Raw genomic sequence first — 72,089 nt, forward strand, 5'->3', positions numbered from 1 at the left:
AGCAATTATTTTTAAACAATTATTCTATAGGTCTGTAATATTGAGCTATATAGCTCACATACAATTTACTTTACTGAGCTCTGTAGCTCTTCTATTTTATGCATGTTATTAACTTACTGAGCTCTGCAGCTCTTCTATTTTATGTATGCCTTCTAAGTGTTTTATGTTATATTACATATATTACTATGCATACCCTACCCCTGTTGCCCCTAAAGTTCATCTGAAACAACAATAGGTGACCCTAGTAGGCTAAACAGATTAAGATGAGGCATAACTAGAATCTGATCAGGATATCATGGGAGCCATTTCAACTTAACTGTAACTGAGAGTTCGATCTCATAGAGGCATATGCCTTTGCGGAAGCACCTTGGTGCCATGAGCACAACATTGTGTTTAATAATGATAGGTCCAATTTATTTTTAAAAAATAAAAAAGGTATCGCCTGAACAGCAATGGAGGAGTTTTCCTCAGCACCATCATGCCGATATAGTTCCAGGCCAATGATGGTATGCTAAGATCTGGATCCCACCCAGATTTTCCTAGCAACCCCTGCGTTTGATGTTTTGAGAGCACCTAGAACTGGCATACAGTTCAGGCTCGCAAGAACATTATCTCTTGCTCCAAGTCAAACCGGCATACGGTTTACTAAACAATTAGTGTGGTTATATTCCCTAAAAGCTTAACCCAACAAAGATATTTGCAGTTTAAAAGAACTAGCATACAGTTCTAGCTGCATGGGGCTGAGAAAGGAACTAAAAATTCAACTTTCCCTTACTCAGTATCACTGGTTCCAAAGCAAATTGGCATACAATATTCTTGAACAGATAGTGAGCAAATAATTCCCTAAAGGCTTAATCCATTGAGGATAATAAAGAACGTGCAAGGAATATATTCGATTGCAAGGTGAAGAACTTTATTGATGATAAAATATGCATAACAAAGCATGAAATAACAATTTAGTGATAGTACTTGCGACGGTGCTGTCCGTTCCATGGTTTGACAAGAACATAACCTTCAACAGTGCGTAGGTAGTAAAAACCAGTTCAATAAACCTTGTCGATAATGTATGGTCCTTCCCCGTTAGGTCCAAGTTTGTCGTTGGGCTCTGGGATCTCACGGAGAACCAGATCACCAGTTGTTAAAGATCGATTCCGGACTCTCTTGTCGTATGATCTCTTCAAAGTCTGTTGGTTAGCAGTTAATCGAAGTGCGGCACCTTCTCGCTTTTCATTTAGGAGATCCATTTCTCTACATAATAGCTCCTCATTGTCCAGAGTGTTCACAACAGCTGACTTCTGAGTGGGAGCTACCAGTTCTAGAGGTATGACAACTTCAATTCCATAGGTCAGTGAAAATGGAGACTCACTAGTTAATCGCCTGGGCATAGTTCGGTATGCCCATAAGACCTTAGGCAGTTCTTCAACCTATAAACCTTTTGTGTCATCTAATTTATGCTCCATGTTATCCAAGATGACCTTGTTAGAGGCTTTAGCCTGGCCATTGCCTTATGGATACCTTAGAGTTGAGAACAGATGGATGATGTGAAACTCCTCACACAGTTGAGCAACCAGTCCTCCAGTGAACTATTGCCCATTATCTAAAATGATAACTTTGGGTACGCCATACCTGTAGACAATGTTGTTCCAAATGAACTTTCTGACATCCTGTTCTCGAATGAAGACAAAGGGAACTGCTTCTATCCACTTGGTGAAGTAATTCGTTGCGACCAGTAAGAATCTGATATTTCCAGGAGCAGGTGGTAGGGGTCCTACAATGTCAGTTCCCCACTGTGCGAATGGCCATGGGTTGGCCAATAGGTACAGTTCTATTGCTGGAGCATGGAAAAATGGAGTGAATCGTTGACACTTTTCACACTTGTAGGCAAAAACTTATGCATCCTTTTACATATAAGGCCAAAAGTATTCTTGCCTTAGGATTTTGAGAGCTAGAGTTCTGCCCCCAGCATGGTTGCCACAAGTTCCTTCATGAACTTCTCGCATAACCTGTTCAGCGAGATCTGGGGAGAGACATCTGAGATGAGGTCCTAGAAAGGACTTCTTGTATAGATCATCTCCAACGAGGGTGAATCTTTATATCTTTGCAAGCAGACGCCTTGCTATATTCTTATCTTCAGTGTCCCTTCTTTAAGGTAGGACTTATATGGATCTATCCAAGTTGGAGTAATAGCTGGAGCAACACAAACTGTTGTACCTGGGACATGAATGCTAGATTTCTCCCTGGAACTCGATAGAGATTGAACGAGACTCATTGTTGCCTAATATTGAGGCAACATATGCCAAAGCATCTGTGCGTCTATTGGCTGACCGAGGTAGATTATAGAACTGAATGTTCTCAAACTTGCTCTGAAAGGCCCTTACCAGTTCCAAGTATTTTGCCATTCGTTCATCCTTGACCTCGTATCCACCATCAACTTGAAAAACAACCAGCTGTGAGTCACTAAAAACTGTGAGGTGTGTCAGGCCCATATCGAGAGACATTATGAGGCCAGCAAGAGTGGCTTCATATTCTGCCTTATTGTTGGAAGCATTCCAACCTAACCGGATGGATTTCTCTAATTGCATATTGTCAGGAGTGACTAACATAGCTCCAATTCCTACGCCTTTGTCATTCGAAGATCTATCCACAAACAACCGCCGCTCGGAGCTTGGCTCCCAGGGATCTAGACAACTTTCTAGAGATTCAGGCTGGATGCGATCATCTGAACTGGGGGTAGTTGAGTTGTACCCTATGTAGGTCATTGGGAAATCTCCCAAGAATTTTGCTAGTGCCTGACCCTTCTCTGAGATTTTGGAGACGTAAATAATATCATATTTTGACAGTTGCACATACCATTTTGCTAGCCTCCCTGACCTATTCGGTCTTTCTAGAACTGACCGCAATTTGTACTCTGTGATTACTCTGATAGTGTAGGACTGGAAGTATGGTCGCAACTTCTCTACTGCAAAAATAAGTTCTAGAGCAACTCTTTTGAGTTTTGGGTACCTTGTTTCTGCTGGAAGAAGCATGCAGCTCAAGAAATAGACAGGCTTTTCAACCTTCTTTTCATCCATGCATATTAGTACAAAACTAATACCGTAGTCAGACGAACAGAGATAAAGACCCAAGACTTCTCCCTCAACTGGCTTGGAAAGGATTGGTGGTGCCCCAAGGTATCTTTTGAGTTGATTAAATGCTTTATGACATTCTTCCGTCCACGCAAATGAGGTGTTCTTTCGCAGTAATTGAAAGAGAGGTTTGCACTTATCTGAACTCTTGGAGATGAACCTAGTCAGAGCTGCTAACTTGCCCACTACTTTTTTAACCTCTTTCATATTTTTAGGTGAGGGCATATTTAGGACTGCCCGGATTTGATCTTGGGTTTGCCTCGATTCCTCTTTTGGTAACTAGATACCCCAGAAACTTCCCTGATGAGATAGCAAAAGCACATTTTGCAGGGTTGAGCTTCATGTGATACTCCCTCAGAATGTCGAATGCACACTTCAGGTGGGAGAGATGATCTCCTCATCTTAGGTTTTTGATCAAAAGATCATCTACATACAACTCCACAATGTCACCTATCAATCCTTTGAACATCTAGTTTACCAATCGCTGGTATGTAGCCCCTGCATTTTTCAGTCCGAACGGCATAACCTGATAGTAGTACAGGCCATCCTCGATTGTGAAACTGGCATGCTTGTGGTCCTCTTCATGCAATGGGATCTGGTTGTAACCAGACGACCCATCTATGAAATACAACAGTTCATGTCCAGCCATTGCATCTATTAATTTATTAATTCGTGGCAGAGGGTAGCTGTCCTCAAGCTGTACTACATTTGCCTGTTCGTGCGCCACAAATTGCTTCAAATACCCCCTTTCAATCAGATCCTGTAGTTTATTTTTCAGGTTCCTACAGGCTCTGGTGTTGTGACCCTTACTCTTATGGAACTTGTAATAGGTTCTTTGGTCTTTGGTACCCAGGGAACCTGGCTTAAGCGGAGCTGGCCATTTGAGGTAACTCTAATTTTTTATAGAGTCCAGAACCTCATCTGGCATTTTGTTCAGAGGGGCAAAGTTTCTATCCATTAAGGGAAGAGCTTCTTTAGCTCCTTCCACATGTGGCTTCTTCTGTTGCTTTCCATCTGCATTACTGCCTACGTATCTCCTTGTTTATTATGGAGAATCAAACCCTATCTTCCGTAGTTCCTAAGAGTGAAATCCCTATGGTTTATATAGGAATAGCTTTGAGAGTCCTAGGGTTAGGGCTGTCTTCACCGCTTGTGAGTTCCCTTCCATCTTTGGACTCTATCTTCCTATTAGGAATTCCTTATTTATGGACGTCTGAATCTAAACCATATCTTATGAGAGGTAAGTTTCCTTGCTGATCATAATGTCCCATTATTTATGGGAAGATTATATCTAAAAGGTAACTATCCAAGATATGCCATTGTGGTTCCTTCCTTATCATCAAAGATCGCCCTCATCAGTTTCTCTTTGTTCAGGAACTGTCCATGTTAATTCCTAACGACTTGGAGAACTGTTATGCTTGGAGGCGGTCCGTCACATGGTTGGCACATGTCCACTAAACACTCGTGTTGCGCACGAGATTACTTAGTCACAGAATTGATCTGATAGTCCTCGTCTCATTCTAGACATCAATAGTCTTAGGTTATTTCCCATACACGTGTCATCTGTTCAGTGGTGACGGAAATCCCCCTTACATATACTTTTACATATTTTTCTATAAAGATCCCCAACTATTTAGATTATTAGTATATAACTAATAACATATCATCCATCATATGCATACAGTTTTGGGGAATCTGACTTAAAACGACCCCACATATAGTCTTTACTATAAAAGGCACATCATGTTTTCTCGATGCATTCCATGGGAGTGCATCCTTAAGGTAACTGGACCACTCCACTTAGAATGTGTGGTTGTAAGTGTCGAAACCTTAGTCCACGTATATCTCGCGTATTATTTATAAAACACTGTTTACTCGTTGTTTGAGTAAGTGTGATCTTATAGAGCGAGTATACAATTTTCATTTCTTTATTTTACATTTCTTTTTCAAAATAGTTGCTTTTCTCTGTTCTCATAATAGAAGGTTCTCGATACATCAATAGTCATGTGATTTTTCCAAAAACCAAAACGGGCAATGGATTCCACATAGACCAACCTTTAGAAGTACGCAATCTCCGTTCTTCTAAGGGCAGTTTGAGGATCAGTTACGTGTTACTAAGGGTCACCCATATCACCAGGCACTTCCTGTCTCAGCTTAACCCACATAGATACCAATTGTCCCTTGCGCATGACAAGCCTTGTTTTTGTGTATGTAGATGGTGTATGGTCGTTGAACAAAACAAAAGCGTATCAAAACCTAATTATCCCTCAATAAGTAAAGGATGAGTAGGATATCATTCCACTTTTAAGTGTATGTTACGTGAAAAACATAACTGGAAAGCGAGTTTAAGGGATTAAAAACTATGATTGTAGAGACTTTAGATTCTAATGCTAAACTAAACTAAATTAACTAAACTATTGAGAATTTATAAGAGAGAGAATTCAAGATATTATAATCCACCAATACTATTGATCTATGACCTTCTGCTTCATGGTTGTTCTTACATGTAGACTACAATTAGGCAATCGAGCGAGTGTCGATGCCCTCTTGGATGAAACATCGTTAACAATTAACTCTACTTAAGGTTGTTCCTATGTTTATGCTATTAATATCTTCTTTCCTTTTATGTAAGCTCGGGCAGCCATTCAATGTATTACCAAGAGCAACATCAAGGATTACTTCCTAATAGGGCGGCCATTCAATGAATCACCACTTAAGGCAAACACAAAGAATACTTCCCATAGGCAGCCACTCCCTGAGCTACCCCTTTTAAGGCAACACAAAGAATACTTCCCTAACTCTAAAGAATTATACTACTAGAAGAAAAGTAAAGAACACTAGCATGATATTAATATTGCAAAACATAAACCCTATTCTATACTTCCATCCCCTGGTGTGGGCAATGGAATTAATAACTAAAAACATAAAGAACTATCCTGATTGAAGAACACCATGAACCAGAAGAATCATTAATCCTTAAGCACTGGCTTCATCTCTTCCCTTGAAGGAGAAGATTAGCCTTCCATAAAGAAGGAAGAACACGAAGAACGAGAAGAAGAAGAGCCAAAGAACATAAGACTAGAAAGACTAATTTATTAAGACTCAGCCAGTTAAAACCGATCTTTTATTATTAATCTCTCTCTGCTTCAAGTTCTGTAGACAAGAGTATAAGTGAATTGGCCAATTAAATGAGGCACTTAGGTCCACTATTTATAGAGGTTACAATGAGCTCTAGAAGCATTCCAAACCGTCATTTGTTTCCTAATACAAATAGACTTCTTTCAGAGTCCAACTTCATCTCCAAAACTGAGAAGGAATTGTATATAGTGTCGATTAATGCATCTGGATGCACTATTCATGCGTCTCAGACGCAATCAATGCGTATGGACGCTCGATCCATGCGTCCCAGACGCGTTAGCCGATTTTGTCTCTTCTGCTCTATCTTTCTATCCAATTTGCGGGTTTTGGTCCAAGCAACGAATCCTTTAGTCTTGGGCTTCCAAATAGGCTTTAAAATAGGTCCAAGTCGCATCTTTAATAGCACTAATTCCTTGGCCTTCTCCATGATTGTCCACGGGCTTCCCATGTGATCCTTAATGCTCCGAATTGCTCCGTTTTACCCCTTTTTCTCTAAGATTCCATAAAACTCTCTCTTTGACCTGTAGAATCATAAAACATAACTTACAAACACTATTAGTCCACTAAGATGGCTAAACAAGAGGCATAATCGAGGGTTAAATAACACTTTTTGAGCACTTATCACAACTCCCAACTAGCCTTTTGCTAGTCTCTTAGCAAATAAGATAAAAAATATATATAAGTGATGAAAATCACATCCTAATAACAAAAATAAAATCCTAACTCATTTTCGCAGGCATCGCGATTGCATTTACCATATGCAACAAGGCTTTAAACCTTTAAGTTCCCCAAAAAGGACGAGTTATAGTCTCATGAGGGTTTTCAGGTGATATACCCACAAAATCAATCAATAGCATGTTCATGAATGATAGTATTTTTCAGAGAGAGAAATTCCTTACCCACTTAGTGCTTACTCCAATGAGGGGCGGTCTCCATTGCTAACTACATTGCTGCAAAGACTCATAAATTATGATGGGAGATAGTAAAAATTGACAAAATTCTTAATCAAGGCTTATATGTGTACTTAGTCAATCTCTTATACTCTACTATCCAAGAAACGGAATCCCTAGTTTACCATAGGTAGATAATCTCGATTTTCAATCCTCACCGGACATACTCTCAGAAAAGAATCTCTCAGAAGATGGTCTACTATTTTACCTTATGCATGTGGGGAAAAGAATAATGCATACGAACTTCCCACATACTACCATGAAAAATAGACTTCTGAATAAAAGTAGTCTCATGGAAAGAATGTCAATAACATATGAAGTGTCGGGTCCTTCACTTTAGCATCCTCTCACCTATTCTAGACTTTGTACCATACTGTAGTGATAAGTCATGGGTTGTAACTTGGCTTGGGTATTGGTTTATGAAGGAAAGGTAAAAAGGATTCTAAGGTTGTTTCTGAAAAATACTAAGGGTTTTGCTTCATTCTTTGGAAGATTTCTTCAAATTCTGTATTGGAGAGAAAATTCTTCCTTTGTCTTAGCTTTTCCATCCATTTTTTTTTTAAACTCAGTGGTATATCCTTGATTAGTACTGGATATGCTTGTTTTCCACTAGCTTCTCTCACTTAGAACAGAATGATGGTCTTCATTGTATCTCTCTAGTATTTCCTTGTAATATTCCTTTTGTGCTATTTCTTCCTCTTTGTGCCCCTCGTTATCTCAAAAACATATGGGTATGGCTGATAAAGATTTTGGCTATACTCCTTGTCTGGAGTTGGGTGACGGGTAAAGGGTTTTATGAAAGAAAATGGCTTATTGTTAGGCTTAAAAGGGTTTAACATGATGGTCCTACTAGGTGGGATAAAAGCTAAATAGGTTCACTACTTGACTTATCAGTATGATACTCTGTTTCGAATAGACTACAAGACCTAATGGCTATCTCCCCAGTTGATGTCACTTTGTGATTAACCAAATCAACAAATAATGAGCATATATTACAACGACATAAAGAACTGAAAGATGTTGAGTCACTAAGACTCGGATTTTTCGTAAGAACTCTCCAAAGAATGGGTATAAAGCTCAAGTCTCACGGGCTAAGTCAAAAAAATTCTACTTCCAGTTTACTAGGGGTTTAAATCTCTCTTCTAGCAAAAGTACACAAAACTGACCAAGTATTATGGTGGTGCCTTGATAAAGAATTCTATCAACAAGAACTATGTCCGAGTATAATAAATAGTCTAAGCTGTAATGAAATCAATAATATCAACTATCTATCAAACTCAACACTAAGCAATATAGAATATATATCCCAGACTCATCATCAAAATTCATTTTTCTCATGCTACTGATATAGAAAAAAAAATTTTGATTTTGAAAACTAATTTTCGAAATTCATTTCTCAAGTACACCTTCCCCCTACTTATGCATGTATTGACCTCAATGTATAAAAAAGTAAATGAAATGGATGAGAAATAGGTAGGATATTACTATTGATGCCGAATATCAGAATTACTTCAAGAAACAAATTTTTAGGTCTTTTTACGTTAGATCCCAAAGACGTAATGTAAGTCTTTTAAAGTCAGATTCTCAAGACTTTTGAGTCCTTTATAGTCAGATCCTCAGGACTAGTATTCCCACCCACTAGGTTCCACTTTCTAGGAATTCTTCTGATCTCTCTCAGCATGTGATTGACAAAAGTATATCTTGTACCAACAATTTTCTCTTAATGGCTATAACCCAGGACAAGTTTCAGAATGACAATTCTTACAGCAACCTAGCTTACTTCCTATAGACATTTTTGCTTGATCTACTAGAATTCCTTCCTTTGAAACTTGGTGACCCAACACTATCCCTTCCTTTACCATGAAGTGGCACTTTTCCTAGTTCAGAACTAAGTTGGTATCGCAACAACGTTTAATGACTAAGGAGAGATGGTGCAGACAATCCTCAAAAGGACATGTGAATGTGGTCTTCTCTTGGTCCTTAGGGTGAATATGGATCTGAAAATATCATGAGTAACCATCAAGAAAGTAGTAGTAAGCTTGTTCAGCTAATCTTTCTAACATCTAATCGATGAAAGGTAATGGAAAATGATCTTTCCTCGATGCGCTATTCAACTTCCTGTAATCGATGCAAACTCTCCATCCAGTCTGCATCCTAGTTGGAATCAACTCATTGTTCTCATTCTCAATTACTGTGGTTCCGGACTTCTTTGGCACAACTTGAACTGGACTAACCCATTGACTATCAGAAATAGGGTAGATATTGCTGGCATCAAGGAGTTTGACGTCCTCTTCTCGAATTACTTCCTTCATCTTCGGATTAAGCTTCCTCTGTGGTTGCTTAGAAGTCTTGGAATCCTCTTCCAAATGAATCCTATGTTGAACTATCATAGGGCTGATCCCCTTGATATCATCAGTTGTCCAACCTATGGCTGACTTGTATTCCTTTAAAAGTGCTACTAACCTGGATTCTTGCTCCTCAGTCAAATCTGATGTAATGACTACTGGGTAGGTTCCCAAATCTCTCAAGAAAACATACTTGAGTGTAGACGACAAAGGCTTTAATTCTAGCTTAGGCGGCTCCTTCTTAAGCTCTTTAGATGGTCTATCAGGTAGAAGCGATTCAAACTTTTCTTTGAACTTGCTGTCATCCATGATAGGTGATGGATCCAAAAATGCATTGATTTCCTCGACACTAAGTTCCTCATGGTTTGAGTCTGTCTGAGCTTTCAACAACTCGTCAGCAGGATATGAATGAGTCAGATAATCCTGTGCTAACGCTTCAATCATGCATACCTCGTTCACAACACACACCTCCTGTGGTTGCTATAACGTATGGAAAATATTGGTTTCGACTCTCATATTACCAAAAGATAATGTCATATTACCATTTCGACAATTGATTAGTGCATTTGCAATGGCCAAGAATGGCCTACCTAGAATGATTTGTATCTGCCTACCATATGTAGGTGTTGTGTCGAGTACTATGAAATCAACCAGATAATAGAAATCTTCGATCTTGACTATGACGTCTTCAATGATTCCTTTAGGTATCTTAACTGATCTATCTGCCAACAGTAAAGTAACATCAGTCGGTTTAAGATCCTTCAAGCCTAACTTCTCATAGACAAAATATGGTAGAAGATTCACACTGGCACCCAAATCTAATAAAGCTTGCTCCTCCAAAGAATTTCCGATTCTACATGTAATAGTTGGACTTCCAAGATCTTTCAGTTTAACAACCGATAGATTCTGTAGGTACGATGAACATCTTTGAGCAAGAAAAGCTTCTTTCGGAATGTTGGTCTTCTTCTTTACTAGATCTTTCAAGTACTTGGCATACGAGGGAACTTGTTTGATGGCTGTCAAAAATGGGATATTAATATGCAAATTTTGAAATACATCGCAAATCTCCTTGTACTAGTCATCCTTCCTGGTATTCACTAGTTTCGAAGGAAACGGTGCTGGCGGATTCTTCAATATCGGTTCTCTTCTTTCGGCTTCGGTTGGCTTGGTAACAAATAGTGAAGTGAAAGGTGGAGTCACTCATGATGGCTTCTTCTTACTTACTTCCACAATAGTTCCTTCAGCTTTTCTCTCAACAGTTACTTCAGTGGGTGGCACAACACTAGATATATCTAGAATGTTAGAACTGGGTGGGATGGTGGGAACATAAGTTACCTTAGGCTCCGCAGAATCTTTTCCTGGTTCATAGACAATCTTGTTATGAACTTTCTTGCCTGACCTCAGAGTGGTGACATCATTAACTTGTTCATGAGTAATCTCCTGGTTGTCCACCTGCAGGACACCTCTTCCTTTCGGATTTGGCTCCGGCTGGCTTGGTAATGATCCTTTCGATCTTTATGTCAAGGCGGCAGCGATTTGCCCTATCTGGCCTTGAATGACACTAAAGTTATTCTCCAACTTTTGGGTTCTTTGATTTGTCTGCTTTAGCTCATTGACAATGGTGGTGATAGCTTCTTCCAGATGTGGGATAACTGCTTTGCTCGACTTAGGCGTAGGAGCAATGTATCGACCCATAAGATCTGGTACTAACTCTCTATTTGTGTTTGCTTGGTATTACTGGTTCTGGTATGACTGTTGATTTCTGTATGGTTGCTGGCAGTTTTGGAACTGATACTGGTTATTTTGGAATTGATTTGACTGATTTTGGAATCCTGGAGGAAAATTCCTTTGATTTGTATTTTGTGGCTTCCAATAATTCTATCCCTGATTAAACTGGTTATTTTTCCTAAAGAGTTGATACTAGATGCCTCTCGATTAGTATCCAGATAGTACGAACACTCTTCAGTGGTGTGGCCTTCATCAGAACATAGCTCACAAATGGCATAACAAGGCTTGGTTGGCTGAGGTTTAGCTTGGAAATTGTTTGCTTTTGGAGGATTAATAAAGAACTGATCAAACTTCTTGTTCAGAGTTTCAAGTCCTGTTGATAGGCTTGCCATAATTGATATCATTGCTTGATTTGGGTCTTCTTGAATTTGGTTGCGAAATTGCTTCGGCACCCCCTCCACTCTAGCTACGTCCTCGTTGCTTGTACTCCATTGTTGAGTGTCTTCAGCTAAATTCTCGAGAAAGTTGTAGGCTTCCTCTCCATCCAATGATGTAAACTTACCTTGAAGCATTGACTGTATCATCTGCTTGTTCATAGTAGAAAGTCCTCGAAAGAAAAAATGAGCCAATGTGCTCTTATCATAACCAAGATGTGGACATGAGACTAGCATATTATTGAATTTCTCCCAGCTTTGATGATATTCTTCAGTCACCTTCCCCTTGAAATTGTTGATGGCTTGATGTATGGCATCTGTCTTCTGGGGTGGGTAGAACTTGTTCATAAACTTTGTTCTCAACTTCTCCCAGTTGTTGATTGAATTGATCGGCTGTGCTGTTAACCATTCGGATGCTTTACCTCGAGTGAGTGTGGAAAAAGAATTAACTTGATACTCTCATCCCTGATATTCTGGTTCTTGAAAGTTATGAGGACTGATAGAAATTTGTTCATGTGAACATAAGGTTGAACATTGTCTGAACCATTGAACTTTGGAAGCATAGAGATTACTGATGCTCTAAGTTCAAACTAGTTAGCTTCTGTCTCTGGAAAAACAATACTGCTGGGTGGGTCTCCAATGATTGGCGAATAGAAATCACTCATCTTCTTCCTCTGTTGTGCTTGCATGGGTGGGATAGCTTCAGGATTATTGGTGTCCAAAACACCTCCATCATTGTGTGCGGCCATTGTATCAATCTCATCTAGTATTCTTGTGAGTCGGTTGTTAAACCTTGTCCACTATTGTGTTCTTACTGGACGATGATATGGACGACGGGACATACACTAGAAAATGCTATGCAAAAATAACAAAAAACTATCCTAATATGCTTAAATAGTATACAATTATTCTAAGTTATACTAAATTGTAAAACTACTTTCCTTCAACTGGGTTGGGCTTTGCAGCTAGTATCTCACCCGTTGTCTAAAGCTGTCTCTTCTAGGGTTATGGTGAATCACTTGGATTACTTAAGTACCACTGCCCATAGACGATAGTCTGTTTGTCAAGATTCAGACAAGAAACACTAGAGTTTGATGTTTCACTGTGTTGGCTTACAACTTCAATTGTTGAAAAGGTCCTAAATGCAATTATACTAGAAAGCAATAAAACTAAACTATGATGCAACTATACTAAGAAAGCAATAAAACTAAACTACGATGCAGCTATACTAAGAATGAAATAAAAAGAATGAAGATTCGACTAACCTGGATGGTAGATCTTGTCTTCGAGATGTCCTTCAAGATTCTTTCTTTCCCAGAAGGATGGATGATGCGGCTAAAATTACCTCAATATCCAAAGTTCAAATCTTGAAAGAAAAGGTTAAACATAAACAACTTAAAACGGCAGCGGCGCCATTTGACAAGCCTTGTTTTTGTGTATGTAGATGGTGTATGGTCGTTGAACAAAACAGAAGCGTATCAAAACCTAATTATCCCTCAATAAGTAAAGGATGAGTAGGATATCATTCCACCTTTAAGTGTATGTTATGTGAAGGACAGGACTGGAAAGGGGGTTTAAGGGATTAAAAACTATGAACTCTACTTAAGGTTGTTCCTATGTTTATGCTATTAATATCTTCTTTCCTTCTATGTAAGCTCGGGCAGCCATTTAATGTATTACCAAGAGCAACATCAAGGAGTACTTCCTAATAGGGCGGCCATTCAATGAATCACCACTTAAGGCAAACACAAAGAATACTTCCCCTAGGCAGCCACTCCCTGAGCCACCCCTTCTAAGGCAACACAAAGAATACTTCCCTAACTCTAAAGACTTATACTACTAGAAGAAAAGTAAAGAACACTAGCATGATATTAATACTGCAAAACATAAACCCTATTCTATACTTCCATCCTCTAGTGTGGGCAATGGAACTAATAACTAAAAACATAAAGAACTAACCTGATTGAAGAACACCATGAACCAGAAGAATCATTAATCCTTAAGCACTGGCTTCATCTCCTCCCTTGAAGGAGAAGATAAAGAAGGAAGAACACGAAGAACGAGAAGAAAAAGAGTCAAAGAACATAAGACTAGAAAGACTAATTTATTAAGACTCAGCTAGTTAAAACCGATCTTTTATTATTAATCTCTCTCTGCCTCAAGTTCTGGAGACAAGAGTATAAGTGAATTGGCCAATTACATGAGGCACTTAGGTCCTCTATTTATAGAGGTTACAATGAGATCTAGAAGCATTCCAAACCGTCATTTGTTTCCTAATACAAATAGACTTCTTTTAGAGTCCAACTTCGTCTCCAAAACTGAGAAGGAATTGGATATAGTGTCGATTCATGCATCTGGACACACTATTCATGCATCTCAGGCGTAATCAATGCGTCTGGACGCTTGATCCATGCATCCCAGACACGTTAGCCGATTTTGTCTCTTTTACTCTATCCTTCCATCCTCTTTTGCGGGCTTTGGTCCAAGCAACGAATCCTTTGGTCTTGGGCTTCCAAATAGGCTTTAAAATAGGTCCAAGTCGCATCTTTAATAGCTCCAATTCCTTGGCCTTCTCCATGATTGTCCACGGGCTTCCCTTGTGATCCTTAATACTCCGAATTGCTCCGTTTTGCACATTTTTCTCTAATATTCCACAAAACTCTCTCTTTGACCTGTAGAATCATAAAACATAACTTACAAACACTATTAGTCCACTAAAATGGCTAGACAAAAGGCATAATCGAGGGTTAAATAGCACTTATCAGCGCACCAACATACCATCAAGAAGTTTCTGCTTTCAATATTCCAAATGTACCATAGAGGCAACACCCAAAGCCACAACCCCGACCACCTCCAGTGTTCGTCAACCATCAAATACATTCATACAAGGATAAGGTATCTACAACTATCATAACATAGCATAGGTTCCATCCCATTTTAACCAGAACTACCAAAATCCACCAAAGAGACCTAGTTCCACCACCCGCTAGTGTCTAACCAGCTAAACCCTTCCATTATGACTTGCATAGTAAACCCCCAACACACATAACTGAAGCCACAGTCTGACTGGATTGGGTTCAATAAAGTACCAACACGAAAGTTGCCTAAGATCACTTGTTATGGTTTGCTTTAAAAAATTAGCGTTATGAATCACGACTTATGAGTACGAATTTCTTAAAACATCTCTCCATAGTTTTAAATACTAGAGAATATAAAAATGAAAATTATATGCCCCGAAGTAACCAAAATGATACCAAATCCATGTATAATTTTATCTTCTTGTCAAAACTTCTATATGGTTAGAGATACCTTTAGATTGAGAAAAACAATTATTCTAAAAACACACACACACACACACATTTCATATGTGTATGTATAGATAGCTGTTTAGATACTTTACATTTTGCACTTTTTATTTCTTCACTTGTTAGTATAATAATAATCATGCATGCATGTTAGATTTTCTACATCATATATGTTTTCAAAAATACAAAAACCCAAAAAGATTGTATAGCATAATAAATGTCCCTAGTATAATAAACCATGTATTTCTCGTTCTATATCAAACAACCCACGCCCCAAACTTATTTGGGGGTGGCGTATTTTCATCATGAAGAACATAATACAGGTCTATCGTCGTTTTTGCTCATGTTTCTATGGTACTCTATTTCCTTATCTCTTTATACCTTGAGGACAAGCATAGTTCTATTATAGAGTTGGTATAGTAACATTTTGTAAAAATTAGGCATTTTCTATATAGTATATATAATAGTATATTTCTTCATTTCTAAATTTTTTTTCGAAAAAGACCAAAAATATTTTTTTGTTTAATATTAAAAAGCCTTGTTTTCTTTTTCTATGATGAATAAAAAGTTTAGAAGTCTCATTATAGCAATAGAGTAGGGACTTGTTCTTCGTACTTAGACTAAGATACATAAAATAGTTTCTACATCTTTTCATGAATGGCATTCATCAGCATTTATGTGTATATAGCAGTGAGTTTCCAAAGCCAAGGTTAGAATAATTAAGTTCCATATCCTATGAGAATCTAGCGTCATCTAAATGAATATTGAGTGATGACACAAAGGATGTCCAGATAGAAAGACCACATGTCCACTTGCTTGATCAGCACACCATATCCTATGAGGGAATTTAGGCCATTTTTGGATCGATATAGCCAAATAAACGTTAAAAACCCAAAAAGATAGTGTTCCTCTAGTTACCCCTCACTACACCATTTGGGCTATTTTGCAACCATTGGGATTTTTCATTACCAACACATATACATCCGTTAGATAATTGCCAACATTTAATAACCGTTAGCAATACAAATATCCGTTGGTAAATATTATCCAACGTTTGTTGTATATTTTCTAACGCTTGTGTATACGTCACAAAGTTGATAAACAAAATGGAAGATAATTAAATTGTCAAAAACAAAAATCACTTTGCTAAAAATATAACGAAAACTTGAGCGGGATTTGTTTTTGCTTTTTCCGCTCATCTAAATCACGATGCCCTAAAAAGAAATCAATGACAAGTGAAAAAAATGGAAAATAATAGGAAGAAAGAGAAAACAGTAGAGTGGTGGAGTGGTGTTGCCGGCAGGTTTCGATTTCTCACTGGGTAAGTCGTCCTCTCTTCCTCTCTCTTGTTTTTCTTATGTTATTCCCCTTCTTGTTCCTCTTCTCTCCTGATTGATTTCGGGTTCTAATTAAATTTTTTATTTCAGAGATTAAATGAGCTGTCACTGCTTTTGTCACACGATCTGCTCAAGGTAACTAATTTACTCATCAATTTTTTTTTAAAAAGTGAGGTTCTTGCTTATGGGTTTTGTCCAACTTTCGATTTTGAGATAAAAGAATCATCTTTTATATAAAAGTTGCTTGTTTTTATTAGATTTGTTTACTCTCATGTGTTGTGACTTGATTTACTCAGTATTAGTGTTAGATCGATGTTTTATCTAACACTATTAATGGTTCATAGTGTTATTTTTGAAACTTAAATGCAATATCTGACTTGTTTTAATATTTTGTCTTGTTTTACAATTAGCAGTAGTAACCCTTTGGTTTGTTCAAGTCAAATTTATTAATACAATGAAAGTGAACCATCTTTGTGGTCGAGTCCAGAACTCGTCTCTCTCTCTGTGCGTGTATGTCTGTGTGTTTGTTTGTTTCATTCCCCTTTTGTTTTTGAAATGCTGGTTATTATGATATATTATATTTGATTGAAAAGTCCAACTTTGTTCACCAGCACAGTAACCATGCACTCTGTGCATTTTCATTTGTCAAGTTAAATATGATTGAAATGAAAAGCTTGTGTGAATAAAAATGGACTCTCTATGTCACACTCTGCTGAACTTCTGAAACCTCCCAACCTTCAATAAAAATGGACTTTGTATATTACACTTTGTGTTCACAGACCTCATCGATGAGTTAGGCAATTCAAAATTACACTCATTTTTTGTTAGATGGGAAGTTTTTGTCTACCTTTGCACTTGCTCGATCAATTTCCTTAAAGGAGATTTTCACTTAAAATCCCATCATTCTTGAGAGGAATATTTATATGCTTCTTGTCTCTTGAAAATCCTGCACTTGAAGGTGATTTAACCAAGTCAATGATTTCCTTGTACAAGCGAAGACAACATAAATTAACACTACCAAATAACGTAGCCGTGTACCCTGTCGTCTAATCCGGAGTCAACCAAACTCCGAAGTTTTCTCAATTGCAGTAGTACCCCTTTGGTCTCACTTAATGTTTAAAGTTTTAACTGTTAAGTATTACAGGGAAAAAAAACTCCCCATTTTTTTTGTGGTTACATAGTATAGTATGGTAGTTAACAGTACAGATGAGTGTTTAAGTGTTACATGTACGTTTGCATATAATCAGATGATTGGAACTTATTTACTTATTTTGTCTTAAATGCCTTAACTATATATAAACATGTTTTATTGTAGAATGAGTGAGCAAATTCAGAAAGTTTGGATGAGCAAATTCGTCTTGAAGGCCATTCTTTTCCCCAAGATGATGTTCTACTACAAGATATGTACTTATTACAGGTTGGCGCATATCAATCTAGGAGTGTACCATTATATATTTGTTATGGGTTTGAAGTAAATACGTAATCTGGTTCATTACCTTGTTTACTCAGTAGTTTTTACTAATAAGGTGCCAGCAACACTCTGGTAGTTGTTAGAAGATTTCCCCTAGGAAACCCATGAAGGAATGTTCCAAACCTTTCCAGGCAACAACACTCTGGTAGTCGTTACATAGCTATCCGGGCTGATGTTTGGAAACATAGCTATCCCTTGTCTTATTAGTTCCTATTTTTTTTCAGCTTTGTAGTGGATTGGACGAGAATGCAGCGGGTGCCTTTGCTCAACTTGTCTTTTCACCTTTTGATGAATCTTTTGCTGAAAACGTAACATTGTTACCATCAGGTTTCCGTGTCATACCATTGGACCCTAAAACAGTTGAGTACCAGCCTTAAACTTCAATTTATGGTTATTCAGATTGTGATACATTTTGTGCTACTTAACATATTTTTGTGGTACTGCAGGGATGATAGTGCACCGCCTGCATTAATCTGGATTTGGCTTCCTCCTTGGAATCGGGTCCTAGTGGAGGACGCAATTTCTTTGAAACCACATTGAACAACTATATATAGCCTAAGGTTAGTGCTGACCATTGCATTCCAGTTCACTTTTGAGAACCACTATCAAGACAGTGTCGTAGCTATGGCTCGGCAATATGTAAGGAGCATTGTGGGTTCTGTTCAGAGAGTTGTGAATGCTATTTCCCCATCCAGGCTGAGCTCCCAGCCAAAATCATTGCCTGGGTCTCCTAAGGTTGTCACGCTAGCATGGTGGATTTGTAGGAGCTACAGGTTTGTAATAACTTCTCACCACCACTGGATGTTTCATTGACATGCATTTGTAGGTTGGGTAATGTAGGTTCATGCGTCTAGAGTAAGCAGCACTGTGTAGAGTAAGTAGCAAAGTTACTATGTAGGTTTATGTTTGACATTGTGTCAATGTAGTACTTAACTAGTTTATGCTACTCTTACCAGCCTCATGATACTTGGAAATGATACTCATAATATGCACCAATGCACCATATATATGTGTGTACACATTCATAGTAACTACAAATGACACAGCTATAGAAAAACTGTTAATATTTTTGAACCTTCAAATTGTGGATGAGTATGTGTTTCGAAGCAGATAAAGTTACTGAGAAATATACTTCCTTAGAAGAGATAGAGAACAGAACAGACATAGGGAGAAACATAAGAGGCACGAGTCACGGTTGCCTACGCTTCCAACTGTTTCTGACATAAACTGATAAACCTTAGCTAACTGACAAAGTCCCGGGTCTGGCCGAAATATTTAACGGATGTAAAAGCTGATGTGGATGTAATTTATTGTACCAGGCTTCTCCTGTTTTCACCTTCGCAAAAGTCAGGCCGGGCTCGACATGCTAGAGACCACTCTTGTTGCTCACCTTCACCTGTGTTCTATGTGCTATTTTTTCTGTGTATCTGCAGAAGCAAATCAAGAGAAGATTGTTGAAGTTGGTGGTCTGACATCCTTGTTGTTGCTTCTTAAAAGCTCGAGGAGGATGAGATGATACGTGAGAGAGTAGCGGTGGTGCTATTGCCAACCTAGCAATGAATGGTGAATATCTTATGTCTCTTATTCATTCTAATTTGATTACAGGTGTTTCTCTTGGGGTTGAATATGGAATCAATCATAGTTTTTTTCATTCTCCCCTCTGATTTTTTCGGGTAATTTGGCAGAAACCAATCAAGAGCTTATAATTTCGAGCTTATAATAGCCAGTAAATATATTGTATGGCAAAGAAACACTACATGGTTGTGATTAGGACATGGGGACTTAGGAGTTTATTCCATGCCCTTATACCCATTCTTGTTGTTGGCCTAGTGGGTATTCACCGCCATATTTTGTCCAGCTAGGGTACTAGCTGGTTGGTTCTCGCAGCTGTGTAAGTCAGTGGATATTTTGTATCTAAAGTAGTGATACATGTATTTTGTTTCTTTCTATGATCCATGCAAATTTTTGTTTCCTTTTGAACCTGAATTTGTGACTTAGCACCTGTCACTGACGCTGTAATTTGTGTTTTATATAATCCTATCCATTTTCATACTTCAAACCAACTCTTGCTTTCTTTTTGTTTCTTGTTTCGTTAGTGGTTACTGTGTTTGATTACTACTAATAGACTGTATGATTGATTAGAATTGGTTCACAAGTAACAAGTTATCATTATAACAAAATAGAATGCCTTATATCATCAAGTTATCATTACAAGTTAAATGATAACAAACATAAGATAATCAGACATATTAAGATGCAAGGGCACTTATAGTCTGGATACAGATAAGAAAGTATGTTATTTTACTCAAATGTTGATTTAGGGATATACCTGGGGTGTACCCAAGAGAGGGCTACCCAGCACTGAAGCCCATGATGGATTTGGGGGAAGAGAAGTAAGAACGCCCAAAACTTAAAATCTAGGCTCTAGCTGTGGCAGGTTTAATAAATTTCCAAAAACATTAGTTAATCAACATGTAGTGTACATAACGTTTTGGTCACACCTATATACCACAGGGTGTGAGGTAGTTGGGGTTATGTGTGTGTGCCTGGTATTTCAACTTATTCTAGCCTATGTGGATCTTCATGTAATTGTTTTAATTTATTTGAGCAACCTATTGCATTTTGATAAAACCTGCTGGCGGCAGCTTACTAAAGAAACTTTAAGATATAATTTCTTTGCAGCGATAATGTTTAGTTCACCTGGTTTATTTCTATTGTTATTGCTGATACCATATTCTGTTTTCAATATCATTACTAGGATGGTGCAACGATACATTGGCCGAGGATGCGGTTCAGTGATGAGTCGCTCTTGAGATGGCGGGGATATGATTACTATTGATAGCACAAAGTTTTAGCCAAAGATGCGTGAGTTAGTGTTTAACCTCGGGGTTAGTAGACTATGACCGCCAATATTAATCTCGGTATTTAAGTTTTCAAAACATAGAAATAATGCCACTTTTACTTTGTTTCACATATATACCATCGTTTTCTTGTGTTCAATCTCTCAGAGCTTTGTTCCAAAGCTTTCTCAATTGAAAAGTTCCCCATCTCTAATTCTTATTAGAAAAAAAAAAAAAAAAAACTCTTTTCTCATTTTTGGGGACTTTATATTCTTTGGTGTCTCGGTTGGTTCTCTGGGATTAAAAGTAGATAATAGAAGGATGTTTTTGTTTTGGGCATGCGAGTTTATTCTTCAGTTTGATTACTATTTATTGCATGTGATTTAATAGTTGTAGATTTAACTTAACCCCCAGCCCAAAAATCCCGTTTTTTTTTTGTTTGGTTGGACAAGAATGGAAAGTGGCATTTTATGATATTTCTTTCGACTATGGAAAATGATGATGATTTATTGGCATACCTTTTTAAACAACCAATAAAAATGGACTCTCTGTGTGTGTGCCATATTCTTTAGCATGAGTTTTCTTTAGGAACACCGAAGGCTTCACTTCATATATATTTAAACCTTTTTTACTGGTGTATATGTTCCTTCTTTTTCCTTTATTTGGATATTCATACATTACAGTGAGCATTATATGTGGCATACTAATTTATCTTGCAACTTGTGGACGTGATACAAATCATTGTTTCCTTTAATACTTTCATAGTTTCTTATGCTTCCTCCCATGAATATAATTAATTACTTGGTTTTGACTTAGTTGCTAATATGTTAATCATCATTTGCTGATGTTATTTGTAGGATGGGACTTCACACTATCTGAAAGGCTTGGTTTTTCTTTGCTGCTATGTTATTATTGGAGCATGTTTCTTCGTCCTCAAAGCTCCACTTGGTAATTCTTATTCAAAAAAATCGTAATTGCCAAATAATTTTTATTATGTATATCTCAGTAACATCAACAACTTATGGTATTTTCCAAACTTCAGTGCCAGACACGAACATCCTCAACTCTGGAGCAGTTGCATTGTCTGGAGGAGCCTTGGCAGCTTAAGAGGATCCCCAAACCAAAAACAGTTGACCGATCTATGCACTATACCGCAGATGCAAGTGTGCATTGGTCATTCTTTCATTTACAGTTGTTTTATTGATGGACGATTCTGTAGTGATTCAATAGGCCGAAGTGGGTACTGCTAAGCCATCATTAATAAGATATTAAAATACCCTTGAAGCCTGGAGAGGAACAGAGCGTATCGTGTATGTTTTGGCTTTGGTTTTTAGTCCTAATGTATTTGGGTGAACCTTTGGTTTTATCTGTGTGTTTCTGAAATCTGAATAATAATAAAAGATTTGATTGTTTGGTTTCATCTTTGCTCTATGAACAAGATGCAGTAGGAGACTAGTACAGGTGGCCCACATATAAAAAAGGGCTAGAGAAACCAATTTTTTTTTTTTATATATAATGAAAATTTGTTAGTAACGGATACATAACCGTTAGCAACAAATATTTTTTATACAATGAAAAATCATTAGTAACGGATACAGAACCGTTAGCAACATAAAATCAAAGTGATGCTTATATCTGTTACTAATTGAGGCTAAACATATTTGGTAACCGTTACTAATAAATTCTAATGGTTACGTATCCGTTACTGAAATTAATTTCAGTGACACTTTAAAACCGTTAGTAAATTTTGTAACGGATAATAAGTGTTACAAATATCTGTTACTAATATTTGTCACGCTTTTGTGTCAACGCAAGATAACCGTTACTAATATTTTTTGTAACGGATGTGTATCCGTTACAAATAGGCTGTTATGGTGTAGTGCCTCTTGAGCCTTCACCCTTTCTAAAAGCCTTTTTATTCTTCACTAATAATTCCTAACCCATTACAACACACAATAAAAAGCTTACCCAGCTGATGAGTTGAGAACTGGATAGATATCAGAAAAAGAGAAGAGAAGACCTTGTACAGAAACAGAACAATATTTGCTTTAGAAAGAAAAGAAAAGAAAAGAAAAGAAAGACCCATCAAAAACCAAAATTCCAAAAATCCAATGGAGTAAAAAAAATCGAATCTCCCAAAAGTTCAAAATCAAAAGGAGACGATATCAAAAGCAAAAAGAATCAAAACCAAAGTTAGAACTCCCAAAAATTTAAAATCATATGGAATCACAAAGCCAGAGGGCTAAAAGAATGTATCACAATTCAAAAGCAAAAGAACAAAATGAGGTTCTTCTCTGGTTACATGTATCTTGAAGACCTAGTTTCTTATTTTATTAGATATTTTTTTTCCCTTCCTTTTTTCTTCTAAACCATCACTCTAGCCCTGTAACTCCTAATAAAAGACCTCTAGCTCGACTAGGAATAGGATGGTGTGATAGTAAGAAGCAAGCATGATCAATCGAACCCAGTTTCTTTGGGCGTCATTTGAGTATGTGAGAAATATAAGTGCCCGCTGCACTTTAGAGAATGAACCTTGAGTGAATCTATCAGAGATTTGTGATTGCAACACACCCTTATGAGAACCCAACTTAAGGAAACTTTCCAAAAGCATCGGAAACAACTCTGATTTTGCATTTCATTGCTCATGCTTTGTACAATTATCTTTAGATGCTTAAATTACTATACATATGTTATTCTAAGTTGAAAAGAGCTTGTCCTTATTCACCGCTAATGAGATGTACTAAATAGAAGAAGTTTGTGAGTACCTTCACTGGAAAACTCTCACGAGGTTTAAAGCTCATCCACTAAGGAATTCCTAGTGGTTTAAGGCCTTGTTGCATATGGTCAATGCAATCATGGTCTGCAAAATGAGATTAATATAACTGATAATAAATCACACATTTGTGATCTTAGTTTTTTCTCTCATCCTTGCTTGAGGACAAGCAAGATTTTATTTGGGGGTGGTGATCAACTACCAAATGTGAATTTTATTACCCGTATATTGTTGCATTACAGTTCCTCTTACACTTAACGAACATCCAACTCATAGCTTTTACTGCCTTTTTCAGGTTAAGAAGTATTTCAGACCAATTATCATAAAAGCTGTGTCTTAGCACCTGATAAGGGCCCAAAACTGTAGTTTTATGAATTCTTATTCTAGATTCAACCTTAGTATTCCGTAGCATTTCGTAGTATAATTCGTAATTCTCTCATTGACTTTGGTAGGATTGATAGTCGTAGGAAACTTGAATGCTAAAGAACTAGGAGTGGAACGAATCTTCTATTCCAACTCTACTTCAATAGTATCGAGAGTAGAAATCTTTGATAAGTCTAGTACAAGTTCAGTTTTTAGTTTTACTTGCGTTCAGAGTTTCATCTCTTTATTCAGTAGTAAAACTATCATTATACGCCAACTCTTATCAAACCCCCGCATAAATGGTTATGAATTCATCCGCCATTTTACTATTATCAAATGGTGCCGCTGCCATCTTAGTTGCCTTTAGCATTGTTTTCTTTAGAATTGTTAATTTTCCAAAGACCCATAACCCACCCACCCTTGTTAGATTCTCACTGTGGTTGTCCATTTCAGCACTGAAAATATTCCTCGAAAAATTACATGGAGCGCGACCCGCACCCTAGGTAGGCATAATTGGAGCGCGCCCCGCGCCCAAGTGCCTGGAACTCCACTCTTTGGCTGAGCGCGACCCGTGCCTTACCAAGGCAAAACATGAGCGCCCCCGGCACTGAAGCGCCTGGACCTCAAGGTTTTCCCAGAGCGCTGCCTACGCTCGACCAAGGCTAAATTGGAGCGCGACTTGCGCTTAAGAGCCTGGAACTCCAACTCGAACCCGAGCACTACTTGTGCCCTCCGCTGAAACTGCCCGATTTCCATAGGTTTATTTCAAATTTCTATTTCTTCATAGTTTTCAGTGTTTTAACTTGTTATACACACTGAGCACGCGTAAACAAGACGTTATTTATAAGCGAAGCAAGGAGGCATTCAGGTACTCTTTTCTTCCACACCTCCCATCTCCTATTAGAGGTTCATACTAGCTTATCAGGATTGTTTGGAGTGTTGTTATGTTTGTTAAGATTGGCTTAGCCTTGCATGAGATTAAGGTCAGGCTGAAGAAAAACGCCTAACGTAATCAACTGGCAATGTCAACAAACACGCCTTTCTAGTATACCACTCACTACACCTCTAACTAATATACCACACACACCACCTGAAGTAATGGCTGAAGAAAGAGAGTCTCCTCTCTCTAACTTTTACAAAGCCTTGAATGATAGCCCTTGGTTATAATTGTTTGTTGGCCTTGGTTATAATTGTTTGCTGGCCCTTGGTTATCTCCTCTCTATTCGATACCTTTATAATTGTTTGATAGCCCTTGAATAATAAACATGACATAGTTCCTGTCACACAACCTATAGCTAACACTCCTCCACAACCGGATCATTTCGATACCTTTATGCAATCTCAACAACAGATTTTACAAGCCATCTAACTTTCCTTACAGCAGTTAGCTCAAGGGAAAGTACAATCCAAAGGTGTGTTTCCAGGTCAAGCGATAACTAATCCTAAAACAACAAACACAACCTTTGAGGTAAATGGTAATACTAGTACGGAAAATGAAAATGTAGGTGAGCTAAATGCATCTCGACTCTCCACTTTGGGAGAGTGGTTGATAACAAAGTAACTATGCCTATAGTTACCCTACCAGTTGTCCCTACACCAGAGATTGTACTAGATACCGTAATAGAAACTAAAGAGCCTACCCTTGTAGAGGTACCAGTTAAACAACAACCTAAGAAACATTAATCAAAGGGTAGACATCCAGTTGATCAATACCCTAAATATAGAGAGAAACCACTATTTCCCTAGAAATTAGCTATGTTAAACAGGGATACAAACTTCGACAAGATTAGAGAAGTTTTTAAAAATCTAACGATAAACTTACCTTTTATGGACGCAATTAAAAAATTTCCTCACCATGCTAAGTTTTCCAAAAAGTTGTGCACTAAAAGGCATAAGACAAATATTCCTAAAGACACCTTTTTAACTAAATAGTTTCCAACTTTAACGGAACACAATGGAATCGTTAAGTACAAGGACCCTGGTAGTCCTACTATATAATGCACCTTAGGAGATTCGCACACGACGACCGCTTTACTAGACCTGGGGGCAAGTGTTAACTTACTCCCGTATTATCTATACAAACAAATAGGTCAACAAGAGATGCAACCTACTAAAGTGACGTTGCAATTAGCGGATCGATCTATTAAGTACCCTAAGGGTGTGGTTGAAAACGTGCTTATTAGGGTCCAAGATTTCTACTATCCTGCTGATTTTGTTATCCTCGATACAGAAGTCGCTAACGACTATGTTCCGATCATCTTAGGGCGTCCTTTCTTGGCAACTGCCAACACGCTTATAAACTGCCGCGATGGTTCGATGTCCTTGTCTTCTGGCCATCTTTACATTGTGGTTAACGTTTTTAAGACGATCAAACAGTTGCCTTATACGAATATCGATGGAGAGGTTAGCATGATCAAGAACTTAGCTCATGATTATTTCAAAACCACGTTTCCGAATGACCAAATGCACAAATTACTTTCCTTTGGAAGTTCCAACTTCGACAAAAACTCCTTGGACGTAGAGGAAATTGAGGAAGATTTCCTTCAACTCTTTTGCAACTCTTCCCTGCCACCTCGCGAGTCCACCCTACCAACATCCATTTATCCCTTGACGCTTTGACGGAAGGTGAATTTTTCACCCTCTATCCCAGTGATTCTTTTGACCCACCTATTGAGGAATGTCTGGCATATCTCAAGGCTTCTAATGATCTAGACTTGAGAGCTCTAGCTGACACTCATTCATCTTCCTTCACCAATATTCCCCACCTTCCACCCTTTCAAAGGAACTTGGAGTTTGCGCTTGACACTTTTGTTTCTTTTGTACTTAATGATTTTCTAAATCCTCTTCATACATAAATAATTCCAAAGGGAAAGTCACTTGACACCTTCATTTTCAGAATTGAGACAGTTCCCACCTACACCATAAATGAATTTTGTGCCAAACCAACATTCTCATTTCTTCCATTCCTTACATCTAAAATTCATCCATATCCATCATATCTTCCACAAACATCCATTTTCTCATGATCATTCACTTGGACACCTTCTCATTCAAAGGAGAAAAAGAAGGTGCATGTGTGGTTACATTCTAGATCCATCAGACTTCGTTTTCATTTCAATAAGTTGCGTTGTAGAGAATCTTGGGGCTTAATTCTGTTTGGGGGTGCATTCCATGTTATTTATTTATGGAAAGACCCCCAACTCTTTAGACTGTTGATATATGAAAAACTGAAGGGTATATATATATATATATCCAGTTATTTGTTAAAGTCTCGAGTATCTGATTATAAACGGGTCATTTTGTTGTTTGGTGTACTTCCTTTCATTTCCATATATTGGTAAGTGCACCATTCAGGTAACCGGGCCCTCCTTATAGAGTGTGTGGTTGTAAGTACCGGATCCTAAGTCCATGTTAAACATAATTCACATTTTCCACTCTTGCATGTTTTCTCGGATTTTGAGTCATGTTCTTCTATGGTGTGAATTATTCATTTATTGCTTTATTGTTTTACTTATATTAAACCTTATTCATAAAAAAATAAAAATTGTTAAAATCATAAAAATAGTAATTTAGGAAGTCTCGGGAATCTGATTTTAAAAGACCCACTTTTAAAACAAATTTTCGAAACTTCGTTGCCAAGGCCTGGAACTCCACTCTTTGGCTGAGCGCGACCCGCGCCTTGCCAAGGCAAAACACAAGCGCCCCCCGCGCTGAAGCGCATAGACCTCGAGGTTTTTCCGGACCGCTACATGCGCCCCACTTAGGCTAAATTGGAGCGGGACCTGCACCCAAGAGCACGGAACTCCGGCTTCGAACTGGCACTACCGCTTTACTTAGGCCTATTTCGAACTTAAGCCCTCTGCTGAAACTGCCCGATTTCCACATGTTTGTTTCAAATTTTCATTTCTTCATAGTTTTTAGTGTTTTAACTTGTTATACACACTGAGCACGCGTAAACAAGATGCTATTTATAAGCAAAGCAAGGAGGCATTCAGGTACTCTTTTCTTCCACACCTCGTATCTCCTGTTAGAGGTTCATACTAGCATATCAAGATTGTTTGGAGTATTGTTGTGTTCATTAAGATTGGCTTAGCCTTGCATGAGATTAAGGTCAGGCTGAAGAAAAATGCCTAACGTAATCAACCGGCAACGTCAACAAACACGCCTTTCTAGTATACCACTTACTACACCTCTAACTAATATACCACACACACCACCTGAAGTAATGGCTGAAGAAAGAGAGTCTCCTCTCTCTGACTTTTACAAAGTCTTGAACGATAGCCCTAAATCTTGCATCGTTCTATCAGACCCAGTGGGGGATTTCTGAATCCCCCTAAATATATTTAATTTGTTACCCGTTTTTCATGGGTTAGACCATGAAAAGCCTTATCAGCACATTCGTAAGATTGACCAAGTCCTTACTACATTCCACCATCCTACGGTTGGTGCTGAACAAATTAAACTAAGCGCCCCTGATAAACGTAAAAAGATAAAGTTTACCTATGAAATGAACGATGAAACTCAAAACGTAAGTAAACTAAAACTTATTTTTACTATTTGCTATCAAGTTTTCTACTCTCAATTCTATCGAAATATAGTGGAGTAACAAATTCGTTCCACTCCTAGTTCTTTAGCATGGAATGATTTCTTACTTAACTAATCAGTCTTATGTCTAGTGAGAGATTTACGAGGGGAATTCTATACTACGGGGTGGATTCAATTGACAAGTTACGAATAACGGAATGCTACGGAATACTGAAATGTGAATCTAGATAAAGAATTAGAGGGGAAGTGAATCCACCTCGAATCCAACTTAATCACCTAGCATAGACTGTTGTAATCCAATTCTTACGTTCTTACGGTAAGAATTGCTCGTTCTAATCCCTAATTAGCATGGCATTTTTGCCAATTATAACTAGCATGTGAGGTCATCCACCCATTCTCATGGAAAAACACGACCTTCTAGAATGGAATAGACTCTACAACGACTCTACACTATACAACTAAGTTTTTATCAAGGCTTCATCAACCCCTCTAATGGAGGTTTTAGCCTTGATTCATCAAACTATTATTTCTCATTGAATTATAACTAAACATCATACCAAAATTCTAACTTGGCTAATTTAACTAACAATACTTCAATCTAATTTAACAACTCAGAAATGATACTCAACAAGAATTAAAATTAGATCTATAAATTGAAATGACAAAAATCGAAATTAACAAACTAGCTATTTTATTTATCAAACTAATGAAGAACAATGATTCTAAAGATTAATCTAAAATAAGAATTGAAATGAACTAAACTTAATTTTATTTCATGAAAACTAGATCTAGAATTATCTATATTTTTAGGTCTAACTAGCTACCATTAACAAAGAGCTAAGCTTTTGTTTTTATATGTTTTAGATCCAAAAATTGTGCATGGGCTTGGAGCCATGTTTTGGGCCAGAGAATCAGGCCCAAAACCCAATTCTTTCAGTCCAACAAGGCCTCTTCAGCTGCAGTTAGTTTTAACAGACTTTTCGTCCACTTTTGCTCCTCTGATTGGGCCATGGCTTGGACCATTGGAAAGCTCTTTCCGAGTCGGTCGTTTTGACATAAGGTAGACCCAATTCCGAGGTCTAAGTCTAAAGATACGGCCTTTGGAAGTTCTGCTGACTTTGTGTGCTATTTCTGCCCGCGCTGACATTGACTTTTCAGCTTTGACCGGGCATTAGAAAGGCTTTGTCTTCTTGACTCTTGGCCTTTAATCATAGAACTCCTTAGCAACCAACCATTGCTCCTTTATCTCATCAAAGTGGCACATTTCTGCACATAATTGACTTTGAAGCCTGAAACGCATAAAAATACGTAATCAGTATTAACTCTTAATTATTACTCACATAATTGGTATAAAAGTATGACTGTTACAGGGTTAAAACTACAGTTTTAGGCTCTTATCAAACCACCCCCAAACAGCCTTTTGCTTGTCCTCAGGCAAATATGAGAAATTAGAATAAGTGACCAAAAATGTAGTTCTAACTACTCTCGTTTCGCTGAGTGCGATTGCATTGACCATATGCAACAAGGCCTTAAACCACTAGGAATTCCCTAGTGGACGAGTTATAGCCTCGTGAGAGTTTTCCAGTGAAGGTACTCACAAACTTCATCTATACTACAACGACTAAGAAATAAAATATTGTTTCCTCATTCATGTCTTAACTATCTATACATCTCACTAGCAAATGAATAAGAATAACCAAGTCAAAAACCTAAACTAATATATGCATAATAATCAATCATCTATGATACAAATATATATATATACTATGAGTAATACAATGAAATGCCTAGCAGGTTCGTTTCTGAAAACTCGGAATAGCGTCCTTCAGTAGGTCCTCACATAAATGCCAAGACAAAAACCACTCTGATTTTTCCGCTCAAGTTTCGCTGCTCAAGTGTGCAGTGGGCACACTTTACCTTACAATCTCAATGACAAACAAGGAAGCCAGAGTCGATCAAACACATCAGCCACTTACTATCACACTAACCTATTCCTAATTGAGCTAGAGGTCTTTATTAGGTATTGTGGGGATTAGGAGATGGTTTAAGAAGGAAGGAAATGGATATTCAAAAGGACAAGTCTGAGATAATAGAGTCTTCATATTATGTAACTTAGAGAAAACCTTGTTATTTTTTTTTGCTTCTATACTTTGTTTCCATCCTTAGCCATATTTTTCTTTTTCTTTTCTTTGGCTTTTGACTCCTTTTTATTCTATTTTTGGAGTTTTTATTTATTTCTATTTTTTTTCTTTTCCTTGGATGGAAACTTCTTTTCTTTTTAAAAGCAACTAACTAATTTTTGTTTACACAGGTTTTTCTCTTCTTCTTTCTTCACTCATTCTATTCTCGGACTTATTTTAGATTGGGTAAGTTGAATTTTTATTTTGTTTTGTTTTTGTAAATGGGGTAAAGGAATTGTGGTTTATGGAAGGCTAAAGAAAGGGCTCAGAGGGGCGACAAGTGGAAAATAATTCATAGGTTTGAATTTCTGGCTATATCGATCCAAAGAGGGCCTAACTTCTCGCTTAGGATATGGCATAGTGATCAAGCAAGTGGACGTGTGATTTCTCTATCCGGATTTTACTTCTCCCTTGTGTCATTTCTCAAATGTTTCGCTCATATAAGGCTTTAAGCTATATTCTCACAGGATTTGTAGAATAACTACTCTAGCCTAGATTTCAGAAACTTACCGCTAACAATCATAGATACTCATGTAATATGTTTATGGATAGATGCAAAGATTATTACCTACATATTAACCTAAGTTTCTAACAATTATTCTGATGCAAAAGCTATATGAGACTTCTAGATTGTTAAGAGCATAGAGAAAGAAAACAATACCAATATTCCTAAGTGTATAGCATAAACTTATTTATTTATATTTTTGAAATTTTTAACTTGAAAATAAATGCATATTATACATATCTATATCTTAACAGATGCCTTAATTACACGTGTTTCTATGCCCCCCCCCCAAACAAGAAGCATGCTTTGTCCTCAAAGCATTTAAATAAAGAGGGTAGAAAAATACCATGGAAACGCGTGAAATTTTGGAACATCTGCAAAACAAGGTTAGAACATACTAATATAGGGAATAAAAAAAAACAAACTGACACAACTCTGTAAAAGTTCCACCCATTATGGGGTTAACAGAATTAAATTGCTTGGGACATAAGCAGACAATAACAAAACTAAAAACTTACCTTATTTCCCGCTTAAGCATCCTCCTCCTCATCAAAGAGATGAGGTTCCTTTGCATCCTGCCAATCCATTATAACTTGCCAAGCTTGCCGCCATTTATCATCTACTAATGCTAACCTATTAAGTGTTATTATTCTGATGGGATGTACGGGGCGACCAAATGAGGCTGCACCTGCCATCCCGACCAAGTCATAATTCGCAATGAGTGAACCACCTAATTGGTGGGTCTCATGACTTCAAACCTTTTCCAATCTGTGAATTGGGCACAAAATACAGGTAAACAACTACGCATGATGCGGCTTACCAAAACAGGCATAAGAAGATACTTATGCCTCATGCTTTGGGCTCTCTTAAGACTAGTGACTAAAACTCGGGGAATGTCATATCGGGGACGTCCCTCAACTAAAGCGAGGAAAATGTCACCAGCAGTACTGTTTGCAGAAGTGAACTGCCATTCCCCCAAAATATTCATCAGGATGAATAACATGGTGGTGCCTACGTTTAGGGACAGGCTACCAAAGGCAATGTTATATCGCCCCTGGTCCATTACTCGAAATACCCCTCCCCCATAATACTCATGGAAATATGTATAATCATAAAGGTATACATTATCGGTCATATATCCCCTTGTGTGAACAGGATCAAGTATTGGTAATCCTGAAACTAAAGCGACCACATGTTTATTGAATTCTAGTGTCGTGTCATTGACTACGACGGAGAATTCTTGTTCTCCATCCTGATTACAATAGAAAATAACGTGGTCGTAGAAATAAGCAGTAAGCTGTGCTGAATATGAATCGTCATCACTTACCAGTAGATGGCGCCATCCTAACTGCAGGATCCTGTTTCGGAACTAATGTCCATAGGTCTCGGTTCCCAACGCGTCTTCGAAAGACTGTTCAGGTATGACTATAGGAGATGTCATCTCAACTACTCTTTTGAACAGCTCCAAAAATCCTGGAACAACCCTCAGAAAATTGGAAATTTTTGTGTTTACGGAGGCGGTAGCAGCGCGCTCCACTTGGGTGCAGTGCTTCGGGTGTTTTTGATTTATGTTTTGAAGCGCCGAAGTCGCTCAACTTGGGGCGCTGGTGCTTCGGGTGTTTTGGAGTTATAGTGTTTGGGCGTGGAGTGCTCGACGAGTAAAATTTTTCGGCCGAGGGTCTAGGCAAAAGTCTTTCGTAGAAATCTTGAAAGCGAAGTTTACAAGGAAAAAGAAGGAAAAGGTTGGAGTGAAAGGTGAGAGATGATGGTGGGGTGCAGTGTGGGTTGTGAGTGTAGAATGAAGGAAGTTTAAATAGGTTCTAAGCTTCCAAAACGAATCGGCAAGTTGCCAAATTGTTTAAGGCAATTTCCGGAAATAGAAAATTTCCAAACCCGAAAATGGAAACAAACCATATTTTTGATTTTATAACAACCCTGGTATCTTTTATACTGGATTTAGAATAGTAACTTCTAAACTCTCCTAGGTTTCATGCTACCACCACACATAATCATATATATGCCGATATCGGCCAAATTCTCAACATTTACTCCAAGACAACTTACAGATGATGATCATATAACGGATTATGCTCGGTATAAATATTACCACCCCCAAACAATTCGGGAAGATGGGATTAATGATAAAAACACGCAGAATTCGAAAATAACCAATTATATTAAAAATTTAAATCCAAACAATATAAAACAAACACATTAATATTTAAATTTAACAACTGAATTAAAATCCAACTAATAAAATAATAAAAACAATGAAATAACAGCGAACACAAACTGATGGTGAACACCTAGCCATGTGATGAAGATGGACCCTGAGATGGAGATTGGTCATGGGATGAAGAATGGCTTGAGCCATCTGTCCTTCGGCGCAGACGCTCATGCCTCTCAGACTCGGCTGAAACAGAATCCTCCATGGGTGGCATGCGTCATGGCATCTCTATTCGAACAAGCTGCCAGGCTCCCATCGATCCGAAGTAATCGCATCTTTGGGCATGGTGATCTTTGGTGGATAGTCTCCATGTTAGATAAGATATCTTCCTGACCCCTTTCGAGCATTTCAACTCTCGTCTGAAGGTTCGTTTGTTTATTTCGAACTACAATTTGTCTATCTCGGATATCTTCACAAATACCATAAACGCAACGCAAGCCAGCTTGCAACACTTGCATGCGTTCTAAATTAGAATTACAACTATCTAATGCATTTTCATCCACACATATCATATCTTCCATTTCATCCCCCAACTCAACTACATTTCTTTCAGACAACGGCCAAGTCTCTTGGATGCAATCCGTATAAATACTTGCATTAGAATGCAATTTGATCTTAATAGGACCAGATTTTGCGACAGCTCTAAATGAGAGCATGATCTTAGTGATCAATATGGGAAGAGGCGTAATGCTCTTTCCCACTCCTCTAATCACATTAAAAATTAAATCGAGGATGCAGAAATTATGCTTATTCGTTTGCAAAATCCAGAGAACGTGTAGACATTGCAGACCGATATCCCTGACTTTGTCTTTCCCGAGGACATTCCTACCAATCCACTGAGCTACAGTCAGTTGGTTGGTTCTCAAACTTGACTGGCGGACACAATGAGATCTCGGATTGTATTCACCCTCCACGACAGTATCTTTCATCAAAGCAGGAACTCCAATATACTGGGATTCCTGAATGGTCGTTTCTAGGTTGCTTTCAGGCGTAATTCCTAACAAATTTCGGTAACAACCGTCCCGTTACTTCCCTCCTCGTTCCTGCTACCTTAATGAAAATCCTATCCCCCTCCAATTCTCGCTTCTTATAAAACTGTTCTACCAAATCATAGTGATAGAATTCCTCAGTCGAGTACCACAGTCTATTCCAGTTTCTCCTAGTCATCTCCGCGTCGTAAAATGGCGCGAAGTGGTCGACGCAAACGCGTGCTCTGGCAAAATCCGACGTCTTAAAATAACCATGGGAAATATTGAAACAATCTACGGGTTTGTATAATGGAGTGTGGGGATGCGATTTTAGACAACTTTACTAAAAAAAACCGATGGTGGTGGCGCGTCAGTGGCGCAGCAGCTCCAAATTTTTAGATTTTTGGTGGTTTTCGGAGTTTTAAAATTATTGGGGTTGGTGGTGGTAATAGTTTGGAGAAGATTTCAGATTGATTTAAATGCTTGGGGTGGGTGTAGTTAGGTTTCTTTTCTTTTTTTTTTTTTTTTTATTTGGTTAGGTTGAAAACTTTGTTAATGGCGGTGGTGGGATTAGAACGCGATACTATTTGTTTGGGAAGGAAGGGGGCGCAGGTGCGCTGCCAGTGCGCGCGAGTTTGGGCCCAAGCCCAATTTGAATTCTGAACTTTTTCGATATTTCGCGCAATTTCAAATTCAATTTGCCGCTTCGTTACTGGTCCGATTTTGGCGAATGAGTTATGGAAATGATCAGTAGAGAATTTCCAATCCAATGATCCATAAAACACTTAATTCCAACCATGGGTAATGTATAAGAAGGTGGAAAAATGCCTCAAAGTGCGTGTGTGACGTAAGTTATGCGAACGAAGGAAATCTAAGTTTTAGATAACGTCAACCCAAATGAACTACAACTAATGGGCCTAAGCAACACAAATGGAAAGTTCGAGCAATCCAGATGGAAAGACCGATTGCCCACCCCCAAACAAATTTTTAAACACAAAATTTGTTTTAAACGTGGGTCGTTTAAAGTCAGATTCCCAAGACTTGTTGGATTGCTATTTCTATGATTTTAGAATTTTTTTATTTTTATTTTTATTTTTTTATTAGTTTATTATAAGAAAAATAAAAAACAATAAATACATAATTCACCGCATAGAGGAACATGACTCGAAAACTGAGAAAACATGCAAAAGTGGAAAACGTGAATTATGTGAAACGTGGACTTAGGATCCTGTACTTACAGCTACACACTCCATAGGGAGGGCCCGGTTACCTGAATGGTGCACTTACCACTATATGGAAGTGAAAGGAAGTACACCAAATGACAAAGGTCAGTCCTCATAGACGGGGTCCTGTAACAGGACTTCCTCTACATCAGGGGACAGAAGCTCGTGAAAATGTTTTAACCGTTGACCATTAACTTGAAAGGTAATGTTGTCCTTGGGGTTTACTAACGTGATTGCCCGTAGGGGTGTGACAAGATAACCAAAAAGGACCAGACCAACGGGTTTTTAGTTTCCCTTGGAAAATATGTAAACGGGAGTTGTAAAGCAAGACCTTTTGACCGACCACAAACTCTTTGTTCAAGATTTGCTTATTATGAACACGTTTCATGTTAGCTTTATAATCCTTCGCGAGATCGTAAGAATCGCTACGGATTTCTTCAAACTCATTCAATTACAACTGCGTTTGACACCCGCCTCATCAATATTGAAGTTAAGGCTTTTTATAGCCCACATAGCACGGTGCTCTAATTCAACGGGCAAATGACATGGTTTCCCAAATACAAGTCTAAAAGGAGACATACCTATAGGAGTTTTGAAAGCCGTCCTATACGCCCATAAGGCATCCGATAGACGCTTCGACCAGTCTTTCCTATCAGGATTTACAGTTGTTTCTAAAATCTTTTTGATTTTCCTATTAAAAACTTCTACTTGTCCACTAGTTTGTGGATGATAAGGAGTTGCTACCTTGTGTATAACTCCATACTTTTTCACTAGAGATGCAACAACTCTGTTGCAAAAATGTGTTCCACCATCACTAATGATGGCTTTAGGAATGCCAAAACGATAGAAAATATACTCCTTAATAAAAAAAAATAATCACTGTCTTATGGTCATTGCTACGGCAAGCCATGATCTCTATCCATTTATACACGTAGTCCACGACAACTAGAATATAAATGAAACCGTGGGAAACAGGGAAGGGACCCTTGAAATCAATGCCCCAAATGTCAAAAATTTCTACTATCAAGATTGGATTTAATGGCATCATATTATGCTTCGTGATTTTCCCAAGTTGTTGGCAACGAATACACGTCTTGCAATGCACTTGGGCATCCTTAAAAAGGGTAGGCCAATAAAATCCACATTGAAGAACTTTAGCGGCTATTTTCATTCCACTAAAATGGCCACCACACTCTTTGTCATGGCAGAATGATAGAACTTCATTATATTCCCACTGGGGAATGCAACGACGAATAATCTGATCCGCACAATACTTAAAAAGGTAGGGCTCATCCCAGTAGTATAACTTAACTCTGGCCAAGAACTTCTTACGTTCATTTCTTGACCAATTATAAGGCAAAACATCAGCCGCTAAATAATTTATAATGTCAGCATACCATGGTGCTGAAAAAATAGCATACAGATGCTCATCAGGAAAAGAGTCCGATATGGACTCAGAATCACTATTATCGTCGTTTGTAAGTCTAGATAAGTGGTCGGCAACTACGTTTTCGACCCCTCTTTTGTCCTTTATTTCTAATGTGAACTCTTGCAGGAGAAGAATCCATCGGATTAATCTCTGCTTAGCATCCTTCTTTGCAAGAAAGTACCTAAGGGCTGCATGGTCCGTGTAAACCAAAGTTTTAGAACCAACCAAATAAGGACGAAAGTTATCTAAAGCATAAATGACAGCTAAGAATTCTTTTTCAGTAATTGTATAATTCCGTTGAGCATTGTTTAAGGTTTTACTAGCATAATAAATAATAGTAGACTTATTATCTAGTTTCTGTCCCAAGACAGCACCAACTGCATAATCAGTAGCATCACACATGAGTTCGAAAGGTTTAGACCAATCGGGAGGCTGTATAATTGGTGCAGCGGTTAGGGCGGCTTTTATAGTTTCAAAAGCCTGCTTACAGTTAAAATTAAAATCAACGATTGCATCCTTCAAAAGCAGATTAGTTAAAGGCCTAGCTATTTTTGAGAAATCTTTAATAAAACGCCTATAAAAACCTGCATAGCCTAGAAAGGCTCTAATATCATAGACAGTCCATGGTTTAGGTAGAGTCGCTATCTTATCTAGTTTGGCCTTATCTACTTCGATGCCATCACTAGATACAATGTGACCTAGTACTATGCCCTTTTTCACCATGAAATGACACTTTTCCAAGTTTAAAACGAGGCTCTTTTCTTCACACCGTGTCAAAACCTTAGACAGGTTAGACAAGCAGTCTGTGAAGGAGTCTCCATAGATAGAAAAATCATCTATGAAAACTTCCATAAAGCGCTCTACCATGTCACTAAATATATAAAGCATACACCGCTGGAAGGTACCAGGAGCATTACAAAGGCCAAAAGGCATTTGTTTATAGGCATACGTTCCAAAGGGACATGTAAAGGTAGTCTTTTCTTGGTCGTCAATATCAATAATAATCTGAAAATAGCCTGAGTAGCCATCCAGAAAATAATAAAAAGCATGACCAACTAGGCGTTCGAGCATCTGATCTATAAACGGTAAAGGAAAGTGATCCTTTCGTGTCATAGCATTTAAACGTCTATAATCAATATAGATTCTCCATTTCATAGGACCTTGTGTGACAACATAGTCACCCTTTCCGTTACGTACCATGGTAACTCCCGATTTCTTAGGAACTACATGAATGGGGATTACCCATTCACTATCAGAGATTGGGTATATGATACCCGCATTGAGTAATCGTAAGACTTCTTCCCTAACCACCTCTTTCATGGCAGGGTTCAAACGACGCTGAGGTTCGCGAGAAGTCTTCGCGTTATCCTCCAAATGGATGCGATGAGTGCAAACATTAGGGTCAATTCCCTTAATGTCGGCTAGGGACCAACCAATCGCAGACCGATGTTCCTTAATCATCCTGATTAAACGTGTCTCTTCATCCTTAGTTAACTGAGAAGATATAATTACCGGATGACTACCATCCGGATCAAGTAGAATATATTTTAACTCCGGGGGAAGAGGTTTAAGCACTGGGGTGGAAGGAATGTCAATAGATGTTTCATCAGGGTCCCCAATTTGCATAATGAATACTTGCTTAGGTAGCAAGTCTTCATACTCAGTATATGGAGCAACCGGCGGGTTTACAATTGGTGTGGACTTAAGGATGGTGTTGACTTCCTCTAAGTAGGAGCCATTTACAAAATCTGAAGTTCCAAAAGAAAGGAATTTGTACATATTGTTTTCGGGAAAAGTGTTGTTAAAATAATCTTGAGCTAAGCTCTCGATCATGCTAACCTCCCCATCTATAGGCGATCTCGTAAGCTGTTTCATCATTTTAAAACATTTACCTCAACAGAAAAGATGGCCAAAAGATAAGGACATCTTACCATCGCGGCAATTTATAAGCGCGTTGGCAGTTGCCAAGAAGGGACGCCCTAAGATGATCAGTACAAAGTCGTTAGCACCTTCTGTATCGAGGATAACATAATCAGCAGGATAGTAGAAATCCTGAACCTTAACAAGCACGTTTTCCACTACACCCTTAGGATACTTAATTGACACGTCCGCTAAGCGCAACGCGTTATTCTTGTAGGTTGCATTTCTGTAGACCTATTTGTTTATAAAAATATCACGGGGTAAGTTAACACTTCGCCCAGTGTCTAATAAAGCGGTCGTCGTGTGGGAATCTCCTAAGGTGCATTTTATAGTAGGACGACCAGGGTCCTTGTACTTAACAATTCCATTATTTTCGGATAAAGTTGGGAACTGTTTAGTTAGAAAGGCGTCTTTAGGTATGTTGGTCTTACGCCTAGTAGTGCACAACTCCCTAAGAAACTTAGTGTGGTTAGGTAGCTTTTTAATAGCTTCGAGAAAAAGAAGGTTTATCGTTAGATTTTTGAAAACGTTCCTAATCTCCTCAAAGTTTGTATCCCTAGTTAGCATGGCTAATTTCTGAGGGAACGGTGGTTTCGCTCTATATTTAGCGTATGGCTCGACTTGATGTGTAACCTTGGCTTTCTGTTTCTTAGGTTGTGGTTTAACTGGTACCTCTACAGTGGTAGGCTCTTTAGTTTCTATTTCGGTATCTAGTTCGATATCCGGTGTAGGGAGTACTGATAGGGTAACTATAGGCATAGTTACTTTGTTATCAACCACTCTTCCAGAACGGAGAGTGGTGATGGCATTTAGGTCACCTACGATTGTAGTTTCCATACTAGTATTACCGTTTACCTCAAAGGCTGTGTTTGCTATTTTAGGGTTTGGAATCGCTTGTCCTGGAAACACGCCTTTTGGTTGGGCTTTCTCTTAGGCTAATTGTTATATGCCCTGATTTATGGATTGTAAGATCTGTTGGTTTGATTGAGTCATTGTTTGGAAAAGTTGTTGGGTAACCTGTATAAAGGCATCGATACGATCCGGTTGTGTAGGTGTAGTAGTCATAGGTGGTGCGACTGGAACTATCTCACGTTGATTATTTATGGGCGGGGTGTGATAGTTATTATTGTTAACCGGAACGATACCTCTATTGGTATTATAACTAATATAATTACCCTGACCTTGTGTTTGACCTTGTCGTGGTTGCGCTTGGTTGTTATAATTATTATAATTCCTTTAACCTTGTCCTTGTCCTTGCCTAGGTGGCGCTTGGTTATAATTGTTTGCTTGCCTAACATTTTGGTTATTAAACCCTGGAGGTGTAACTTGTTGATTGTTTCGCCAACTAAAGTTGGGATGTTGTCTCCATGGGGCATTAGGAATAGGATAGCTATTAATGGAGCAAGCATTATCTTGCTATGATTGTTGTTGTTCATAGGTGAGAGGACAATAGGAGTCAGGGTGCTCAGGACTCAAACAGAAATTACATGGGTTGGAGTTTACATTCATGACGGGGATAGGCTTTTGTTCAACAAAAATAGCCTCAACCTTTTTAGTTAGAGATTCGATTAAATTTTTAAGTTCTGGATCGGGTTTCATCTCAAACATTCCGGCGGCCTTAACTGTTAAAGAAGAACTAGCAGAGCGGGGGATATCATCACTACCCCCCCCAATTATTATTGCGTTTAGTTTGATCTTCTAAAAATTTGTAAACCTCCAAGGCTCCTTTACTTAGGAAACTACCCCCATTCATTATGTCAAGGACTTCTTTATGGTGCTGTAGAAGTCCTTTGCTAGGTTATGGTGTGGACACTCTATAAGTAGATCGGTGAAACGATTCCAAGCCTCAGAAAATGATTAATGAGGATTCTGTAGAAAAAAATGAATCTTGGAAAGCATCTCATCCGTCTTTAGGGGTGGGTAAAAATGTTCCATAAACAGCTGCACAAGTTTAGCCCACGAGTCCACAGAGTTAGGAGCTTGGGCAGTTAACCAAGACGCTGCCTTATCGGCTAAGGTGAAGGGAAATACCATCAGTTTAATTTATTCCGCATTAACCGTAGGATGATGGAATGTTGTAAGGACTTGTTCAATCCTACGCATGTGCTGATAAGGTTTTTCATGGTCTAAACCATGAAAAACGGGTAACAAATTAAATATGTTTGGGGGGATTCAAAAATTCCCCACTGGGTCTGCTAGAACGATGCAAGATTTAGGGCTATCGCTCAAGGCTTTGTAAAAGTCGGAGAGAGGAGTCTCTCTTTCTTCAGCCAATATGTCAGGTGTGGTGGGTGGGATAGTAGCTAGAGGTGTGTAGTGATTGGTATACTCGATAGACTTGTTTGTTGACGTTGACGGTTAATTACGTTCGGTGTTTTTCTCCTCGACCTGGACCTTAATCTCATGCAAGTCTAAGTCTAAACACGACAACACTCCAAACAATCTTGATATATTAGTATAAACCTCTAACTGGAGATGCGAGGTATGGAAGAAGGGAATACCTGATTGCGTCCTTGCTTCACTTATGAATAGCATCTTGTTTACGCGTGTTCAGTTTATATAACAAGTTAGAACACTGAAAAACTTAAAAAATCGAAGTTCGAAACAAACCTGTGGAAATCTGAAAAAATTCAGCTTAGGGCGCGGGTGCGCTCACTTTGGGCGCAGGTGCGCTCAGTGTAAACTTCAAGTTCCAGTGTTTGAGCGCGGGTCGCACTCGATTTGGGTGCGGGTCGCGCTCAGTTTCCAGTAACTTTAGCGCAGGTGCGCTCCGTGCAATTTTTCGAGGAACTATTCAATGCTAAAACGAACAAGCACAATATGAATCAAACAAGGGTGGGTGCGTTTAATGGGACTTAAAAATGACTAATTATAGTAAGAAAACAATGCTAAATGGAACTAAGATGGCAGCAGCGCCATTTGATAAACGTAAAAAAATAAAGTTTACCTACGAAATGAACGATGAAACTCAAAACGTAAGTAAACTAAAACTTATTTTTACTATTTGCTATCAAGTTTTCTACTCTCAATTCTATTGAAATAGAGTGGAGTAACAAATTCGTTCCACTCCTAGTTCTTTAGCATGGAACGATTTCTTACTTAACTAATCAGTCTTATGTCTAGTGAGAGATTTATGAGGGGAATTCCATACTACGGGGTGGATTCAATTGACAAGTTACGAATAACGGAATGCTACAGAATACTGAAATGTGAATCTAGATAAAGAATTAGAGGGGAAGTGAATCCACCTCGAATCCAACTTAATCACCTAGCATAGACTGTTGTAATCCAATTCTTACATTCTTACGGTAAGAATTGCTCGTTCTAATCCCTAATTAGCATGACATTTCTGCCAATTATAACTAGCATGTGAGGTCGTCCACCCATTCTCATGGCAAAACACGACCTTCTAGAATGGAATAGACTCTACAACGACTCTACACTATACAACTAAGTTTTTATCAAGGCTTCATCAACCCCTCTAATGGAGGTTTTAGCCTTGATTCATCAAACCATTATTTCTCATTGAATTATAACTAAACATCATACCAAAATTCTAACTTGGCTAATTTAACTAACAATACTTCAATCTAATTTAACAACTCAGAAATGATACTCAACAAGAATTAAAATTAGATCTATAAATTGAAAAACAAAAATCGAAATTGACAAACTAGCTATTTTATTTATCAAACTAATGAAGAACAATGATTCTAAAGATTAATCTAAAACAAGAATTGAAATGAACTAAACTTAATTTTATTTAATGAAAACTAGATCTATAATTATCTATATTTTTAGGTCTAACTAGCTACCATTAACAAAGAGCTAAGATTTTGTTTTTATATGTTTCGGATCCAAAAATCGTGCATGGGCTTGGAGCCATATTTTGGGCCAGAGAATCAGGCCCAAAACCCAATTCTTTCAGTCCAGAAAGGCCTTTTCAGCTGCAGTTGGCTTCGATAGACTTTTCGTCCACTTTTGCTCCTTTGATTGGGCCAAGGCTTAGACCATTGGAAAGCTCTTTCCGAGCCAGTCATTTTGACATAAGGTAGATCCAATTCCGAGGTCTGAGTCCAAAGATACGGCCTTTGGAAGTTCTGGTGACTTTGTGTGCTGTTTCTGCCCGCGTTGACTTTGACTTTTCAGCTTTGACGTGGCTTTAGAAAGGCTTTGTCTTCTTGAATCTTGGCCTTTAATCACAGAACTCCTTAGCAACCAACCATTGCTCCTTTATCTCATCAAAGTGGCACATTTCTGCACATAATTGACTTCAAGCCCGAAGCGCGATAAAACACGTAATCGAGATTAACTCTTAATTATTACTCACATAATTGGTCTAAAAGTATGATCATTCATGTGGTTAAAACTACAGTTTTGGGCTCTTATCAGCCCCCGAGCTGAAGCGCCTAGACCTCGAGGTTTTTCCCGGCCACACATGCCCCACTAAAGGCTAAATTGAGCGGGACCCGAAGCCAAGAGCACGGAACTCGGCTTCGAACTCGGCTACCTGCACCTTACTTAGGCCTATTCTGAGTGCTACCTGCGCCCTCTGCTGAAACTGCCCGATTTCCACAGGTTTGTTTCAAATTTCCATTTCTTCATAGTTTTCAGTGTTTTAACTTGTTATACACACTGAGCATGCATAAACAAGATGATATTTATAAGCGAAGCAAGGAGGCATTCAGGTACTCTTTTCTTCCACACTCGTATCTCCTGTTAGAGGTTCATACTAGCATATCAAGATTGTTTGGAGTATTGTTGTGTTCGTTAAGATTGGGTTAGCCTTGCATGAGATTAAGGTCAGGCTGAAGAAAAATGCCTAACATAATCAACCAGCAATGTCAACAAACACGCCTTTCTAGTATACCACTCACTACACCTCTAACTAATATACCACACACACCACCTGAAGTAATGGGTGAAGAAAGAGAGTCTCCTCTCTCTGACTTTTACAAAGCCTTGAACGATAGCGCTAAATCTTGCATCGTTTTATCAGACCCAGTGGGGGATTTCTGAATCCCCCTAAATATATTTAATTTGTTACCCATTTTTTATGGGTTAGACCATGAAAAACCTTATCAACACATGCGTAGGATTGACCAAGTCCTTACTACACTCCACCATCCTACGGTTGGTGCTGAACAAATTAAACTAAACGCCCCCCGCTATGAAGCGCCTGGACCTCGAGGTTTTTCCTGAGTGCTTCATGAGCCCCCACTAAGGCTAAATTGGAGCGGGATCTGCGCCCAAGAGCCTGGAATTCCAGCTCGAACCTGAGCGCTACTTGCTCCTTACTTAGGCCTATTCTGAGCGCTACCTGCACCCTCTGCTGAAACTGCCCGATTTCCACAGGTTTGTTTCAAATTTCCATTTCTTCATAGATTTCAGTGTTTTAACTTGTTATACACATTGAGCACGCGTAAACAAGATGCTATTTATAAGCGAAGCAAGGAGGCATTCAGGTACTCTTTTCTTCCACACCTCGTATCTCCTGTTAGAGGTTCATACTAGCATATCAAGATTGTTTGGAGTATTGTTGTGTTCATTAAGATTGGCTTAGCCTTGCATGAGATTAAGGTCAGGCTGAAGAAAAATGCCTAACGTAATCAATCGGCAAAATCAACAAACACGCCTTCTAGTATACCACTCACTACACCTCTAACTATTATACCACACACACCACCTGAAGTAATGGCTGAAGAAAGAGAGTCTCCTCTCTCTGACTTTTACAAAGCCTTGAACGATAGCGCTAAATCTTGCATCGTTCTATCAGACCCAGTGGGGGATTTCCGAATCCCCCCAAATATATTTAATTTGTTACCCATTTTTCATGGGTTAGACCATGAAAAGCCTTATCAGCACATGCATAGGATTGACCAAGTCCTTACTACATTCCACCATCCTATAATTGGTGCTGAACAAATTAAACTAAGGGTATTTCCCTTCACTTTAGTCGATAAGGCGGCGTCTTGGTTAACTATTATGGAACATTTTTACCCACCACTGAAGACCGATGAGATGCTTTCCAAGATTCATTTCTTTCGACAGAATCCTCATGAATCATTTTCAGAGGCTTGGAATCGTTTCACCAATCTATTTATAGAATGTGCACACCATAACCTCAAAAAGACACGCTAGTTCGTGCCTTTTCCAAGGGACTGTTACACCACCACAAAGAGGTGCTTGACATAATGAATTGGGGTAGTTTCCTAAGTAAGGGAGCCTCAGAGGCTTATAAATTTTTAGAAGATCAAACTAAACGTAATAATAACTGGGGGGGGTAGTAACGATATCTCCCGCAACGCTAGTTCTTCTACAACAGTAAAGGCCGGCGGTATGTTTGAGATGAAACCCGATCCGAAACTTAAAAATTTAATCGAATCTCTGACTAAAAAGGTAGAGGCTATTTCTGTTCAACAAACACCTATTGATAAACATAAAATTGAATAATTTACCTAGGTAATGAACTATGAAACTCAAAACAGAAGTGAAACTAAACTTAATTACGCGTTGCTATCAAAGATTTCTATACTCTCAATTCTAACGAAATAGAGTGGAGTAAAAAGTTCGTTCCACTCTTAGTTCTTTAGCATTCAAGTTTCCTAGATTGACTAATCTATTCAAAGTCTAATGAGAGCAATGGTGGGAATTATACTACGATGTGAATTAAAACTAGACGTAATATAAAGATTATAACTTTATTAAATTTAACTAGACAATAATTGAATTCTAAATTAATAACTAAGAATTGAATAACAACCACTGAAATTAGATCTAATAATTTTAAATGACAAAATCAAAATGAACAAGAAATAACTATTTTATTTATCTAATCAATGAAGAACTGTGATTCAAAGAATTAATCTAAAACAATGTATGAAACTAAATAATTTTACTAATTGAATTCAAAAACTAGATCTACAAGCTATTTTAATGGCCACTTTCTATTCTAAGCTATCTAACTATATCTTTATTAAGAGCTAAGTCTTGTTTTATGTAAAGGAGGAGACTAGATCCACAATTTTGTGCATGGGCTGAGGTCTCATGTTTCCCCACTGAAATTTGATCTAATAATTTAAAATGACAAAATTGAAATGAACAAGAAATAACTATTTTATTTATCTAATCAATGAAGAACTATGATTCGAGGAATTAATCTAAAACAATGTATGAAACTAATTAATTTAACTAATTGAATTCAAAAACTAAATCTACAAGCTATTTTTAAACTACTTTCTATTCTAAGCTATCTAACTATATCTTTCTTAAGAGCTAAGTCTTGTTTTATGTAAAGGAGGAGACCAGATCCACAATTTCGTGCATGGGATAAGATCTCATGTTTTGGGCCAAAAAATTGAGCCCAAAGCCCAATTTCTTCAGTCAACAGAGCCCGTTTTAGCTGGCTTTGACTTCAGAAGACTTTTTGTCCACTTTTACTCCTCTAATTGGGTCAAGTCTTGGACCATTGGAAAGCTCTTTCCGAGCCGGTCGTTTTGACGTAAGGTAGGCCCAAATTCGAGGTCTAAGTCCAAAGATATGGTCTTTGGAAGTTCTACTGACTTTTGCACTGTTTCTGCCCGTGTTGACTTTTCAGCTTTTGACCGGGCTTCATAAAGGCTTTGTCTCCTTGAATCTTGGCCTTTATCATAGAACTTCTTATCAACCAACCATTTGCTCTTTTATATCGCCAAAGTGGCACATTTCTGCACATAATTGAGTTCCATGCCTGAAATACATAAAAACATGTAATTAGCATTAACTCTTATTTATTACTCGCATAATTGGTCTAAAAGTAGTATTATTAAGGAGTTAAAATTACAGTTTTGGGCTCTTATCAAACCACCCCCAAACAGCATTTTGCTTGTCCTCAAGCAAATATGAGAAATTAGCATAAGTGACCAAAAATAGAGTTCTAACTAACCTCGTTTTGCCGAGTGCGGTTGCATTGACCATATGTAACAAGGCCTTAAACCACTAGGAATTCCCTAGTGGACGAGTTATAGTCTCGTTAGAGTTTTCCAGTGAAGGTACTCACAAACTTCATCTATACTACAATGACTCAGAAATAAAACTATTATTTCCTTATCTATGTCTCAATTATCTATACATCTCACTAGCAATGAATATAGAATAATCAAGTTGAAACCTAAACTAATATATGCATAATAGTCTATCATCTACGAATAAACATATTTGCAATGAGTAATACTTTGAGATGAACTAGCAGGTCCGTTTATGAAAACTCGAAATAACGTTCTTAAGTAGATCCTAACATAAATGTTAAGACAAAAACCACTCTGATTTTTCCGCTCAAGTTTCGCTACTCCAGTGTGCAGTGGGCACACTTTACCTTACAAACTCAATGACACACAAGGAAGCCAGAGTCGATCAAACACATCTGCCACTTACTATCACACTAACATATTCCTAATTAAGCTAGAGGCCTTTATTAGGTATTGCGGGGATTAGGAGATGGTTTTAAGAAGGAAGGAAATGGATATTCAAAAAGAACAAGTCTGAGACAATAGAGTCTTCATATTATGTAACTAGAGAAAACCTTATTCTTTACTTTTGCTTCTACACTTTGTTTCCATCCTTAGCCATATTTTTTTTTTCTTTTTCTTTAGCTTTTGACTCCTTGATTCTATTTTTGGAGTTCTAACCCTTTATTTTTTTTTATTTGGATGGAAACTTACTTTTCTCTTCTAAAGCGACTAAATAATTCTTGATTTCAAAGGTTATTCTTTTTTCTATTCTTCATCTCTATTCTCAAACTTATTCAAATAATTAGGTAGGCTGATTTTATTTATTTTTGTTTTGTTTTCTAACAGGGTAAAGGATTTGTGGTTTATGAAAGGCTAAAGAAAGGCTCAGAGGGGCGACTAGCGAAAAATAGTTCATAGGTTGGAATTTCTAGCTATATCGATCCAAAGAGGGCCTAAATTCTCGCTTAGGATATGGTATAGTGATCAAGCAAGTGGACATGTGATTTCTCTATCCGGATTTTACTTCTCCCTTGTGTCATTTCTCAATTGTTTCACTCATATAATACTTTAGGCTATATTCTCACAGGATTTGTATAGTAACTACTCTAGCCTAGATTTCAGAAACTTACTGCCAACAATCGTAGATACTCATGTAACATATTTATAGATAGATGCAAGGATTATTTCCTACATATTAGCCTAAGTTTCTAAAAACTATTCTAATCCAAAAGCTACGTGAGACTTCTAGATTATTAAGAGCATAGAGAAAGAAAACAATACCAATATTCCTAAGTGTATAACATACTTTTTATCTATATCCTTTTTAAATTTTTTTAATTTTTTAGCTAGAAAACAAGTGCATATTATACATATCTATATCCTAACAGATGTCTTAATTACACGTGTTTCTATGCCCCCCCCCAAACAAGGAGGATGTTTTGTCCTCAAAGTATTTTAAATAAAGAGGGTAGGAAAATACCATTGAAATGCGTGAAATTCTAACATCTACAAAATAAGGTTATAACATACTAATATAGAAAAGAAAACTGATGCAACTCTATAAGAGTTCCACCCGTTATGGGGTTAATGAGAAATAGATTGCTAGGGACATAAGCAGACACTAACTGAAATAAAAACTTACCTGCACTCTCGTTTAAACATTGTCCTCCTCATTTCCCTCTTCAAAGAGATGAAGTTCTTTCGCATCCTGCCATGCCATGATAACTTGCCAAGCCCGCCGCCGTGTGTCGTCAACTTGTGCTAACCTGTCCAGTGTTACTATGTCTGATGGGGTGTAAGGAGCAACCAAATAAGGTTGCACGTGCCATCCCGACCAAGTCATTACTTGAAATGAGTGAACCACCCAATTGGTGGGTCTCATGACTTCAACCTTTTTCCAATCTGAGAACTGGGTACATAATTCTGGTAGACAACTGCGCAGGATGCGGCAAACCAAAAAAGGCATAAGAAGATACTTATGGCGCATGCTTTGGGCTCTCTTAAGACTAGCCACTAATACTCGGGGAATGTCATATCGGTGACGTCCCTCAGCTAATGCAAGAAAAACGTCACCAGCGGTACTATTTGCAGAAGTAAACTGAAACTCCCCTAGAATATTCATGAGGATGAATAACATGGTGGTGCCTACATTTAGGGACAGGCTACCCAGGGCTATGTTGTAATGCCCTTGGTCGATTATACAAAATACCCCTCCCCCATAATACTCATGGAAATATGTATAGTCATAGAGGTATGAATTATCGGTCATATATCCCCACGTGTGAATAGGATCAGGTATTGGTATTCCCGAAACTAATGTTACCACATACTTATTGAATTCTAGGGGTGTGTCATCAACCGTGACGGAGAATTCTTGTTCTCCATCCCGGTTACAATAGAACTTAACATTATTGTAGAAGAATTCAGTAAGCTTAGGTGAATACGAGTCATCTTCACTTACCAGAAGATGCCTCCATCCGAACTGCATGATCCTCTCACGGAACCAATGTCCATAAGACTCGCTCCCCAACAAGTGTTCGAAAGATTGCTCCGGTATTACTATAGGAGAAGTCATCACAAAACTACTTTCTAGAACAGCTGCAACTATCCCGGAACAGCCCTCGTAAAACTTGAAATTTTTGGTGCCCACAGGGGTCAGGGCGCAGGTGCGCTCAATGTATGCTTGGGATAGGTGTGGGTGCAAGTTTTGAATTCCAGGCACTTGGGCGCAGGGTGTGCTCACTTTTAACCTGGGATGGGCGTTGGGTACGCTCAGGATGAAAACTGGAATTCCAGTGTTTTGGGCGCAGGTGGCTTCAGGTTTTCTTTGGAGAGGGAGAGGCGCGCTTCAGGTTTTTGTCCGAGAGGGCGGTGGGCTCCACTGGGGCCCAGGTGCGCTCGGGGAGCTGTGAGGCCGAAGTGCGAAGGAAAAATAAGGTAAAGTGGGAATGAAACGTGAGAGATGAATGTGAGAAGTAGTTGGGGTTGTGAGTGTAGAATGAATGCAGTTTTTATAGGATTTAAGTTGCTAAAACAAATCAAGAAGTTACCCAAAAAATTTTAAGGCAATTGCCGGAAATAATAAAATTTCCAAAATCGAAAACGAAAACAACCCATATTCTCTATTTCAAAACAAACCTAATATCTTTTATGTTGAATTTAGGTTAGATATTGCCTAATTTATCGAGATTTCATCCTGACACAATATCTATTTATAGCGATGCCCATATCGACAATATTCTCAACCCTCACTCCAAAACAACTTCTGAAAATAGATGATCATATAACGAATTATGTTAGGCTAAATAATACCACCCCCAAACAATTCGGGATGGTGGGATTAATGATAAGAACAACGCATAATTCGAAATTAACTAACTTATATTAAAATTGAATTCCAAATAACATACGACAACCAAATTCAAATTTAATTACTGAACTAATCTTTTTACATCCGTACTAAATAAAAACAAATTGCCCTTGGGCTTCCGATGGGCCAGAGCCATCCGTCTTGCGGCGATGACGCTCATGCCTCACAGATTGCTCCTCCGAAAATGAACCCCCCTGGGGTGGGAAGTGTGCAAGCATGTCTTCTCAGAACTGGCGCTGAGCGTCCATCTCGGCCCTTGTCTGTTCTCATGCTCATCCTCGCGCCGGGCACGAGTCTAGAAGTTATGATGCATGGTAGCCTGCTGAGTTTAGAGGTCTTCACAAATAGTATTGAGAGAACGCATGCCACGGTGAATCACAGCCATGCGTTCTGCATCCGACCTACACCTCTCCAAGGCATTGGCATCAAAACATGTCGTGTCATCCTCATTCTCCGAGTCACTGACTTTCTCCTTCCCTATGACTGATGTCACTGACTTTCACATTGGCATCAAAACATTGGCATCAAGGAAGTTTAGACTGATATCCCTGACTTTCTCCTTCCCTATGATATTCCTACCAATCCACTGAGCTACAGCCAGCTGGTTGGTTCGGAGAGACGACTGGCAAACACAATGCGAGCTCGCATTGTAGTTCCCTTCCGCAATACCGCAGCGTTCATCAAAGGTTCTACAGCAGTAAACTGGGAATCCTGTAATGTGGCATGGAGATGGTGTCTAGGTGGAACGCCTAAAATCTCGGCCAACAACCCAGTAGTAACCTCTCTCCTCCTCCCAGCCACCTTAACAAAAATTCGATCCCTATTCAACTCCCTCGTCCTATAAAACTCTTGGACCAAATTTTCATGGTAAAAATCGTTTGTCGAGTACCACAAACCACTCCAGTCCCTCCTAACCATCTCATCACCGTAAAACGGCAGTAAAAGCGTGCTCTGGCAATATCTGACGTCTTTGAGCCATTGGAGTTTTTATAAGATGTGTGGGTTTGAATAAGGTAGGGGACTTGTTTTGAAACACCCTAACTAAAAATAATGGAAGGAGGCGCGGTGGTGGTGGTGGTGGTGGCAGTTGAAATTTTTGAATTTTTGGTGGTGTTTGGTTGTTTAAGTTGGTGGAGGTGGTGGTGGTTATAGTTAGGAGGAGATTTGGGGTGGGTTTTAACTTTGGGTGTGGGTGTATTTAGGTTTCTTATTTTTTTTTTAGGTTAGGTTTATGAAGCTTTGATGTTTGGTAATGGTGGTTTGGAGAATAGAATCGCAACTGTTGGTGTGAAGGAAAGAGATGCACGTGTGTGCGAAGTTGGGCCCAAGCCCACTTGATTTTCGGATTTTGATTTTTCGATATTTCGTGCAACTTCAAACTTAAATTGCCGCTTCGTTACCGGGCCGATTTTTGCGAATGAGGTATGGAAATGATCAGGACAGAATTTCCAATCCAATAATCTAGAAAACATTCTAGTCCTACCGTTGGTAACATATAAGAAGATGGAAAATGCCTCGAAGTGCGTGCATGATGTAAGTTATGCGAACCAATGAAATCTAATTTCATAGATAATGTCAACCCGAATCGTAATACAATTAAACGGTCTAACCAACACAACTGAAGAGTTGAATAATCCAAGATGGAACGAACACCCCATCCCCAAACAAATTTTAGACACAGAGTTGAGAAAATTTGTTTTAAAAAAGTGGGTCTTTTAAAGTCAGATTCCCAAGACTTCTTAACTTACTATGTTTGTGATTTTAACAGTTTATTTTTTATTTTTTATTTTTTATGAATAAAATTTAATATAAGAAAACAAGAAAGCATTAAATGCATAATTCACACCATAGAGGGACATGACTAAAAAACCGAGAAAATATGCAAGAGTGGAAAACATGAATTATATTAAACGTGGACTTAGGATCAGGTACTTACAGCCACACACTCCATAGGGAGGGACCGGTTACCTTAATGGTGCACTTACCAATATATGGAAATGAAAGGAAGTACACCAATGAAAAAGGTCAGTCCTCATAGATAGGATCCTATAAAAGGACTTCCTCTACATCAGGGGACAATAGCTCATGAAAATGTTTCAACCATTGGGCATTTACTTGAAAGGTACTGTTGTCCTTGGGATTTACCAAGGTGATTGCCCCGTAAAGGGTGACTTTAGTAACCAGAGAAGGACCAGTCCAACGGGTTTTTAATTTCCCTGGAAAAATATGTAGACGGGAATTGTAAAGTAAGACCTTTAGACCTATCACAAACTCTTTGCGCAAAATTTGCTTATCATGAACACGTTTCATGTTAGCTTTATAATCCTTTTCGAGGTCATAAGAATCGCTACGGATTTCTTCAAGCTCATTCAATTGCAACTTGCGCTTGACACCCGCCTCATCAAAATTGAAGTTAAGGCTTTTTATAGCCCACATAGCACGGTGCTCCAATTCAATGGGCAAATGGCAAGGTTTCCCAAATACAAGTCTAAAGGGAGACATACCTATAGGAGTTTTGAAAGTAGTCCTATATGCCCATAAGGCATCAGATAGATGCTTTGACCAGTCTTTCCCTATTAGAAACTTTTACTTGTCCGCTAGTTTGTGGATGATATGTAATTGCTACCTTATGTGTAACTCCATATTTCTTCACAAGAGATGCAACAACTTTGTTGCAAAAATGTGTTCCACCATCACTAATGATGGCCTTGTGATAAGAGCCCAAAACTGTAGTTTTAACCCCTTAATAATCATACTGTTAGACCAATTATGTGAATAATAAGTAAGAGTTAATACTGATTACGTGTTTTTATGCATTTCAGGCTTCAAAGTCCATTCGTGCAGAAATGTGCCACTTTAGCGAGATAAAGGAGCAAAAAGTCAACAGAACTTCGAAGGCGTATCTTTGGACTCGGACCACCGGAATTGGGCCTACCTTATGTCAAAGCGACCGGCTCGGAAAGAGCTTTCCAATGGTCTAAGCCTTGACCCAATGAGGAGCACAAGTGGACGAAAAGTCTGTTGAAGTCAACTGCAGTTGAAGAGGCCATTTTGGACTAAAGAAATCGGCCCAAAACCCAATTTCTTTAGTCCAAAATGGCCTTTTCAGCTGCAGTTGACTTCAACAGACTTTTCGTCCACTTGTGCTCCTCTGATTGGGTCAAGGCTTAGACCATTGGAAAGCTCTTTCCGAACCGGTCGTTTTGACATAAGGTAGGCCCACCTCGGAGGTCCGAGTCCAAAGATACGCCTTCGAAGTTCTCTGACTTTTGCTCCTTTATCTCGCTTAAAGTGGCACATTTCTCGCACGTGAATGGACTTTGAAGCCCGAAATGCATAAAAACACGTAATCAAGATTAACTCTACTTATTATTCACATAATTGGTCTAACAAGATGATTATTAAGGGGTTAAAACTACAGTTTTGGGCTCTTATCAAACCACCCCCAAACAAAGATTTTGCTTGTCCTCAAGCAAATATGAGAAATTAGAATAAGTGACCAAAAATGGAGTTCTAACTACTCTCGTTTTTGCTGAGTGCGATTGCATTGACCATATGCAACAAGGCCTTAAACCACTAGGAATTCCCTAGTGGACGAAGTTATAGCCTCGTGAGAGTTTTCCATTGAAGGTACTCACAAACTTCATCTATACTACAACGACTAAGAAAATAAAACTATTGTTTCCTTTATTCATGCTCAACTATCTATACATCTCTAGAAATTACATAAGAATAACCCAAATGTAACCCTAAGCTAATATATGCATAATAATCAATCATCTAAAATAAACATATAACAATGAGTAATACTATGAAATGTAATAGCGGTCCCGTTTAAAACTTCGGAATAGCGCCCTTAAGTAGGTCCTCACATAAATGTCAAGACAAAACCACTCTGATTTTTCCACTCAAGTTTAGCTACTCGATTAATGCAAGTGGGCACACTTTACCTTACAATCTCAATGACAACAAGGAAGCCTGGTCGATCAAACACATCCGCCACTTACTATCACACTAACCTATTCCTAATTGAGCTAGAGGTCTTTATTAGGGTGTTGCGGGATTAGGAGATGGTTTAAGAAAGAAGGAAATGGATATTCTAGAGGACAAGTCCGAGATAATAGAGTCTTCATATTATGTAACTAGAGAAAACCTTGTTATTTACTTTTTGCTTCTACACTTTGTTTCCATCCTTAGCCATTTTTTTTCTTTTCTTTGGCCTTTGACTCCCTTTTATTCTATTTTTTTGGAGTTTTTATTTATTTCTTTTTTTTTTTTTTTTTTTTTTTTTTCTTTTCTCTTTGGATGGAAACTTCTTTTCTTTATTTTCTGAAGCAACTAACTAATTTTTGTTTACAATGTGTTTTTCTTCTTCTTCTTCTTCCTCATTCTATTCTCGGACTTATTCTAAATTGGGTAGGTTGATTTTTATTTTGTTTTGTTTTGTAACAGTGGTAAAGGAATTGTGGTTTATGGAAGGCTAAAGAAAGGCTCGAGGGGCGACTAGCGGAAAATAATTCATAGGTTTGAATTTCGGCTATATCGATCCAAGAGGGCCTAAATTCTCGCTTTTTAGGATATGGTTTAGTGATCAAGCAAGTGGACGTGTGATTTCTCTATCCGGATTTTACTTCTCCCTTGTGTCATTTCTCAAATATTTTCGCTCATATAAGGCTTTTAGGCTATATTCTCACAGGATTTGTAGAATAAGTACTCTAGCCTAGATTTGAAACTTACATCGCTAACAATCATAGATACTCATGTAATAAATTTATAGATAGATGCAAAGATTATTACCTACATATTAACCTAAGTTTCTAACAATTATTCGATGCAAATGACTACACGGAGACTTCTAGATTGTTAAGAGCATGGAGAAAGAAAACAATACCAATATTCCTAAGTGTATAGCATACTTTTTATTTATATTTTTGAATTTTTGAAATTTTAACTAGAAAACAAGTGCATATTATACATATCTATATCCTAACAGATGTCTTAATTACACGTGTTTCTATGCCCCCAAACAAAGAAGCATGCTTTGTCCTCAAAGCATTTAAATAAAGAGGGTAGGAAAAATACCATTGAAGCGCGTGAAATTCAGGAACATCTGCAAAACAAAGTTAAAACATACAAATATAGTAATAAAAATACTGACGCAACTCTATAAGAGTTCCACCCATTATGGGGTTAACAGAATTAAATTGCTTGGGACATAAGCAGACACTAACTGAAACTAAAAACTTACCTCCACTCCAGCGTTTACTCGTCATCCTCCTCTTCTATAAAGAAGTGAGGTTCCTTCGCGTCCTGCCATGCCATTATAATTTGCCAAGCTTGCCGCCATTTATCATCTACGGATGCCAACCTGTTAAGCGCCACTTGGTCGGATGGGGTGTAAGGTGCAACCTGATGAGGTTGTATCCTCCACCCTTGCCAAGTCATTGCACGGAAAGATCGAATAATAGAATTGGTGGGTCTCACAATGTCGACCCCAACCCAGTCCGTGAAAGGGGCACAAAAAAAACAGGGAAGAAACATAGTATAATACGGCAAACTAATATAGGCATAAGAAGATACTTATGCCTCATGCTATGGGCTCATGCTAAACTAGACATTAAGGTCTTAGGAAGGTCATATAGCAGCGTTCCTCGCCTAAAGCAAGGAAAACATCGCAAGTGGCATTATTCAGTAGAAGAAAAATGTCACTCCCCTAATATGTTTAGCATGATAAAGAACATTACCAGATCACATTAAAGGGACAAGTTACCAAGGGCTACATTATATGTCCCTTGGTCCTCTACACGGAAATTGTCGGACCCATAAGCCTCATGCAAAAAGTCATAAGTGTAGACATGAATATTATCTACCCAATAGCATCATGGGTCTTGTATTTCATTGGGCATGGCAAGTCCAAGAACAAATGCTTGCAAGAACCATAAGCAGTCCCCCACGTACGTGTGTGATCACCTCATGAAACCAAGCACCATAAGTAGTGCTTTGAAACAAATCTTTGAAAGATTGTTCGGTATCAATGTAGGAGATGTCATCTCAAAATTACGCCTCTGGAATAGCCGTGAATGATCCGAAACTACCGTGAGAAAACTGGAATTTTTCTGGTCCACGAAGAAGTCGCTGGCTGGGCCAGATATAGGCGCTGAGTCGCCTCTGAAATTTTAGAATTCCAGTGTTTGGCTGGTCGCTCAAAACTGAAGCTGGCGCCGCTCTAGGTCCGATAGATGGTCGCCTTTCGGCAAGCGGGCGCCGCTCTAACTAAATTTTCCAAAAATGTGAAGGCGCTCGCGATGAAGCGCTCACGAAGCGGTTGAAACGGAGTTTAGATTTCATCCTACCACCACATCTAATCATAGGTATGCCAATTACGACAATATTCTCAACCTTCACTCCAAAACAAACTCTAAAATGGAGGATCTTCTACAAATCATGATATAATAAATAATACCACCCCCAAACAATTCGGGAAGGTGGGATTAACACTAAAATCCATGCACAATTTGAAAAGAACCACATTATATTAAAATTGAAATTCAAACAACATTTAACTACCAAATTCAAAGTTAACTACGAATTTAACAACGTAATATCCTATCTACTAAAAATAATAAAAATAACATCAAAAAACAACAAACAAGAAGAAATCTAGCTACTCTTCAAGGGAGTGAGGTGGGGGGTAAGAATAGGAATTTGAGTGATCAAGAATGGAAAAACTAAACACCCATTCCCCAAACAAATTTTGAAAACAGGGTTTGAAAAAATTTGTTTTAAAACGTGGGTCTTTTAAAGTCAGATTCCCTAGACTTAAAGTGATATATATGTATTTACATGCAGTTTCCCATATATCAATAATCTAAACAATTGTGGATCTTTCCATAAATAGTTAACATGGAATGCACCACCAAACAGAATCAAGCTCCAAAACTTTCTACGACGCAACTTAGTTGAATAAGAAGGTGTCCAAATGAATGATCGTGAGTAAATGAATGGTTTTGGAAAATACTTGGAATGTGGATAAGTGTGAGAAGGAAAAAATGGGAAAAATGGAAAAAAATGAAAAAGTGTCAGGTGGCTTATCCTTGGGTGTTACTTCTTCACCAGTTGGTTTTAGATAGTTATGAAGCCTAGGAGAAACACCAAGGTCAAGTACAAACTCAATGGTTCTTTGAAAAGGTAGAGGGCGAGGAACATTCGTGATGGAAGGTGAATGAGTGACATGAGGATGTGAGGTGGGTGAATGGTGTTCAACTAGTGTTCTTAAGTCTATATCATCAGAGGCCTTGAGATATGCAAGACATTCCTCAATAGGTGGGTAAGAAGAATCACTGGGATAAAGGGCAAAAAATTCTTCTTCCGTCATGGCGTCAAGAGATGAATGGATGTCAATAGGAGAGAACTTCATGGCAAAGAAGGGTTGCAAAAGAGTCGAAGGAAATCCTCCTTGATGTTATCTACGCCTAGGAAGTAGAAATTGTGATCCTTGTCTTCTTCCATAAGAGGGGTATCTACTAGTGTGGGGACTAAAGTGTCACCGCGACTAATGTGAGGTACAAAACTCTCAATGGACTTCACTTCCCCTTCTAGGCAAACCTAGTTGTCCCCTTTTTTTGTCTAAACATGTTAACTTTCTAGAAAGATTTCCAAAAGAAAGAGTCATTGAGCCATCCCGACAATTGATTTGGGCATTGGCGGTTGCCAAGAAAGGACGCCTAAGATGATGGGAATGGAATCATGAGCAACTTCGTGTCAAGAATAACAAAGTCTGGCTTTGGATAGTAAAAATCCTGAACTTTAACGAGAATATTTTCAACTACACCCTTGGGATACTTAATAGAACGATCGGCTAACTGTAAAGTCATTTTGGTTGGTTGAAGTTTTGTTAGACCCAGTTGTTTATATAAATAAAAAGGTAGTAAGTTAACACTCGCCCCCAGGTCTAATAAAGCAGTTGTTATAAAGGTATCACCTAAGGTGCATTGTACTGTAGGACCAACCGGGGTCCTTGTACTTAACAATTCCGTTATGTTCAGATAAAGAGGGATATTGTTCAGTTAAGAAGGCTTCGTGGGGTATGTTGGTTTTCCTCTTCTTGGTGCACAACTCTTTTAGAAACTTAGCGTGTCCAGGTAGACTTTTTATAGCATCTAGAAAAGGTAGGTTGATAGTTAGATTTTTAAACACTTCTCTAATCTCATCAAAATTCTCGTCTTTTTTAGACACAATTAGTCTCTCGGGATATGGTGATTCATCGCTATTTTTAGCAGAAGGGATAAAAGTATTATTAGTCTTTGCTTTATCTCTAGCCGTTTTCCAGCTAGGTGTCCATATTGGAACCTCTACAGGTGTAGGGTCTTCACTTTCTATTATTGGGTCTTGTAATGTTTTCCCTTTTGGTTGTGGTTTAACTGGTACTTCTACAGTTGTAGGGTCTTCAGTTTCTATTATAGTATTTGGTATGGTATCATTTTTAGTTTGCGGGTAATCTTTAGGCATAGTCACTTGGTTATCAACTACTCGCCCTGAACGAAGGGTAGTGACTGCCTGTAGGTCCCCTTGGTTTATATTACCATTACACTGAATACTTTTTATTTCGAATGCGGTGTTTGTTGACTTAGGATTAGGCATTGCTTGACTTGGAAACACGCCGGTTTGGTTATTATTTTGGTTAGAAGACATGTCAATAACCTTTTGGCACAAAGATTGCATCATTTGCATTGTTTGTTTCATCATATTAGAGTTTTGATCATGTTGATCTTTCATTAAGTTGGAGTTTTGTTGCATAATTTGATTTTGTTTCTCCAACAAGGTCACGACTACTTTGTCTGTAGATGGTTGTATTGGAATTAAAGCTTGTTGAGCGTTCATGTCTTGATGTTGATAGTTCTGGGTTATGGGTACTAAAGCTCTATTCTGGTCACCTAAGTTCTCTTGTCCTTGATGTTGAGTTAACTGGTTGAAATGTGATGGTTGTGGTGGTGTTTGTGCATAGACAAGAGGACAATAGAAGTCGGAATGCTCAAGACTACAACAGACATTACAACGAGTAGAGTTAATGTTCATGACTGGAGTGGGTTGTTGTTGAACAGAGATGGCATCTACCTTTTTAGTGAGGGCATCGATAAAAGTTTTAAGCTCGAGATCATGTTTAACCTCACGAGAAGAAGGAGAGGAGCGGGAGGAATCGTTACCTCCCCAATTGTTGTTCCTCTTAGATTGATCTTCTAAGAATGTATAAGCCTCTAAAGGCTCCTTTACTAAGAAAACTACCCCGGACATGATATCTAGAACCTCCTTATGATAATGTGAAAGCCCCTTGAAGAAAGCACGAACAAAGCGTGTCTTTTCGCAAGATTATGATCTTGGGCATTCAATGAGAAGATCGATTGAAGCGATTCCGTGCCTCCGAAAAGGATTCATGAGGATTATGGCTAAAGAAATGAATTTTTGTGAAGCATTTCATCTGTCTTCAATGGTGGGTAAAATTGTTCCATGAACAATTGAACAAGTTGAGCCCATGAGTCCACAGAGTTTGGCGTTTGGGCAGTTAACCAAGACGCCGCCTTGTCGGCTAGGGTGAAAGGAAACACCCTAAGTTTAACTTGATCACGGACTTACGCTAGGATGATGGAATGTAGTGAGAACTTGGTCTATCCTACGATGTGTTGGTAAGGCTTCTCGTGGTCTAAACCATGAAAACCGGTAACAAGTTAAATATATTAGGGGGATTGAAAATCCCCACTATGTATCCGCAAGAACGATGCGACTTAGGGCCATCGTTTAGGGCTTTATAAAATCGAGAGAGAGAGGAGTCTCTTGTTCTTTAGCCATTGATGCAAGTGTAGTGTGTGAAATTCTAGATAGGCGTGTTGTATTTATTTCTATGAAAAACAAGCCTGATTATACTAGAATTAAAACTCCTCCTGACGTAAGAGGCGAGGAGTGGAAGAAGGAGTATTTGAATGCCTCCTTGCTACAGCGTTTGAATAAGCGTCTTGTATCTGTGATTTAAGTGTATTTAACAAGTTAGAAACACTTAATAACTTTAAGGAATAAAAATATGCATTTACCTATGAAAATTGGGCTGTTAGGATGAATTTTTCCTTGTTGGGCGCGGGTAGGGCGCGGGTTGGGCGCAGGCGCGCTCAAGGTAAGTTGAAATTACAAGTGAATAAGGGCGGGTCGCGCTCAACATGGGCGCGGGCGCGCTCCAGGGTTTTCAAGTTTTAGGCCTTTTATCGTACTCCAAAAAATCTGAAATTTTTACAGTAATTTGCTAAGACATCTATGAAGTAGCCTGTAAAATTTCAGATCGATCGGAGCAGTGAAAGTCCCTCTACAGCCCTCCAAAGTTTGCGAAACCGTTTTCGACACAATACAAACAACCGAATGGTTAACCCATCAAAACAAATCCAAAAATTTCCAAATTTTTACTGGAGACTCCTGACAGATTCTAGTTGTTCCTGTAAAAATTTAGAGCAATTGGATGTCTACAACCTCTCCTTATTGGATGGTGTTCCAGATATTAAGTGTTTGCAACACTGCAGAAACACACTGGAAACACTCTACTATTTAGGAGGTCAAAACAAATCAAAACTCATCAAATTTTTACTACAAACTCCTGGATTAGGATAGATACTCCTGTAAAAATTATAGAATTTTTAGAACTCCTAAGTAACCTTATTCGTCTGTTTTTCAAGAACATACGGTGTGAAAACTGAAATGCAAACTGTAAAGATCGTATTTTTTTTCACAAGGTAAAACCAACTTTGAAAAATCTGAAAATATTCTAGTAAATCAACAACACATTAAATATTATGTATGAATATTTTCAGAATTTTCGAAAATTTATAAATACCTTCACCGCAGTGTTTTTCTCTGTGAATCTGTAAAAATTATAGAATTTTTAGAACTCCTAAAGTAACCTTAAACTATTTTTCAGGAACATATGGTTCTGAAAAATTCAAGAAATAAGAATGAAAAATTAAAATCAACAACACATTAAATATTGGGAATATTTTGGGTAGAGAATGGGGATTGCCCCTTGGATTCAAGCAATTGAATTCAAGAAATTGTCTTAAAACGAGATTAAGATGGGGGATTGCCCCTTGGATTCAAGCAATTGATACCAAGCCCATACCAAGCCCATGCACGCGATTTTTGGATCCGGAAGTATAAAAACAAAAGCTTGACTCTTTGTTAATGGCGCAGTTAGGTTAGGAAGCTAATGTTAATGGAGTTTAGGGTTAGAAAAAGTTAGATCTAGATTAGTTAATTACTTAGTTTTCATTCCATTAATTAGTTTCATTCTTTGTTTTAGCTTAGTTATTTAAATCATTGAATATCATTGTTATTTTTATTAGATCAATAAAGTTAATTATCTTTATTCACAATCTTAGTTTTAAATTCAGTTTAATTTAATTATGTCTTATTGTTATTATTGTTCTTGTGTTGAGAATGGTAGTATAGAAATTTCACACCAAACACATCACTCTCACCATTGTTCCTTGTGTTGGATCAATTGAATTCTATTTAAGTCTTGAAGGTTTAAGAGTGGAACGAAATCCTTATCGTTGTATTGCATGATTATGTTTTGAGAGTAAGAAGAATTGATTTAAACGTAAGAACGGTAGGATTACGTATTAGTGTTCTTGTAGCATTAATATTTAGTGTTTTACTGTTTTTACGGTTATCACCTTGGGAATGCCAAATTGACAGAAAATATACTCTTTAACAAAAAACATAACTGTCTTATGGCCATTGCTACGGCAAGCCATGGCCTCTATCTATTTAGACACATAGTCCACGACAACTAGAATATAGATGAAGCCGTGGGAAACTGGAAAGGGGCCCATGAAATCAATACCCCATACGTCCAAACTTTCTACCACCATGATTGGATTCAATGGCATCATATTATGCTTCGTGTTCTGCCCAAGTTGTTGGCAACGAATGCACGCCTTGCAATGCACTTGGGCATCTTTAAAGAGAGTAGGCCAATAAAACCCACATTATAGAATTTTAGCAGCTGTTTTCATACCACTGAAATGGCCACCACACTCTTTTTCATGGCAGAATGAGAGAACCTCATTATATTCCCACTGGGGAATACAACGACAAATAATCTGATCCATACAATACTTAAAAAGGTAGGGCTCATCCTAGTAGTATAGCTTAACTCTGGCCAAGAACTTCTTATGTTCATTTCTTGACCAATCATAAGGAATAGCATCAGCTGCTAAATAATTCACGATGTCAGCATACCATGGTGTAGAAAAAATAGGATACAAATACTCATCAAGAAAATAGTCAGGTATGGACTCCGAATCACTATCATCATCGTTTGTCAGTCTAGATAAGTGGTCGGCAACTACATTTTTGAATCCTCTTTTGTCCTTTATTTCTAATGTGAACTCTTGCAGGAGGAGAATCCATTGGATAAATCTCTCCTTAGCATCCTTATTTGCGAGAAAGTACCTAAGGGCTGCATGGTTGGTGTAAACTAGGGTCTTAGAACCAAGCAAATAAGGACGAAACTTATCTAAAGCATAAACGACAGCTAAAAATTCTTTTTCAGTAGTTGTATAATTCCTTTGAGCATCATTTAGAGTTTTACTAGCATAATAAACAACAGTGGATTTATTATCTAGTTTATGTCCCCAAGACAGCACCAACTGCATAATCACTAGCATTACACATGAGTTCGAAAGGTTTAGACCAATCGGGAGGTTGTATAATGGGTGCAGAAGTTAAGGTGGCTTTTAAAGTTTCCAAAGCCTGTTTACAGTTAAAATTAAAATCAAAGATGGCATCCTTTAAAAGCAGATTAGTTAGTGATAAAACATAAAATTGATAGTTTTACCTACGAAATAAAGCAATTAAACTTACAAACGCAAGTAAAACTAAAACTAGATTATGATCCTATATTTTTATGAAAGTTTCCTACTCTCAATTCTATCGAGATAGAGTGGAGTAACGAATTTGTTCCACTCCTAGTGCTCTAGCATGTAATTGTTTTCTAATCTAATTAATCAGTCTTAAGTCAATGAGAGCTTTACGAAGGTGATATACTATGATACTTACTGAATTTGATTATTTGAATTTAACTACGAATACTATGGAAATATGATTGTTTTTAATCTAGATAAAGGATTAGAGGGGAATTGAATCCACCTTGAATCCAACTTAATAGCCTAGCATAGATTCTTGTATCTCGATTCTTACGTTCTTACGGCAAGAAATTCGAGTTCTAATCCCTAGTGTTCATGGCATTTCTACCGAGTACTAACTAGCATGTGAGGTCGTCCACCCATTCTCATGGCGAATCACGACCTTCTAGAGTGGAATATATTCTACAATGCTTCTACACTATACCACTAAGCTTTCATCAAAACTTCATCAACCCCGCTAATGGAGGTTTTAGCCTTGAATCATTCCGCAATCATTCCCATATGAATCTAAACTAAACATATTATCAAGTTTTGAAATTTACTAATCTAAACTAAACAATGATTAAATTCCAATTAACAACTAAGAGATGGTAACCAACAATAATTAAAAACTAGATCTAATAGATTGAAATAACACAATTTGAAATTGATAAAACAACTATTTTATTTATCTAATCAATCAAGAACAATGATTCAAAGACTTAATCTAAAACAAGAATTGAAAATGGAACTAAAACTTAATTTTCTTAATTAAAACAGATCTAGAATTATCTATATTATTTTAGGTCTAACTAGCTACCATTAACAAAGAGCTAAGCTTTGGTTTTTATACTTTCAGATCCAAAAATCGTGCATGGGCTTGGAGCCATGTTTTGGGCCAAAGAATCAGGCCCAAAACCCAATTCTTTCAGTCCAAAAAGGCCTCTTCAGCTGCAGTTGGCTTCAACAGACTTTTCGTTCACTTCTGCTCCTCTGATTGGGTCAAGACTTATACCATTAGAAAGCTCTTTCCGAGCCGGTCGTTTTGACATAAGATAGGCCCCATTCCAAGGTATGCGTCCAAAGATACGGCTTCTGGAAGTTCTGCTGACTTGTGTGCTGTTTCAGCCAGTGTCGACTTTTCAGCTTTTGACCAAGCTTTAGGAAGGCTTTATCTTCTTGTATCTTGGCCTTTAATCACGGAACTCCTTAGTAACCGACCTTTGCTCCTTTATCTCACTAAAGTGGCACATTTCTGCACATAATGGACTTTGAAGCCTGAAATGCATAAAAACACGTAATCAGAGTTAACTCTTAATTATTACTCACATAATTGGTAAAAAAGTATGACTGTTAAAGGGTTAAAACTACAGTTTTGGGCTCTTATCAAACCACCCCCAAACAGCATTTTGCTTGTCCTCAAGCAAAGATGAAAAATTAGAATAAGTGACCAAAAAATGGAGTTCTATCTACTTTCGTTTCGCTGAGTGCGATTGCATTGACTATCTATGCACAAGGCCTTAAACCACTAGGAATTCCCTAGTGGACGAGTTATAGCCTTGTGAGAGTTTTCCAGTGAAGGTACTCACAAACTTCAACTATACTACAACGACTAAGAAATAAAACTATTGTTTTCCTCATTCATGTCCCAACTATCTATACATCTCACTAGCAATTGAATAAGAATAACCAAGTTAAAAACCTAAACTAATATATGCATAATAATCAATCATCTATGATACAAATATATATACTATCAGTAATACTATGAAATGCCTAGCAGGTTCGTTTCTAAAATCTCATAATAGCGTCCTTAAGTAGGTCCTCACATAAATGTCAAGACAAAAACCACTCTGATTTTTCCGCTCAAATTTTGCTACTCCAGTGTGCAGTGGGCACACTTTACCTTACAATCTCAATGACAAACAAGGAAGCCGGAGTCGATCAAACACATCTGCCACTTACTATCACACTAACCTATTCCTAATTGAGCTAGAGGTCTTTATTAGGTGTTGCGGGGATTAGGAGATGGTTTAAGAAGGAAGGAAATGGATATTCAAAAGGACAAGTCTGAGATAATAGAGTCTTCATATTATGTAACTTAGAGAAAACCTTGTTATTTTCTTTTGCTTCTATACTTTGTTTCCATCCTTAGCCATATTTTTCTTTTTCTTTGGCTTTTGACTCTTTTATTCTATTTTTTTGGAGTTTTTATTTTATTTCTATTTTTATTTTTTCTTTTCTTTGGATGGAAACTTCTTTTCTTATTTTCTGAAGCAACTAACTAATTTTTGTTTACACAAGTTTTTCTCTTCTTTTTTCTTCCTCATTCTATTCTCAGACTTATTCTAAATTGGGTAGGTTGTTTTTTTTTTTTTTTTTATTATTTTGTTTTGTTTTTCTTATACTAACAGGGTAAAGGATTTGTGGTTTATGAAAAGCTAAAGAAAGGCTCAGAGGGGCGACTAGCGGAAAATAATTCATAGGTTTGAATTTCTGGCTATATCGATCCAAAGAGGGCCTAAATTCTCGCTTAGGATATGGCATAGTAATCAAGCAAGTGGACGTGTGATTTCTCTATCCGGATTTTACTTCTCCCTTGTGTCATTTCTCAAATGTTCCGCTCATATAAGGCTTTAGGCTATATTCTCACAGGATTTGTAGAATAAGTACTCTAGCTTAGCTTTCAGAAACTTACTGCTAACAATCATAGATACTCATGTAATATATTTATAGATAGATGCAAAGATTATTACCTACATATTAACCTAAGTTTCTGACAATTATTCTCGATGCAAAAGCTCATTGAGACTTCTAGATTGTTAAGAGCATAGAGAAAGAAAACAATACCAATATTCCTAAGTGTATAGCATAAACTTATTTATTTATATTTTTGAAATTTTTTGAAATTTTAACTAGAAACAAATGCATATTATACATATCTATATCCTCACAGATGCCTTAATTACACATGTTTCTATGCCCCAAACAAGAATCATGCTTTGTCCTCAAAGTATTGTAAATAAAGAGGGTAGGAAAAATACTATTGAAAAGTGTGAAATTCGGGAACATCGCAAAACAAAGTTAGAACGCACTAATATAGGAAATAAAACCGACGCGAACTCTATAAGAGTTCCACCCATTATGGGGGTAACCGAATTAAATTGCTTGGGACATAAGCAGACACTAACAAAACTAAAAACTTACCTTATCTCCCTTTTAAGCATCCTCTTCCTCATTAGTGAGACGAGGTTCCTTCGCATCCTGCCAGTCCATTGTAATTTGCCAAGCTTGCCGCCAGTTATCATCTACTAATGCTAACCTGTTAAGTGTTATCATGTCTGATGGGATGTACAGGGCAACCAAATGAGGCTGCACCTGCCATCCCGGCCAAGTCATTATACGCAACGAGCGAACCACCCGATTGGTGGGTCTCATGACTTCAACCCTTTTCCAATCTGCGTGAATTGTGCACGAATCTGGGGTAAACAACTACGCATGATGCGGCTTACCAAAACAGGCATAAGAAGATACTTATGCCTTATGCTTTGGGCTCTCTTAAGACTAGCGACTAAAACTCAGGGAATGTCATATCGGCGATGTCCCTCAGCTAAGGCGACGAAAATGTCACCAGCGATCTTTTTTTGCAGAAATGAAGCGCCATTCCCCAAAATATTCGGGATGAATAACATGGTGGTGCCTACGTTTAGGGAAAGGCTACCAAGGGCAATGCTATATCGCCCCTGGTCTATTACTCGAAATACCCCTCCCCCATAATACTCATGGAAATATGTATAATCATAAAGATATGCATTATCGGTCATATACGCCCATGTGTGAACAGGATCAGGTATTGGCAATCCTGAAACTAGAGCGACCACATTTTTATCGAATTGATGTGTTGTGTCCTCGACTACGACAGAGAATTCTTGTTCTCCATCCTGATTACAATAGAATTTAACATGGTCATAGAAATAAGCAGTAAGCTGTGGTGAATATGAATCGTCATCACTTACCAGTAGATGACGCCATCCTAACTGCAGGATTCTTTGTCGGAACCAATGTCCATAGGTCTCGGAGCCCAACACAACTTTGAAGGACTGTTCAGGTATGACTATAGGAGATGTCATCACAATAACTCTTTGAATAGCTCCACAAAAATCCTGGAATGACCGTCTGAAAATTGGAATTTTCCGCGTTAGGCGTAGGCGGGCGTGCTCATGTAGCAGGTCGCGGTCGCTCGTGTGTTAATGCTTTTACAGTGTTTCGGGCGCGGGTCGCGCTCAAGGAGGGCGCGGGTCGCGCTCTGATAAAATTTTTCGAAAATGTAAAAGGCGCAGGTGCGCTCTGAAGGGCTGAACCGGAGTTTGGAGCAAAAAGAAAGAAAAACTTGGAGTGGAAGGTGCGGGATGATGGTGGGATGTAGTGTGGTTTGTTAGTGTAGAAAGAAAAGAGTTTAAATAGGTTCTGAGCTACCAAAACGAATCGGGAAGTTCCCAAATTGTTTGAAGGCAATTTCCAAAAATAGGAAAATTCCAAAACCGAAAATGGAAACAAACCATTTCCATGATTTTCTAAAAATCCTGGTATCTTTCATACTGGATTTAGAATAGTAGCTTCTAAACTCTTGTAGATTTCATGCTATCACCACACAAGTCATAGATATGCCGATATCGGCCAAATTATCAACCTTCCCTCCAAGACAACTTACAGCATATGATCATATGACGACTTATGCTCGGTCTAAATATTTCCACCCCCAAATGAGTCGGGAAGGTGGGATTAATGATAAAAACAAGCAGTACTCAAAATTAACCAATTATATTAAAAATAAAATTTAAATCCAAACAACATAAAACAAACACATGAATATTTAAATTTACCTACCTAATTAAAATTCAACTAATAAAACGAAATTATGAAATAACAGCGAACTCCAACTGGGGTGAACACCTAGTTTTGTGATGATGATGGACCCTGGGATGGAGATTTGCTCTCGGGATGGAGAATGGCTTGAACCATCGTCTTTTCGGCGACGACGCTCATACTGTCTCGGGTTTCGGCTGAAACAGAGTCCTCCACGGGTGGCATGCGTCAGAAGCATCTCTATTCGAACAAGCGTTGGGCTTTCCATCTCGCATCGAAAATCGCATACCGGGTTTGTTGTTCTTGCGGTGGATAGTCTCCATGTTAGACAAGATATCGCGTCGGAACCCTTCGAGCATTTCAAATCTCCTCTGAAGGTTCCCTTGTTTCTTTTGAACTACACTCTGTCTATCTCGGATATTTTCACAAATACCATAACGCACCGCAAGGCAGTTTGCAACACTTGCATGCGTTCTACATTAGAATTACACTTCTCTAATGCATCTTCATCCAGACATGTCATATATTCCCTTTCATCCTCCGACTCATCCATTTTTTCTTCAGACAACGGCCAAGTCTCTTGGATGCAATCCGTATAGATACTTGCATTAGAATGCAATTTGATCTTAATAGGAGCAGATCTTGCAACAGCTCTAAAGGAGAGCATGATCTTAGTGATCAATACGGGAAGAGGCGCTAAGCTCTTCCCCACTCCTCGAATTACATTAAACATTAAATCGAGGATGCAGAAATTATACTTCTTTGTTTGCAAAATCCAGAGAACGTGCAGACATTGCAGGCCGATATCATTGACTTTGTCTTTCCCGAGGACGTTCCTACCAATCCACCGAAGCTCTGACCGGTTGGTTGGTTCTTGGTGGTCCGGGCGGGACGAATGGGATGTCAGATTGTATTCACCCTCCACGACAGTATCCTTCATCAAAGCAGGAACTCCAGTATACTGGGATTCCTGAATTGTCGTTACTAGATTGCTTTCAAGTGTAATTCTTAACAGTTCAGCTAACAACTGTCTCGTTACTTCTCTCCGCGTTCCTCCTAACTTTATGAAAATCCTAACCCCTTCCAATTCTCGCTTTTTATAAAACTGTTCTACCAAATCATAGTGATAGAACTCCTCAGTTGGGTACCACAGTCCGTTCCAATGTCTCTTGAACATCTCTGCATCGTAAAATGGCGCGAAACTGTCGGAAGCTAACGCGTGTTCCGGCAAAATTCTACGTCGTAGCGCCATTGAAATTTCTTAGACTACTAATGGTTTGTAGACTGTGGGGGAGGCGAGTTTTGAAGAAAACTACTAAAAACGGCGTTGGTGGCGGTGGTGGTGGTGGTGGAAACTATAATTGGTGGCTGTTTTTCGGAGTTGGGTTGGTGGTGATGATGGTTTAGAGAAGATTTTAGGTGGATTTGATTTCCTTGGTGTAGGTGTAGTTAGGTTTTCTTCCCTCTCTCTATATTTATTTTTTTATTTTGGTTTCCAAAATTTTATTTAACTTGTAACCGGCGGGATGGAAGTGGAAACACTGTGCGTGCGGTTTGGGAAGGAAAGAGACGCACTAACATGCGTGCGGGTTAGGCCCAAGCCCAGTTTGAATTCCAAAATTTCCAATTTTTTGCGCAAATTCAAACTCAATTTGCCACTTCATTACTGGCCCGATTTTGGCGAATGAGTTATGGAAATGATCAGTAGAGAATTTCCAATCCAATGATCCATAAAACACTCAATTCCAACCATGGGTGACGTATAAGAGGGTGGAAGAACGCCTCAAAGTGTGTGTGTGACGTAAGTTATGCGAACGAAGGAAATCTAAGTTTAGATTACGTCAACCCAATTGAACTACAAGTAATGGGCCTAAACAAAACCAATGGAAAGTTCGAGCAATCCCGATGGAAAGATCGATTGCCACCCCAAACAAATTTTTAAACACAAAATTTGTTTACAACGTGGGTCGTTTAAAGTCAGATTCCCAAGACTTGTTGGATTGCTATTTCTATGATTTTAAAAATTTTAATTTTAATTTTATTTGTTTATTATAAGAAACACGAAAAACAATTAATACATAATTCACTCCATAGAGGAACATGACTCAAAAATCGAGAAAACATGCAAAAGTAGAAAACGTGAATTATGTGAACTGTGGACTTAGGATCCGGTACTTACAGCCACACACTCCATAGGGAGGGCCCGGTAACCTGAATGGTGCACTTATCAGTATATGGAAATGAAAGTAAGTACACCAAATGACAAGAGTCAGTCCTCATAGACAGGGTCCTGTAAAAGGACTTCCTCTACATCAGGGGACAAAAGTTCGTGAAAATATTTTAACCGTTGACCATTAACTTGAAAGGTACTATTGTCATTTGGATTTACCAAGGTGATTGCCCCATAAGGGGTGACTTCAGTAACCAGAAAAGGGCCAGACCAACGGGTTTTTAGTTTTCCTGGGAAAATATGTAGACGGGAGTTGTAAAGCAAAACCTTTTGACCGACTACGAACTCTTTGCGCAAGATATGCTTATCATGAACACGTTTCATGTTAGCTTTATAATCATTCGCGATATCGTACGAATCGCTACGGATTTCTTCAAGCTCATTCAATTGCAACTTGCGTTTGACACCTGCCTCATCAATATTGAAGTTAAGGCTTTTTTATAGCCCACGAGCACCGCGGTGCTCTAATTCAACGGGCAAATGACATGGTTTCCCAAAACAAGTCTAAAGGGAGACATACCTATAGGAGTTTTGAAAGCAGTTCTATCGCCCATAAGGCATCCGATAGACGCTTTGACCGATCTTTCCTATCGGGTTTCTGGTTGTTTCTAAAATCTTTTTGATTTCCCTATTAGAAACTTCTACTTGTCCGCTAGTTTGTGGATGATAAGGAGTTGCTACTTTGTGTGTAACTCCATACTTTTCACTAGGGATGCAACAACTCTGTTGTAAAATGTGTTCCACTATCACTAATGATGGCTTTGAATGCCAAAACCGACAGAAAATATATTCTTTAATAAAAAATACAACGGTCTTATGGTCATTGCTACGGCAAGCTAGGGCCTCTATCCATATAGACACGTAGTCCACGGCAACTAGAATATAAATGAAACCGTGGGAAACCGGGAAAGGACCCACGAAATCAATGCCCCAGACGTCGAAAATTTATACTATCAAGATTGGATTTAATGGCATCATATTACGTTTCGTAATTCGCCCAAGTTGTTGGCAACGAATACACGTCTTGCAATGCACTTGGGCATCCTTAAAAAGGGTAGGCCAATAAAATCCACATTAAAGAACTTTAGCGGTTGTTTTCATCCTACTAAAATGTCCACCACACTCTTTGTCATGGCAGAACGATAGAACTTCATTATATTCCCACTGGGGAATACAACGACGAATAATCTGATCCGCACAATACTTAAAAAGGTAGGGCTCATCCCAGTAGTATAACTTAACTCTGGCCAAAAACTTCTTACGTTCATTTCTTGACCAATTATAAGGCATAACATCAGCCGCTAGACAATTTACAATGTCAGCATACCATGGTGCTGAAAAAATGGCATACAGATGCTCATCAGGAAAAGAGTCCGGTATGGACTCAGAATCAGTCTGATCGTCGTTTGTGAGTCTAGATAGGTGGTCGGCAACTACGTTTTCGACCCTTCTTTTGTCTTTTATTTCTAATGTGAACTCTTGCAGGAGAAGGATCCATCGGATTAATCTCTGCTTAGCATCCTTCTTCGCAAGAAGGTACTTAAGGGCTGCATGGTCTGTGTAAACTAAAGTTTTAGAACCAACCAAATAAGGACGAAATTTATCTAAAGCATAAATGACGGCTAAGAATTCTTTTTCTGTAGTTGAATAATTTCGTTGAGCATCGCTGAATGTTTTATTAGCATAATAAATGACAGTGGACTTATTATCTAGTTTTTGTCCTAAGACTGCACCAACTGCATAGTCACTAGCATCACACATGAGTTCGAAAGGTTTAGACCAATCGGGAGGCTATATAATTGGTGCAGAGGTTAGGGCGGCTTTTAAAGTTTCAAAAGCTTGCTTACAGTTAAAATTAAAATCAAAGATTGCATCTTTCAAAAGCAGA

The 72,089-nt window shown here is 38.3% G+C and overlaps 2 long non-coding RNA genes across 2 annotated transcripts; both read left to right on the forward strand.

The window, feature by feature from the left end:
* Positions 1 to 15,953: 15,953 nt before the first annotated feature.
* LOC147493731 (uncharacterized) lies at positions 15,954 to 18,198 on the forward strand. The gene is made up of 4 exons (XR_015200109.1): positions 15,954 to 16,346; positions 16,453 to 16,497; positions 17,678 to 17,779; positions 18,058 to 18,198. It is a non-coding gene; the product is annotated as an uncharacterized LOC147493731 (long non-coding RNA).
* A 3,320-nt stretch (positions 18,199 to 21,518) lies between these two features.
* Positions 21,519 to 22,086, forward strand: LOC147493732 (uncharacterized). Its single transcript, XR_015199427.1, has 2 exons — positions 21,519 to 21,621; positions 21,716 to 22,086. It is a non-coding gene; the product is annotated as an uncharacterized LOC147493732 (long non-coding RNA).
* The last annotated feature ends 50,003 nt before the right edge of the window (positions 22,087 to 72,089 follow it).

This window comes from Coptis chinensis, chromosome 6, assembly GCF_015680905.1.
Source record: "Coptis chinensis isolate HL-2020 chromosome 6, ASM1568090v1, whole genome shotgun sequence".
Classification (NCBI taxonomy): domain Eukaryota; kingdom Viridiplantae; phylum Streptophyta; class Magnoliopsida; order Ranunculales; family Ranunculaceae; genus Coptis; species Coptis chinensis.